This window comes from Eschrichtius robustus, chromosome X (genome assembly GCF_028021215.1).
Source record: "Eschrichtius robustus isolate mEscRob2 chromosome X, mEscRob2.pri, whole genome shotgun sequence".
NCBI classification, from domain to species: domain Eukaryota; kingdom Metazoa; phylum Chordata; class Mammalia; order Artiodactyla; family Eschrichtiidae; genus Eschrichtius; species Eschrichtius robustus.
Window position 1 is genome coordinate 60,419,786 of NC_090845.1, and position 71,051 is coordinate 60,490,836.

The window sequence follows — 71,051 nt, forward strand, 5'->3', positions numbered from 1 at the left end:
AGCTAGTGGGAAGCAGCCGCATAGCACAGGGAGAGCAGCTCGGTGCTTTGTGACCACCTAGAAGGGTGGGATGGGGAGGGTGGGAGGGAGGGAGATGCAAGAGGGAAGAGATATGGGAACATATGTATATGTATAACTGATTCACTTTGTTATAAAGCAGAAACTAACACACCATTGTAAAGCAATTATACTTCAATAAAGATGTTTAAAACAAAAAAGAAAGAAAGAATTGCCTTTGTCAGCAGGAAGTCCTCATCATCTAACCTTCTCTGCTGCTGCAGTCCAGGACGATGTCACCCTAGACTCCTTTACACCAGCCCCCCCTCAGCTTCCTGACATCACCTTGGTAGGATGTGGTAGGAGCTTCAGACCTCAAGCTGAACTTCGGCTAATGTCCTCTGCTCACCAGGACAAAGACTTTCCAGTTCCCTCTGGCTTTTCTGTCTGCACTGCTCTATCGCTTAGCTCTCAGAACACAACAGAAAATTATTTCTGTGAACCTGAGCTAGTGGCAGGGGCGGGGTGAGGTGTGGTTTACTGGAAGCTTATGTACTCCTACCCCTCCAAGGTCAGAGAATAGAAGGGGACACTGGACTGGGACTTCTTCCAGGAGTGGGGGTAGAAAGCACCCTGGGACCATAAGGGATTAGGTGGCAAGAGTCATGGGAGAGACACTGAGCAGTCAGGGAGAGGCCCTAATCTCCCACCCCTCCCACTTTCCCCAAGCCATGTCCATTGCTGGCTGTCTCACAGGAGGGGTTATTGGCCATTCCTCCCGGGGGTGCAGAGGAGAGCAGTGGAGCAGTGATAAAGAGGGAGGCTTGGGAACTGGGCAGCCTGGGGTTGAATCTTTGTCAGCTGTGGGATTGTGATGGGCATCATCAAGGGTTCACCAATGTCAAGTTCTCTGTACTTCCAGGTACACAGGGATTATATGTTCCCACTTGTTTGAAGTTAGATGTGGCCATGTGACTTGTTCTGGCCCAAGAAATGAGGGCAGAAGTGACAGGGGTCACATCAGAACCTAAGCATTTAATTGTAGGTCTTCAATTCTCCATCTTTCTCTTCCACAGTTTTGGTGATGGGGAAAGTCCACATGGAGATGTGGTGTCATAAGATGGTGGCTCTTCCCCCAGCCTGGGTCTTAGAACCCTCCTGCTGACCACGGTAGACATATAAGATGTGTGAGAGTAAACTTTCTTTTGAAGTCACTGAGATTTGGGTGATATTTATTACTGTAGCATAATCTGGCCTGTGCTACCTAAAACAGAAATCATGGGCAAGTTACTTAACCTTTCTGTGTCTCAGTTTCCTTGTCTGTAAAATTGGGGTCATAAAAGTCTCAACCTCCTGGATATAAGGAATAAATAGATCAATACATAAGGGACTTAGAACAGTTTGGGGCATATACTATTAATATATTGAATGAATGTTAGATTTTTACTATTATCTCCCACCTGGAAAATCTCTTCCAACTCGATTGGATTAAGCATAGAGGTACAGAAACATAGACACTGAAGGTTGAGAAAAACTTTAAAGTTTTCTGATTCCACCTTTATTTTGCGTTGGGGTCTTTTGTGCAGCACCCTTGACAAGTGCTATCCAGCTCTTCTGGAGGTCCTTGCACTGGCTGCAAACGCAGAGCTGCAACCTGTTCATAGATACCTTCCCTCTCCCTGTCCCTAATGCACCTATAGTAGGGGCGCCACTCACACCTGGTATTCCTGCCTCTCTGTCTGGTGTGTATCTGATGACACTGTTACCATGCATGGCACCAGTTTCTGCTGTAACTGATATAGTCATGGAGGGAAGGAACTGAGCGACATTCCCCTCAAGCTGCTTGCAAATCGTATCTTGCCCCACCCCCACACAGTCCGCTGCCCTGTGCTCCCATCGGTCTCCCCTCAAAGACACCTCCCTGAACATGCATCCTGGGCTCAGAGCCCCTCTGACCATCTCTCTCAGTTGCTCCATCTCCTTTACTCCTCTTTTGTCCTTTCTGAAAGGGGCTCCCTGCTGTCTTCCTCCATCAAGTCACTCTGTGTATTCTTCCCAGGCTCGTGAAAATTGACTCTTTGCCTCCCCGTGATCTGTGCTTCCCAGGGTGGTCACAGCTCCCTCAGGCTGAGCTGTAGCAGAGGCACCTATGGGCCCATGTGGTCACATGCATGAGGTACCACCTGAGAGAGGTGGAGAGGCTGGACTCCAAATGTCACTCCCACCTGTCACTCACAGTGTCTCACTGCCACCATTTGGGATAAATTACTGCCTTGTGTTAAGTTGCAAAGAACACAGGCGGGCCAATTACTGGCTCCAGCCATGTAGAGGAATTTGGGCAGCTGTCCTTAAAGCCCATTCTGAGGTACTCTTCATTGGAATCATCTGGGGTGCATGTTCAAAATGCAAATTCCTGAGGTGGTCTTGTGGGACTGGTTTTCTGCTATCAGAAAAGGATAACTGGGAGAAGAAGCAAATTTTGAGCATAGGTCCTTCCTCTCCCACCCTGGGGGCCACCCAGATCCCATCTACAGCCTCTGCTTGTGACAACACCTTCAAGATATAAAGTCAGAGACCATGTCCTCTTGAGTCTCGACTTTTAAGTAAAAGGAATATGGGGGCTTCACAAGATTCAGGAAGGCAGTTGTACCGTTTGGAGGACACCTCATCCCACTTTGAAGAAGAAGGACTAGCAAGAGGGTATGGGCTGAAACTACAACAAGGGGCGTCCATGATAGAGGTGGGTTGCTAGTCAGACAGTAGGAAGAATTCCTGGCAATAAAACTTCCTCTCATTTGTGCAGTGGTTTACAATTTATAGCGCTCTTTCATGTTCACACTCTTCTTTAAGCATCCCACAACACTGTAAGGTGGACACGAATTACTTCTATTTTACAGAGTTGGAAATTGGGTTCAGAGAGTTTAGGTAACTTGCCCAAGATCACTCAGCTACTAAGTCGTGGAGAAGAAATTTGACTCCAGGTCTTCTGCCCCTGGGTGATAATTACGGGCAGTTCTGTGTCAGTTGGATGAATCCTGGAACAGATTCCGGGTCTCAGAGAGGTCACCAAGTGGGTTAGAGGCCCCAGGGGTTCCCTACTCCCATTGTGATGCCTTCCCTCTCCCTAGGGAAGGTCTGGAAGAGATGGACCCTGTCCTTGTGGATAATTAACCTTCATTGCTCTCCATAGGGCTCCTGGTTCTCAGCAGCCACTGTTTGAACAAGGGTGTCATCCCCAGGTGATCTCTGGACTGGCCGATAAGGCACCCATGTCTCTACTTGAATGAGATACTGTCGGTGAAGAAGATGCCTGTCTCCGTTCTCCTCCAATGGGCTGGTCCCAGTAGCTTACCTAATACTTGCTAGGTGACATTTACCCCAGTGAGAACACATGGTGGGCAGAGGTTAGCCTAGTACAACCCTTATCTTGAAGCAGGAGAGCCAGAGTCAACTGAAGAGCGACTCTCTGTTGAAGGAATTTGGAAGAGATTTCCTAGCTCCTCTTTATGTCTTCATGGCAAGTGGACACCCTCTGTGTTTGCTCAGTATCTCAAGAACCCGTTTTATGCTAGGAAGAATCTGCTCTATGCACTCAAGGACCAGCCTGGGCTACAGAAGTACCAGGTTCTAGTCTGTCTCTGCCATGAACTCACTGTGTGACCTTGACAATTCAATTCCCCTCTCTGGGCTTCACATTCCAAGGACCTTTCTATCTAGTAGCTCAAAAGCCTCTGATCAGATGATGCTATGTCAAGAGTTAATGTGCATATCTGCAGTTAAAAATTCACTATGGGGAAGAAATTGACTGACAGGAAAGAGAGTAATGTATTCATTAGAAATATGCAGTTGTACCCAGACATACTTAGGGATATTTAGTTGGGGTGGAACAGAGAATAAGGTAACAGGAAGGAGGTGGGCAGACTAGTAGATGGCCTCACAAAGAAGAGGGAAGAGAGGTATGAACAAAGAGATCTGGTAGAAATGGCAGGGCGAAGGGGTGAAAATGAGAGAAGGGAGGATCCAAAGATGCACAGGACAGAGTTACTGGAGGGAAATGTTGGCACTCATGAATCTCCCTGCCTGCTGGATATCTCCCCTTGGATGTCCCACCAGCACCTCAACGCCACCATAGTTCTACCCCAACTCAGCATCTCTTCCCTCTTGAGCCAGATCCTCTGGTCAACCAGTCCCCAAGTCCAGGGGGTTTTCTCTCCTCCTTACCATTCACGTTTGAGTCTGTCCCCACCTCCATATCCACACTGCCACTACCAGGCCATCATCATCTTTCAGCACTCACCTGTCCGTATTCTTTTTATTGAGGTATAGTTAATTTACAATGTTGTGTTAGTTTCAGGTGTACAGCAAAGTGATTCATATATATATATATATATATATATATATATATATTCTTTTTCAGATTCTTTTCCATTATAGGTTGTTACACGATACTGAGTATAGTTCCCTGTACTATACAGTAGGACCTTGTTGTTTATCTATTTTATATATAGTAGTGTGTATATGTTAATCCCAAACTCCTAATTTATCCCTCCCTGCCCCCTCACCCGGAATAACATAGTGCCTCCTGTTTCCCTGAGTTCACCCTTGAGTTCTCCAACCCACACTCCGCACCCCTGAAAGACCCTTCAGTGGCTCAACAGTGCTCCCCAGTTAAAATCCAAACTCTTCTCCATGGTCTCCAAGGCCCTGTGTGGTCTGGTGCTTGCCTTCCTCTGCAGCCTCATCTCTTCCGCTCCCCGTGTAGATGGCAACACTCCTATCTTACAAAACAACTCTTGCCCATCTCCAGACTTTGGCACATGCTGTCTCCTCTGCCTAAAACATCTTCTTTCTTCCTACTTCATCACTTGGCAAACTCCTTCTCATCCTTTGAGCCTCATCTCATACAACCTCTCCTTCTGGGAGCCAGCCTGGGTTGGCGGTTCCTCTTCTGGGTTCCCACAACCCTTGGGCGTCTCTTTGTGACTGAACTGATCACACTGACTAGTATTTATCTGGTTACATTCCAGACTCCCGCACTAGACTGGGAGCTCCCTGAGGACAGGAATTATGTCTTTTTGTCATTGTATGGCATCTTATATATGGGTGCTTAATAAATGTGTGTCGAATGAATGTCGAAATGGCTTGGTACCTTGTGCATAGTAAGCCAATGTTTATCGGCTTGAATTGCTATCCAGGAAAGAAGCAGTAGATGGGGATGTCAATGAAACTGCATAGGACTAGAAAAGAGTTTGAGGTAGTGGAGCAGAGTTTTGGCTGGAAGCCAAAGTTCGTGCTTGGAAGGATTACGTGAGTTGAGAGAAGGGGAAGCCGGTCCAGGCCACGGGTGTGGGTGGGTGTTGTGCCATGGAGACCTGAAGGAAAGACACCAGATTTAGCTCTTCAAGCAAACCAGATGGTTCTCTGTAACCACACTGCTCATTCCCCACTCTGTGGGCTGGCTGTGTGCTTTTGCACACTGGGGTGTTTTGCAGCCTGGATGGCTGGCAGAGGGAGATTTGTGAGACCTCATTCATTGCATAAATATTAGTTGAGCACCTATGCTATGCCAGGCACTATTCTACACACTGAGGAACTCAGCAGTGGATATAAGAGGCAAATACATACAAAAATCCCTTCCCTCATGAGCCCTCCTACACTGTTGGTGGGTAAATTGGTGCAGCCACTATAGAAAGCAATATGGAGGTTTCTTAAAAAACTAAAAATAAAGTTACCATATGATCCAGGAGTCCCACTCTTGGGTTTATATCCAGAAAAGACAAAAACTCTAACTGGAAAAGATACATGTACCCCAATGTTAATTGCAGCACTATTTACAATAGCCAAGACATGAAAGCAACAAAAATGTCCATAGACAGATGAATGGACAAAGAAGTTGTGGTGTGTTTGTATATATATATATATATATATATATATATATATATATATATATATATATAATGGAATATTACTCAGCCATTAAAAAGAATGAAATGATGCCATTTGTAGCAACATAGATAGACCTAGAGATTATCATACTAAGTGAAGTAAGTGAGACAGAGAAAGACAAATATCATATGATATCACTTATATGTGGAATCTAAAAATTGATACAAATGGACATATTTACGAAACAGAAACAGACTCACAGACATAGAAAACAAATTTATGGTTACAAAGGGGAAAGAGGAGGGTAGGGATAAATTAGGAGCTTGGGGTTAACAGATACAAACTACTGTACATAAAATAAACAACAAGAATTTAGTGTATAGCACAGGGAACTATATTCAATGTCTTATAATAATCTATAATGGAAAGGGAATCTGAAAAAGTATATATATACCAGAATCTAACTCAACATTGTAAACCAACTATACTTCAATTAAAAAGAAAAATCCCTTCCTCCATGGAGCTCACATTCTAGTGAAGGGAGACAGACCAAAAGCAAAATAAATAAAATTTATAGAACGCTAGATGGTTATATATATATATGGAGAAAAATTAAGGAGGGAAGGGAGTTAAGAAGTTGCTAGAAGGGGCGTATGTTTCAATTACAAGTAGGGGAGTCATGGGCCTGCAGGAGGTTAGAAGCCTTTCCTGTGGTGAGGGGACATTGTAGAGGGGACTGGCGGTGCGAGCAATAGCAAGCTCCCCAACAGCCTCCAAGTAGAGGGAGGCTACAACGAGGAGCCAGCGACCAAACTGGCAACCCTGGAGTTTGGGCTGATCCTGGAATTGCATGGCACCTGCAGTCGCATCTCTTCCCATGTCCCACTCAGCCCCCGCCCTCACCACATACACACATAGAAATAGCACATCCACCGTCACAGTCCCAGAGCTACTTCTTGGTGGCTTATGTGTCATGCTTCACCTTACTTCCTTTCAGCTGAGACTGGTGCTCTCCAGTGGTGTGACCAACAAGTCTGATTAACCAATGCAGATTGTATCTGCTATTTCAGGTCCCTGCACTTATCAGGATGGCAGGAAAGCTTGTGAGTGAAACTGCTGCTAATGTATCCACAAGTGTGCTCCAGCACTGCGTGTGTGTGTCGGAGTTGGGATTGCATGGGCAGCCTCGCTGACTCGGGGCAGTTCACTCTCTGAGCCTTAGTTTCCCCATTTGAAATATGAAGCCCCTGCCCTACCTCCCTTACACCATTCTTAAAGATAAAAATGACGTGGAAAACTTACAGCAGGGTATCAAGGCCCTTGGTGGATGCCACCCTGGTGTAGTCTTTCCTGAGAGGTGGAAACAAAACTCCACTAGCCATCTGTGTGTGTCTGGCCCTTGGATAAAACTCTGAGTGGTTTCACTTAATTGTTGATAAGATGGGTCTATATCTGTCAGAGCTGCTGGTGACCCAACACAAGGAGGTAAAGGATACTTCCTCATCAGCTGGTAACAATGCTCAGGGTCACGGTAGGTTGGGGACACAGGGACAGGAGGGTGGTGGTGGGGCAGGCCTTTCCCCTACCATCCTCAGTGAAGAAATAGAAATCTGCCCTCTTAGGTAGACTCAGGAAACTTAAGAAGCATTCAGCATACCAGGCACGGCACTGAGCACATTGTATGTGTGTGTTTGTGTTTGTGTGTGTGTGTTTCTTTTTTTGGTGGTGGTGGGGAGAAATAAAAAGATAAACAAGGTCTGGTCTCTACCTCAAGGACTCACAATTTGGTAAGGAGAGATAGAAGTCTTAAAGGGGAAGTGTGCCAAGTAGGGTTTTATAATCTGCCTAGGTGTGGAGAAAGGGGTGGCTGGAGGCAATGTCACCTAGGAGATTTTCTGTGGTCTAGGGAAGGGATGGTGGTGTCTTAGACTAGGGCAGAGTCAGTGAGAATGGAGAGTAGGGCAAAGGTGGGAAAAATATCATGGAAGTGACCGCAACCTCACTTGGCAAACGGTTGAGGGGAAAAGGGAAAGTTCAAAGGGGCTTCCAAATTTGCTGCTGCTAAGCCCCATCTTCCTCTTCCTAGACTTGTGCAGTTGGATTGGGGCATTTGGTGCTAGAACATTTCAACTCATCATTTCAGCCTGTAGAGAACTCTCTGAATCTGCTAGTCCTCTGGGTTTTACGTAATTTGCAAATTCTCAAGAGCCAGCATGCTTGTGCTTCATTCCATGGTCTGCCACTTACTAGCTGTGTGATTTGGGGCAAACTACTTAACTTCTCTAACGCCACAGTTTCCTTATCAGTATTGTGGGGATAATAATAGTATTTACCATATAGGGCTGATGTGAGGATTGAATGAGTTAATTCATGAAAAGGGCTTAATGCCTGTCACATTGTAAACACTTGATAAGTGCTATTATCATTATTTTTGAATGCTTTTTTACTTAGTACTTATATTGTACCTGGCTGTACCAGATGCCCTGCAGGAAGTAGAGGAAAATTAGGCCAGGATTCTGGGAGAGAAATGTATAGTTACTGGCCAGAATCCAAGAGGCTGAAGTATATAATAGACAGAGGTTCAGAGTGCTGTGGGAGCAAGGGAGAGAAGAGGAAGTAATTGAATCCAGTGAGGTGGGGTAAGGGTGAGCATGGTTAGTTGGATCAAGTTGTCCATCTGACCAAAGGGCAGTCTGCTTGGTGGTGCCTTGAAAGTGGTCTGTCAGGAACTTCTATGCAAAAAGGATTCGAAACTGGGAACTAGAGAAAATCAGGAAGCTGACACTGGGAGTTGAATCTGAAAAAATGAAAAGAAAGGCTAAGAATGAATAAAGTTCTGCTGCAGAGGTCTCCAGAATAGCTTCGGCTTCAGTTCCAACCTCCATGAGGCCAGATCATCCTAAGGTTCTGTCTCTTCAAGTCCCATGTTTCTTTCCCAATTTTTCACTAATTGAGTTGGTCTGAGTCGATCACAGCTTCTTTTTTTTAATGTTCTAAGTGGAGCTTCCTTTAAAAAGAACAGCTTTATTGAGATATAATTCACATACCATACAATTCATCCATTTAAAGCATACAATTCAACCGTTTTTAGTATATGTGTAACCACTACCACAGTCAACTTTAGAACGCTTTGTCACCACAGAAAGATATCCTATACCTGTTAGCAGGCGTTCCCCTTCCCCCCTGTCTCCAACTCCTGGAAACCACTAATCAACTTTCTGTGTCTGTGGATTTGCCTATAATGGACATTTCATGTAATTGGGATTATACTATAAGTGGCTTTGTATGACTGGCTTCTTTCACTTAATGTGATGTTTCCAAGGTGCATCCATGTTGTAGCATGTATTAGTACTTCATTTCTTTTTATTGTGGAATAAATTTTCACTGTACAGATATAGCACATTTAATTTATCTATTCATCAGTTGATAGATACTTGGGTTGTTTTCACCTTTTGGCTGTCTTGATTAATGCTGCTGTAAACATTCATGAACAAGTTTTTGGGTGAATGTATGTTCTCATTTATTTTGGGTATATACCTAGGATTGGAATTGCTGGGTCATATGATAACTCTATGTTTAACCATGTAAGGAACTGCCAAACTGTTTTCAAAGTGGCTGCACCATTTTACTTCCCCTCCAGCAGTGTATGAGGGTTCTGATTTCTCCACATGCTTGTCAGCACTTGTTATTATCTGGCTTTTTGATTATAGCAATCCCAGTAGAAGTGAAGTGGTATCCCATTGTGGTTTTGATATGCATTCCCCTGAGAACATTTTCATGTGCTTATCTGTCATTTGTATATCTTCTTTAGAGAAATGTCTATTCAGATACTTTGCCCATTTTAAAAATTGGGTTGTCTCTTTATTAATCAGTTTTAAGAGTCGCTTATGGATACTAGATACAAGTTCCCTGTACGTTGAAAATATTTCTCCCATCATGGGGATTGTTTTTCCACTTTCTTGATAGTGTCCTTTAAAGCATAGATGTTTTTTATTTTGATGAAGTTCAATTTATATATTTTGATTGTGTTTCTTATGCTTTGGTGTCATATATGGGATTCTGCTTCTAAACCTAGGGTCATGCAGATTTACCTCCATGTTTTCTTTTAAGTGTTTTATAATTTTAGCTCTTATATTTAGGTCTTTGATACATTTGAGCTAATTTTTGTATATGGTGTGAGGTAAGTGTTCAATCTCATTCTTTTGCATATGTCTATCCAGTTGTCATGGTACCATTTGTTGAAAAGACTATTCTTTCCCATTGAATGACCTTGGAACCCTTGTTGAAAACCAGTTAACCATAGACACATAAGTTCATATCTGGACTCTTAATTCTATTCCATTGATCTATATGTCCATCCTTATGCCAGTACCACATGTTCTTAATTACTATAGCTTTGTAGTAAGTTTTGAAATCAGAAAGTGTGAGACCTCCAACTTTGTTCTTTTTTCAAGAATGTTTTGACTATTCTGGGTCCCTTGCATTTCCATATGAATGTTAGGATCAGCTTACCAATTTCTGCAAATAAGGCAGTGAGGATTTTGATAAGGGTTGCATTGAATTTGTAGATCAATTTGGGAGTATTGCCATCTTAAAAATATTAAGTCTTCTAATCCACGAACACAGGATGTTTTTATGTGTATTTAGATCTTTAATTTCTTCCAACAAAATTTTGTAGTTTTTAGAGCATGTATAAGTTTTACACTCCTTTTATTAAAGTTATTCTTAAATATTTTATTCTTTTTGATGCTATTGTAAATGCAATTGTTTTCTTAGTTTCATTTTCAAATTGTTCATTGCAAGTATGTAGAAATACCGTTTGGGCTTCCCTGGTGGCGCGGTGGTTGAGAATCCGCCTGCTGATGCAGGGGACACGGGTTCGAGCCCTGGTCTGGGAAGATCCCACATGCCGCGGAGCAACTGGGCCCGTGAGCCACAACTACTGAGCCTGCGTGTCTGGAGCCTGTGCTCCGCAACAAGAGAGGCCGCGATAGTGAGAGGCCCGCGCACCGCGATGAAGAGTGGCCCCCGCTTGCCACAACTAGAGAAAGCCCTCGCACAGAAATGAAGACCCAACACAGCCAAAAATAAATAAATTAATTATTTTTTTTAAAAAAAGTACAAGTAAAGAAATACCGTTTATTTTTGTATATGGATCTTGTATCCTGCAACCTTACTGAATTTGTTTATTAGTTCTAACAGGTATTTAGTGGGTTCCTTAGGATGTTCTATGTATAAGATCCTGTCATCTGTGAATAAAGATGGGTTTACTTCTTTCCATTTTGGATGCCTTTTATTGCTTTTTTATGCCCAAGTACCCAGGCTAGAACCTTTAGTACCATGTTGAATAGAAGTGGTAAGAACAGGTATCTTTGTCTCATAACTGATCTTATGGATGTTAGATGTGGGTATATCTTACACGTCTTCTATATAGTTAATAAAGTTCTTTTGTATTCCTAGTTTGTTGAGTGTTTTTATCATAAAAGGGTGTTATATTTTGTTGAATGCTTTTTTTCTGTATCTACTGAGATGACTATGATTTTCATTTTCTATTCTATTGATATGGTGTATTAATTGTTTTTCGGATATTAAACCATCCTTGCTTTTCTGTGATAAATCACACTTGGCCATGGTGTATAAATCATTTATGTTGCTGAATTTGGTTTGTCAGTGTTTTCTTTTATGGCTTAGCATATGGTTTATACTGGAGAATGTTCCATAGGTTCTTGGGAAGAATATATAGTCTGTTGTTGGGTGGAATGTTCTACAGATGTCTCTTTTCTAGTGTTTTGTTGAGGATGTTTGCATCTTTATTATTACGAGATGCTAGTCTTTAGGTTTCTTTTCCTGTGATATCTTTGTCTGGTTTTGGTATCAGGGTAATACTGGCTTCAAAGAATGAGTTGGGAAATTGGGAAATATTGCTTCTTCTTCTATTTTTTTGGAAGAGTTTCTGAAGAATTGGTATTAGTTCTTTTTTAAATGTTTGGTACGATTCACCAATGAATCCATCTGTGCTAATACTTTCTTTGTAGCTGTTTTTTAAAATTGCTAATTCAACTCATGTTATAGATCCATTCTTACTGTCTATTTCTTGTTTAATTAGTTTCGGTGGTCTGTGTCTTTCTAGGAATTTTTCGATTTCATCTGAATTGTCTTATTTATTGACACACAATTGTTCAGAGTATTCCTTTTTAATCATTTGTATTTCTGTAATATCTGTAGGAATGTCTTCTCTTTAGTTTCTGATTTAGTAATTTGAGTCATCTATGGTTTTTTCTTTGTGAATATAGCTATAAGTTTGTCAAGTTTGTTAATCATTTTAAAGAACCAGCTTTTGGTTTCTTTGATTTTCTCTATTTTCTACTCTCTATTTCATTAATTTGCACTTCATTATTTCTTTCCTTCTGCTTGTTTTACATTTGTTTATTCCTTTTTTTCCAGTGTCTTAAGGTGGAAATTAGATTACTGATTTGAAATATTTCCTCTTTTTTAACATAAGTATTTACAGCTATAAATTTCCCCCTAAACACTGCTTTAACCACATCTTAATTTTTGGAATGTTTCATCTTCATTTTCATTGATCTCAAAGTATTTTCTAATTTTTCTTTTGAGTTTTTTCTTTGACCAAGTGGTTATTTAGGAGTTTGTTGTTTAGTTTCCACATATTTGTGAGTTCCTGAAATATCTTTCTATTTTTGATTTCTAAATTCAATCCATTGTGGTCAGAGAACATAATTTCTATGATTTCTATCCTTTTAAATTTATTGAGGTTTTTTTTTATGGCCTACTAAATAGTCTATCCTGGAAATTGCTCCAGGTGCACTTGGGAAGAATGTATATTCTTATCAAAAATCATGGAAGCTAGTAAACAGTGGAATGACATATTTAAAATACGGACAGAAAAAAAGTTGTCACCCAAAACTTCTATACTCAACAAAAACATCCTTCAAAAATGAAGGAGAAATCAAGACATTCCCAGATAAACAAACACTGAGGGAGTTTGTCACTGGTAGACCTGTACTACAAGAAATGCTAATGATAGTAATTCAGGCTGAAATTAAAGAACATTAGATAGTAAATCAAAGCCATATAAAGAAATAAAGAACAAAGGTAAAGGTAGCTATGTAGGTAAACATTAAAGCCAGTATTATTGATTTCTACTTCATAAATCCTCTTTTTTCTATACAATTTAAAAGGTAAACACATAAAACAATAATTACGAATCTATGTTAATAGGTATACAATGTATAAAGATGTGATTTGTGAAAATAACAACATAAGGAAGATGGGATGGAACTGCATAAGAGCAATATTTTTGTACACTAAAGAAGCTAAGCTGGTACTACTTCAAACTAATTGGTACAAATTTAAGATGTTTATTTATTCTTTAATCAGTGTTGGTAGTTTGTCTGTATCTAGGAATTTGTCTGTTTCATCTAAGTTATCTAATTTGTAGGCAAACAATTTTTCATAGTATTTTCCTATAAGTTTTTTTTTTTTTTTTCTGTAAGGTGTAGTAGCAATGTCCCCACTTTCACCTATGATTTTAGAAATTTAGTTCTTTCTCTCTTCTTTGTCTCTCCCTCTCTCTCTTTGGTAAGTATAGGTAAATGTTAGTCAGTTTTAATAATCTCTAAAAAAACAGCTTTTAGTTTCATTGACTGTCTCTATTATCTTTTTATTCTCTATTTTGTTATTCTCAGCTCCATTCTTTATTATTTCTTTCTTTCTGATAATTTTTTGTTTAATTTGCTCTTCTTTTTTTTTACTTCCTTAAGGTATGAAGATAAGTTGCTTATTTGAGATTTCTTTTCATTTTTAATGTAGACATTTACAGCTATAAAATTCCGTCTGAGCATGGCTTTCATTTCATCTTATAAGTTTTGGTATATTGTGTTTTTAATTTTAACTTGTATCAGAGTATTTTCTGATTTCCCTTCTGATTTTTTTTCTTTCATTCATTGGCTATTTAATGTATGGTTTTATTTCCACATATTTGGAATTTTCCAGTTCTCCTAATGTTATTGATTTCTAGTTGCCTTTCTTTGTGTTCAGAGCATACCCTTTGTATGGCTTCAGTCTTTCTGAATTTATTAACACTTGATTTGTGGCCTAACATATGTTCTGTTGTGGAGAATGTCCTATCTGCAACTGGAAGAAAAATATGCATTCTGCTGTTGTTGGGTGGAGGATTTGTGTATGCCTGTTAGATCTAGTTGGTTTATAGTGTTTAAATTCTCTATCTCCATAATGATCTTCTATCTGATTGTTCTATCATTATGAAAAGTAGGGTATTGAGGGACTTCCCTGGTGGCACAGTGGTTAAGAATCCGCCTGCCAAGGCAGGGGACACAGATTTGATCCCTGGTCCAGGAAGATCCCACATGCCGCAGAGCCCATGTGCCACAACTACTGAGCCTGTGCTCTAGAGCCCATGAGCCACAACTACTGAGCCTGTGTGCCACAACTACTGAAGCCCACACACCTAGAGCCCATGATCTGCAACAAGAGAAGCCACTGCAATGAGAAACCTGCGCACCGCAACGAAGAGTAACCCCCGCTTGCCGCAACTAAAGAAAGCCTGCGCACAGCAACAAAGACCTAATGCAGCCATAAATAAATAAGTAGATAAATTTATTAAAAAAAAAGCAGGGTATTGAAATCTCCAACTATTATTATAGAACTGTTTATTCTTCCCTTCGATTCTGTCAATTTTTGCTTCATATATTTGGGGATCTGTTGTTGGGTGCATATATGTTCATAATTGTTATATCTTATTGAAAATCTGATTAGAGCAATAACGAGTAAAGAGATTGAATCAGTAATTAAAACCTTCCCAAGCAAGAAAAGCTCAGGACCAAATGGCTCCACTAGTTAATTCTGCCAAACATCTAAAAATAAGTTAACACCAATTCTCAAAATCTCCCTAAAGAAGATGAGAGAACACTTCCTAAGTCATTCTATGAGGCCACCATTACCCTGATACTAAGGATAGACAAATATATCACATTAAAAGAAAGCCACAGATCAATATCACTTGTGGATATAAATCTAAAAATTCTCAACAGAGCACCAGCAAACTGAATTCAGCAGTATATTAGAAGTATTATACACCAGGACCAAGAGTGATTTATGCCAGGAATGCAAGGGTCTTTCAACATTTAAAAATCAATCAATATAATACACCAGCGTGGGCACACGCACTCCTGGGCGCACAGAGAACAGGGCATGTGCCATGGAGCAGTGGTTAGCTGAGTTGGGGGTAGGGCCCAGAAACCAGCCAGGTTGGTGGCAGAACCCAGCACTTCAGAGCCACCGTGCACAAACCTCGGGAGAGAAGGCAGAAGCAGCTGTAACTCCAAAGGCAGCCCCAGGCTGGCTAAAACTGTTCCTGGTGTGGAAACCGAGGCCCTTGAGTACCCAGGCCCAGCCCAGCCTTGCTCAGGGAGCAGCTTGGCCTGGGGGCTGCATGTCACAGCCATCGCAGAATCCGGCCAAGCCACCACCTCTGCCCCCCCCGCCCCAGGGGGGCCAGTCTCCCCTGACCGACATCACCTTCTTGAAGGTGCTCCTCTGGTTGGTCCTGCTGGGACTGTTTGTGGAACTGGAATTTGGCCTGGCCTATTTTGTCCTGTCCCTCTTCTACTGGAGGCATGTGGGGGAAACGAGGCCCTGAGGAGAAGACAGAGGGGGGAAGAGCGGGTACTCCGTGTTCAACCCGGGCTGTGAGGCCATCCAGGGCACCCTGATTGCCCAGCAGCTGGAATGCGAGCTGCACCTGAGACCCCTGCAGGGGAGATAGGACCAGCCCTGCCGTTGGCTGGCCCCCAGGGCCCTCACACCCCTGGGGTGCCGATTTGTGGGTTTGGCCAAGGATAGCTTGCAGGTCAGTTCTGTGACCCCGCAGTTCCACACGCTTTCCCTGATTTCCTGCTGCAGTTTTATATCAGAACTTCTTTTTGGTTTTGGTGAAACTCCCAGAAAGACACTCACTGTGGGTCTGATGCAATTTATAAAAATTACGCACTCAAGAAAGGAGACCTATTTGTCTCTTTATTTAAGAGAGGTGATTTTTAGAACAGTAGGAGGGCATTGGGGAGATAACTGTTTAAAATATCCAGCTGTTTGAAGTAATGGTTTGGTACATCAGGACTATGTGCTAAAAGTAAATATTCTCTTTAAGTCTTGTTTTTAATTAATTAATTTTTTAAATTGACATATATTTGATTTACAATGTTGTGTTAGTTTCAGGTGTATGACAAAGTGATTCATTTATACATATATATATTCTCTTTCAGATTCTTTTCTTATATAGGTTACTACAAAATATTAAGTATTTTGTAGTTCCTGTGCTATACAGTAGGTCCTTGTTGTTTGTTTTATATATGGTGGTGTGTATCTGCTGATCCCAGGTTCCTAGTTTATCCCTCCCCCACACCTTTCCGCTTTGGTAGCCATAAATTTGTTTTCTATGTCAAAAAAAATTGCAATACACCATGTTAATGGAATGAGGGAAAAATCCACATGATCATCTCAATTGATGCTAAGAAAGAATTTGACAAAATCCAGCACCCTTTCATGATAAAAAAAAAACCTTAACATACATACTAGGAATATATATATCATATCATATATATATATATTATATATATATATATATATATAATATATATAGAACATTCCATCCAAAAGCAGCAGAATACACATCTTTTCAAGTTCACATGGAACATTCTCCAAGATTTTAAATCACATGCTAAGCCATAAAACAAGTCTCAGTAAATTTAAGAAGATTAAAATCATATTAAGCATCTATTCTTACCAGAAGGCTATAAGACTAGAGATCAACTACAAGAAAAGAACTGTATAAAACATAAAAACGTGGAGGCTAAAATATATGCTGCTAAACAATCAATGGATCACTGAAGAAATCAGAGGAAATAAGAAAAATACCTGGAGACAAAGGAAAACAAAAACACAACAATTAAAAATCTATGGGACATAAAAAAAAAAAAAAATCTATGGGACATAGCAAAAGCAGTTCTAAGGGGAAAGTTTTTAGTGATACAAGCCTACCTCAGGAAACAAGAGAAATCTCAAATCGACAGCCTAACCATACACCTAAAGAAAATAGAAAAAGAACAAACGAAACCCAAAGTTAGTAGAAGGAAAGAAATAATAAAGATCAGGGCAAAAAAAAAAAAAAAAAAAAAGATCAGGGCAGAAGTAAATAAAATAGAGAATAAAAAATATAAAAGGTCAATTAAACTAATAGTTCTTTAAAAAGATTTTAAAAATTGATAAACTTTTATCCAGAAACATCAAGAAAAAAAAAGAGAGGATCCAAAGAAATAAAAACAGAAATGAAAAAGGAAAAGTTACAACTGACACCACAGAAATACAAAAGATCATAAGATATGGCTATAAACAACTATGCACCAATAAAATGGACAACCTAGAAGAAATGGACAAATTTCTAGAAACATATAATCTCTCAAGGCTGAACCAGGAAGAAATATAAAATATGAACAGACTGATTACCAGGAATGAAATCGAATCATTAAAAACAAACAAAACAAACAAAAAAATCACCAACAAACAAAAGTCTATCACCAGATGGTTTCACAGGTGAATTCTACCAGACATTCAGAGAAGAGTTAACAACACCTGTCCTTCTCAAACTATTTCAAAAAACTGCAGAGGAAGGATCCCTTCCGAACTCATACTATGAGGCCAGCATCACCCTGATACCAAAACCTGATGAAGATATCACAAAAAAAGAAAATTACAGACCAATATCTCTGATGAACATAGATGCAAAAACCCTAAACAAAATATTGCAAACCAAATTCAACAATACATTAAAATGATCACACACCATGATCAAGTGGTATTTATCCCAGGTTTGACATCCACAAATCAATCAATATGATATATCACATTAAAAAACTGAAGAATAAAAAATCATATGATCATCTCAATAGATGCAGAAAAAGCATTTGACAAAACTCAAGATCCATTTATGATAAAATCTCTCAAGGTGGGTATAGAGGGAACATACCTCAACATAATAAAGGCCATTTATGACACGCCTATAGGCAACATCATACTCAATGGTGAAAAGCTCAAAGCATTTCTTCTAAGATCAGGAACAAGACAAGGATGCCCACTCTCACCAACTTTTTTTTGGTTTGCTTTTTTGTTTTTTTAAATTATCTTAATTCCACTCTCATCACTTTTATTGAACATAGAAGTCCTAGCCACAACATTAAGCCAAGAAAAGGAAATAAAAGGGATCCAAATTGGAAAGGAAGAAGTTAAACAGTCACTATTTGCAGATGACATGATACTTTACATAGAAAATCCTAAAGATGCCACCAAAAAACTACTAGAGCTCATCAATGAATTCATAAAGCTGCAGAATACAAAACGAATATACAGAAATCTGTAGCGTTTCTATACACTAACAATGAATTATCAGAAATAGAAATTAAGAAAACAATCCCATCCAAAAGAATAAATCTAACTAAGGAGATGAAAGACCTGTACTTGGAAAAATATTTATTAGACACTGATGAAAGAAATTGAAGCCAACATAGACAGATGGAGAGATATACTGTGCTCATGGATTGGGAGAATTAATATTGATAAAATGACCATACTCCCCAAGGAAATCTACAGATTCAGTGCAATCCCTATCAAAATACCAATGGCATTTTTCACAGAACTAGAACAAATAATTCTAAAATTTGTATGGAAACACAAAAGACCTTGAATAGCCAAAACAATCTTAAGAAAAAAGAATGGAGCTGGAAACATCACGCACCCTCACTTCAGACTATGCTACAAAGCTACAGTAATCCAAACCAGTATGATACAGGCACAGAAATAGTCACATAGATCAATGGAACAGAATAGAGAGTCCAGAAATGAACCCACCTTTATATGGTCAATTAATCTATGACAAAGGAAGCAAGAATATACAATGGGGAAAAGACAGTCTCTTCAATCAATGGTGTTGGGAAAACTGGATAGCTACATGCAAAGGAATCAAACTGGACTACTTTTTCACACCATATACAAAAATAAACTCATAATGGATTCGAGGGATAAATGTAACACCTGAAACCATAAAATTCCTAGAAGAAAACATAGGCAGTATCCTCTTTGACATTGGTCTTAGCAATATATTTTGGATATGTTTTCCCAAGCAAGGAAAATGAAAGCAAAAATAAACTAATGGGACTACATCAAACTAAAAAGCTTTTGCATGATGAAGGAAACTATCCAAAAACTGTGAAGGCCACCTACTGAATGGGAGAAGATATTTGCAAATGATATATCCAGCAAGGGGTTAATAGCCCAAATACACAAAGAACTCATATAACTTTGTATCAAAAAACAAACAACCCTGGGACTTCCCTGGTGGTGCAGTGGTTAAGAATCCACCTGCCAATGCAAGGGACATGGGTTCGATCCCTGGTCTGGGAAGATCCCACATGCCGCGGAGCAACCAAGCCTGTGCACCACAACTACTGAGCCTGTGCTCTAGAGCCCCCGAGCCACAACTACTGGAGCCTGTGCTTGGTGACGAGAGAAGCCACCGCAATGAGAAGCCCGCGCACAGCAACGAAGAGTAGCCCCTGCTCACCTCAACTAGAGAAAACCCGCAGCAACAAAGACCCAGTGCAGCCAAAAATAAATTAATTAATTAAAAAAACAAAACAAAACAAAAAAACAACCCAATTAAAAAATGGACAGAGGATCTGAATAGACATTTTTACAAAGAAGACATACAGGTGACCAACTGACACATGAAGAGATGCTCAATATCACTAACCATCAGAGAAATGCAAATCAAAACCATGATGGGATATCTCCCTACACCTGTCAGAATGGCTATCATCAAAAAGACAACAAATAACAAATTGTTGGAGAGGATGTGGAGAATAGAGAACCCTTGTGCACTGTTGGTAAGAATGTAAATGGGTTCAACCAGTATGGAAAACAGTATAGCAGTTCCTCAAAAAACTAAAAATAGAACTACCATATGATCCAGCAATTCCACTATTGGGTATTTATCGAAACAAAACGGAATCTCTAATTTGAAAAGATATATGCACCCCTATGTTCACTGCAGTATTACTTACAATAGTCAAGATGTGGAAGCAAACTAAATGCACATTGATAGATGAATGGATAAAGAAAATGTGGTGTACATACACAATGGAACATTACTCAGACATAAAAAATGAAATCTTGCTACTTATGACAAAATGGATGGACCTAGAGGGTTTTATGATGTCAGACAGGGAAAGACAAATACTCTGCGATTTCACTTATATGTATAATCTAAAAAACAAAACAAATGAACAAATACAACAAAACAGAAACAGTCATAGAAACAGAAAACAAACAAGTAGTTGCCAGAGGGAAGGGGTTAGGGAACGAAAAATAGGTGAGGGAGATTAAGAGGTACAAACTTCCAGTTACAAAATAAATGAGTCGTGGGTATGAAATGTACAGTGTAGGGAATACAGTCAATAATTATGTAATATATTTGTATGGTGACAATGGTAACTAGACTTATCGTGATGATCATTTTGAAATGTATAGAAATATAGAATCACTATATCATGCACCAGGAGCTAACATAGTGTTGTAGGTCAATTATGCTTCAAACACAAACAAACTCATAGAAAAGGAGATCAGATCTGTGGTGACCAGAGGTGGTTAATGGGGCAGCTTGGGGCGGGGGGAGAATTGGATGAAAGTGGTCAAATGGTACAAACTTCCAGTTATAAGATAAATTAAGTACTAGGGATGTAATGTATGACATGATTAATATAATTAACACTGCTGTATGTTATATATGAAACTTGTTAAGAGGGTAAATTCTAAAAGTTCTCATCACAAGGAAAAAAACATTCCTGTTTCTTTAATTTTGTGTCTGTATTAAATGATGGGTATTCACTAAACTTACTGTGGTAATCGTTTCATGATGCATGTAAGTCAAATCATTATACTCTACACCTTAAACTTATACAGTGCTGTATGTCCGTTATATCTCAATAAAACTGGAAGAAAAAAAAAGAAATAGCAGCTTATGTATATAAATTAGGAATAAATGAGGAAACTAATTACCAGGAGAAACCACTAAAAGAGGAGAAGGTCTGGCATGGGAAAGGATGGGGCAAGGGATGGTTGGTTGTTATATTGAACACTTCCGCTCTTTGATTTTTAACCATATACATGTGTAATATTTTGATTTCAAAAGTACTTTTTAAACTCTGTAATTCTAATCCTGTCCACTCCTGGCCTCAAATCCTTCTAAGCCTCCCCCCGCCCCCAACAAATGATACATGTTAAATTATAAATTATTTACATGTCACTCAAAGCCCTTCAACATCTGGCCCCAACCTACATTACCAGCATCATTACTGCTCTTTTCCTTAAAGTACCTGGGACGCTAGTCACAGCAATCTATTTGCAGCATCTTGGGTACCATTTTCTTTCATGCTTCCATGCTTCTGCACGTTTTGTTGCCTCTGCTTGACTTTCCCCTCTCCCTTCCCCTCTCCTCCTCCTCCTCTTCTTCCTCCTCATCTCCCTGATGAACCCACACTCATCTTCCCAGAGTCTGCAAATGTCACCTTCCCTAGGAGGCCTTCCCTACTACCCCACAGGAAGATTTTTGCCCTTTCCCCTGTGCTGTCCCAGCATTTAGTACATTGCCCTACTATAGCACAGATCACGTGGGATTTAACTTGATGAGTCTGCTTCCCCCACTGGATTGTGGGCTGCTTGATGGCAGTGACCAGCTTTTATTCATGTTTATATTCCCAGGGCTTATCCCGTGCCTTATTGAATTGAATGTGTTTTTAAAGGACATTTGAAAAAATATTTCACTAAGAAACTAGGGAAAATCAAATAGTCTCAGAAAGCTAGTATAGGTGATTGTATTACAGCATCACCATAACTGTGAAGAAAGAAATGTTGATAGTGTGATAGTTCCTCAAAATGTTAAACGTAGAGTTACCATATGACCCAGCATGCCCACTCCTAGGTATATATCCACTCTTAGGTATATATCCAAATATATATATCCATACAAAAAATGGTATATGAATGAATGTTCATAGCAGCATCATTCATAATAGCCAAAAATGAAAATAACCTAAGTGCCCATCAACTGAAGAATGGATAAAAAATGTGGTATACCCATATAATGAAATATTATTTGGCCATAAAAAGGAACGAAGTACTGATACATACTACAACTTGGATGAACATTGAAATCATGCTAAGTGAAGCCAGACACAAAACGCCACATATTGTATGACTTCATTTTTATGAAATTCTCAGAATAGGCAAATCTATAGAGACAGAAAGTATGTGAATGGTTACTTAGGGCTGGAGGTGAGGTGGAGGTGAATGGGAGTGACTGCTAATGGGTATAAAGTTTCTTTTTGGGGTGATTAAATGTTCTAAAATTAGTTAGTGATGACGGTCACACAACTTTGGCAATATGCTAAAATACATTATATTGTACACTTTAAAAGAGGGAACTTTATGATTTGAATGATATCTCAATAGAGTTGTTTAAAAAAAAAAAGAAACGTATAAAAAACCCTGGAAGGAAACACACCAAAAATTTAACAAGTGGTTGTTAACTTTGAGTTGTGGGGTTTTGTGAGGGAGATTGTTAATATTTTTCTTCCCTTCTACTTTACAGTGCTTTCCATACACTCTATGATGAACATGTAATTAACATCAGACACTTCATGCTTTAAAATATCAAGAAAGAGGAGAGAGAGAATTAACATGTTCTGAGTACATGCTATGTACTCGTAGGGTAATCCCCACAGCATTCCTGTCAGGTTGCTATTCCTTTTTTCAGTTTCACCAGGGTGACAGGGGAAAAAAATGAGACTTAAGGATTCACTGTCTTTCCCCATTCTCCTCCCCCTTCTAAAAAGCTTCTTGGGTTTTCTGGCTTGATTTGGGGTCTTTTGGTTTGTTGAACTGGTAGTAATGACTAAAGGAAAATTGAAAGAGGCCTTGAAAGTCGGGACTGATTTACAGTAAAAAGAGTAGACAGTGACCAGAGAAAGCAAAGAAAGCTCTGGGGAAAGATCAGAGGAGGGCAGAGAAAGAGAAGACGTAGCAGGGGCTGAATGTGGGGGGAATTAGTCCCGTGTGTAAAAGGATGGATTGGATTCTGGATGCCTGACCCTTTTAATCATTCTGATTTCAGCTCAGACATGGCCACTTCAAAGGCCCCGTGATGATGTGATACCCACTTCTGAAGGAACCCCTGCCACTTCTATCTCGACCTCTTTCCACCCCATTGCCCTGCATTATCCTCTCCATAGTATTGATTACTATCTGAACGTGTCCTATCTTCTCTTGCTGGGATGCGAGCACCATTCCAGAAGCAGAGCCTCCTCTGGCTTGTTCACTGCTCTATTGCAGGACTGGGAACCAGGTCTGGTAACTTGTGGTGTTCGGAAAATGAGAATTGCGTTTTCTGTTGTCATTCATCGACTCCTCTCCCCTCACTTATCTCCACTTTTTCCAATGCTATTCATCCTTCAAAGCCTCGCTCAAGACCCAGCAACTCCTGGAACTCATATCTCTTGGCTAGAAGTGAGCCCCTGTCCTTGACACATGAGCCCTCAACTACTCCCATACCGGTCTCATAAGCTCTTTGATGCTAGGGTCCATTTCTTATACATCACAGCAACACATTTTACTGAGCTTATTTGTGTGTGTGTGTGCACGCCAGAAAATCAACACATAAGAAAACTAGTCATTTTAGACTGGTAACTTATGAAGAAAATAAAACAAATTAACGGCCTAGATGAAGACAAGGGTTGGGGGAACGGCACTAATTTCATCTGGATGGTTGGAGAAATTTCCCTGAGGAAGTGGCAATTGAGCTAAGATCTGACTGATCAAATCTGGATCTTTCTGTATCTCCCACAATGCCCTACATATCGCATTTGCTGACTGACAGACCATGGCGTGTCATGAGTAGAGTGTTCCTAAAAGTTATCTAGTCCAGGTCCAATCTTACATAGGTTTCACCTCCTGACAGTAAGCTGCTGCCCCCAGGTAGGACAACCTGCCTCAAGGTCCCCAAAGTTTCCCACTTCAGTTGGTTCTCAAGACTCCCTTATGGATAGCTGCAGAACCAGCATTTTCTAGGCACCAGCTGTGTGCCAGACACTTCCATACCCAGTATCTTACTTACCTCTTACCTAGTAGTACTATTATTATTATTCCTATTTGAAAGATGAAGCAAACTCAGAGAGTTTATGTAACTTGCCCAAGGCCACACTGCCAGGAAGTGTGTAGTGAATGTGCCTGACGCCAAGGCTGGTGCATCTTGCTACCATCCCTTGCTCTCCCTTCCTTCTGAAGTTTAAACCATCCTGCTCAGGCTTTAGAAGTTCTCTGAGATTCCTAACCTTGGGACTGGCTTGATTTCATTGGACCTTTCTCAGTAGAGATATCAAGTTAACCTTTTCCACGAACTGACCCTTTAGAGACACGAAGTTTTGCTGGCTTTATTTTTCATAATCACTGCATGAAGACTGAGATCGTGTCTGACCCCAAATGCCCCTGGCTGGACAATCTCATGCCTCACTCAGGCTCCTTTCTCCAAATCTGGGACTGCCTCATAACACCTGTGTGTGTGTGTGTTTATGTGTGTGTGTGTGTGTGAAAGAGAGAGTAACAGAGAATAACAGACTGATGCTGTTTACTTGCCTGGTCCCCAGGCTAAGAGGTCATTCTGATCTCCTGTATTGTGACTTCTTTCCCCCCCTCAACCTTCAAATCTGCTGAGTCTGTTTTACTTCCCCTTTTATTCTCTTCAGGGGGTCAACACCCTGTATCTGCTTTTTCGTGCCCCAGAGAGGACCTTGTTAATCTCCTATGTCTCCTCCCTCCCTCAGCCTCCTTCTCAGTCTCAGGGCCAGGGCCAGCTGCCCTAGAGGTGAAAACAGGGAGCAGGAGCCCTGGCTTCTGGGAGTCTCTGAACCAGCCCATTTTGAGGGGCGCATGCCCTCGTGTGTTCGCCTTGTGTAAATTCAGCCTGAGATTACAGCCTAAGGCCCTGCTGGCAGAGCCTTCTTTTACTGACCTGGCCAAGGATCCTAGCCTTTCTCCACCTGCCTGTGCCATTGCCTCCCTGGCGTTTGAATCAGCCTAGGTCTTGGGGACTCCATCTGGTCTCACTCCAAATGGAACACCTCCTGGTCATTTCCCCCTTTGTCTCTCTCTCTCTAACAACTGCAACTACACAACAATAATAATAGCCACTATTTGGCAAGCATGTAGTATGGGTTAGGGGATTTATATATATCAACTAGTTCAAGCTGCACAGCACCCCCATAAGTGAGTGTTATTTTCTTGGCACGTGGTAGGCACTTATGAATGAAGGAATGGTTTCTCCCCAATTCATCATAGGGCAAACAGAAGCTCAGGGAGGTTGCAAAAGTAATAAGGGTCCGAAACAGAATTGAAACCCAAGCCTATCTGATCTCAAAGCCTGGGCTCCGAACGGTCACATCAGGATGCTTCTAAAACCACTGCAGCACCTTGAATCCCAATCCCCGGGACTGTTTGAGGGAGAAGCTGTTGGACGTGGTTAGGGATACTGGATTTGAAGTCATATAGCTAGTAAGCAGGCACCACTGCTTCCTGGTTCTGTGAGTGTGGGCAAGTTGCTTAACTTCTCTGTACCACAGCTTCCTTACTGGCAAATGGCGATAATAACAGTAACAGCTCAGAGGGTTGGGCCACTTTAATGAGCTAATATACATAAGGGGCTTAGCATGGAGCTTGGTATATGGTAATCACTCAAAAAATGTTTGTGATGGTGATGATGGTTCAGCTATGTGCTAGGTGGCAGCATGTGAGCTCATCTTCCCTAGTGAGCTCCTGTAGTACAGATATTCTGTATGGTGGGGTCCATGCACACCAATCAGCCTTAGCAATCAGCTAGCCTGGGAGGGAGGTTGTCAGCTACTGATGAAAGGTGGGCTGCCTGGCTAGGGCACGTCTGCTCCTAGAGGAAGACCACTGTGCTTCTGCCCAGGAGTGGGCCCTGGGAGGCCCTTCTGGCAGGGCTGAGATTTCCCACAGGAAGCAGTTCTATTCTGCACCAACGTGAGGAAAAATGGGTAATCAGAGTCACAGAAGGCTGCGCCTTGTTACCCGGCTCCGGTCATTTCAGTCTGGACCTTTTTAAAAACAGGTGTTACCAATCCACTTTAGCCATAAAATCCCTTCATTAAGTGCCCCTGGAAAGTCCAACCTGAAACCTGCAAGCTCTTCTCCTTGGAGAATGTGCCTGGGAAACGGAATAGGCTGCCTGCTTTCCAGAGCTGTCAACTCCAAGCCAGGGCCTTGTGAGAACCCTAGTGGTGGGCGCAGGTAAGGGAGTGTGGGTTGAATTACCTCAGATCCCCTCAACAGGTTCTTTTCCTTTTCAGTCCGGGCAGGTATTCTTCACACCAAGGACCAAGTGACTGAAAGAGAGTCTCAGGTGAGTGGCTTACCTGGGGAAGGGGAGAGGAAAGAGTGCCTCGATTTCCACCAAGGTCACCAGGCTGGAGAAAGGCAAAATGACTCAGGGAGGCCACGGACAAGAGTAAGGCTCAGGTCGATGGGCCCTCTACTCAATGATGCGTATTGACCTGGGGCAGTTTGCTCTCAGATTCCAGCACCTGGCAGGCTCCCAGGGGAGGCCCAGCAGTGTTTGTGAACTGAACTGACCCATGTTGGTTCCTGGGAGGGTCTGGGTATTTCATGGGTAGCAACCTCTGATGGACCCTCCTTCTGTGGTCCTGGATTCTTGACTTTTTCAGGTGTCCATTGTCTATAGGAGTCTCCTAGTTGGCCACAGCCTCCTTAGGTGACAGGACCTGAGAGACTGCCTATCCGGGGTGAGCTATCTGTCCTTCTGCCAAATGAGCAAACTAGAGAAGAAGTACCCTGAGATGAGAAAGAGGACAAGGAGGACGGATGCAAAGCTTGTCCCTCTGTGCTCCATGGAGCTACGGTCTTTGCTGTGGCCCACACCGTGCCATGTTGTCAGGACCTGTGTCATTGTCATCCCTGGGTCCCTTCCAGGGGTAAAGGCAGTGTCTAGCACGTAGGATGTGGAGGTACCTGTAGCTTGGAGCCAGAGAGACCTGCATCAAACTTTGCGGCCTGCCACTTACTAGACATGAGTTGTTATTTGGGTCACTTGACTTCTGAGGATGCCAGTTTTCTCATCTGTGCATAAAATGACTTTGAATGAGAGAATGGATACAAAGTACATGGAACGTAGTAGGTGCTCAGTAAATGGTACCTGTCACCACCATCACCACCATCATCAACTCCAACACCATTAGCATTTATTGCGCACCTCTTGTATGCCCATCCTGATGCTTGGCTTTGATGCAGAAGATAAAGGAGAAGCAGTCAGTGGTTTCTGCTCCAGGTTAGTATGTAGTGGGAGAGCTCAGATACACACAAATATTGAAAATCCAAGTGCCAGTCAGAGGTATACGGTCAGGATATGGAGATCAAAGGAGGGAACAGATCTGTGGGCTAGGGCCTTCTAGGAAGGCTGCCCAGAAGAGGTGGGTGCTACGGTAGGCCTGGATAGATTGAATTTCTAGTACTGGGAGGAGGAGGGGGAGGAGGATAAAGGGTGTTCCTGGCTTAGCTCAGCGCAGGCCAGCAAGGCCAGCACCCGAAGCTGAGAGTGTCCCTCATCTCCCTTTGCGCTGTTGGGGGTCAGGATCAGCGCTGGGTCAGCTTTTGGAATGCAAATACTGGGCTGGCCACTGGGGGTCGACAGAGATTGAGGAATATGGAGGCTACTGGGGTGAGATTTCCTTGGAGACTCTACCCCTTTGATTGAACAACCTGCCTAATGTCTCATTTCCCTACCTCTGAAATTCCCTCCTCCTTCCTCCCCCCCACCCCGTCTGTAGAGCCCTAATCCCCCCGAGACACTCTTAGCTCTCCAGAGCTTCCTGACTTCCCCACCCCTGCCCAGAACACCAATCTAAGGAGGAAAATTCCCTCCCTCTCCACATCCCCACCCCCAGCCCCACCTCTCATGGCTAAAGCCCGAGGCTGCCATAGTCTCTGGTTTGTGTCCAGGAGAGAGGCTGTGAAAGAAAAACAAGCCAGGCCAGGGAAATTTATGTTCTTCTGAGGGGGTTGGCTTCCTCATGAGGAAGATGATGGGTGGTTTGTCAATTGAGGTCTCACCCCAGTTCCAACTTGGGCAGCGCTGGGGAGGGGGGGGGTATGGCAGGGGCGGGGTGGGGGAGGTTGGTGGGGAGACTAAAGGCTTAGAAAGAAACTGGGCCTTCCCTGGGAGGTACATTGAGCCCAGGCACTGGGGCCTTGCTGATAAAAGGTGGGAAGGAAGGTCTCTAAACCAAGCTGGACAAAGTTGTGAGTGTGGGGAGCGGAGGTTTCAATGTCAGAGATCCTGGCTCCGTTGGCTCAGGGGCAGCTGGAGGGTGGCGGGCCTGGGTGCCATATATCTGCCATTGGTTATCTGGCCAGCTGGGTCCAGCCCCTTATCTATCCTCAGGATGCCCCCAGGGGTTCATGACCTTTCTAACAGTAGGCTTGGGTTTATCAGTCGAGAAAGCCCAGAACCTGACCCTTTAGCATTTATGGTAGGTTGGAAGGCAGGAAGTTATCTCATAGGCTAGCGAGGGGTCAGAGCTAGGAGGGCTGGAGAGAGGAAGAAGCACTGCCCCTTCCCTCGGCTCCTCGGGTTGTTCAAATATTTGCTCTGCTTGGGGTGTTCCTCCAGGGGAACTTTATTCCCTGTGTTTATGGGGCCTGACAAGTCCAGTGTGTTCTCTAAGGAGCCAAGAGCAGAACGGGGCAAAGATGTCATTTCTGCAGCCAGCATCATCCTACCCTGGGCTTACTGGCTCTCTGAGGTGGGGAGCTAGGCCGGGGTCAGTGACAGGTGGTGACAACGGCTGCCCCCCCAGCCCTGAATTCCTGAGCCCCTGACAGTGATGAATGGCCCAGTCCCTCTTTGCACATTCCCCAGGTAACCAGAGTTGAGGGAGTGACAGGTGGGCCGGGCTGGAGTGCTGCAGGATTTCCCCCATAGCTGCCCTGCACAGGGCTGGAGGGTGAGGACAGGAGGGACTGCTAGAGGAAGTTGAGCCCAGATCAGTGACACACAGGAGGGCACGGATATACAAAGATGAGGTCTCTAAGGAGCCGAGGGTCCCAGCTGCAGTCCAGCGCCTGTGCCACCTGCTATGCCACACTGAGCCATGCGCTGGCCCTCAGATGCCCTGTTCTAGACTCTTTTGAGGAGCAGGGGCAGGCCACTTGCCTATGTGGGGCCCAAGGGCTTGGGGCAGATTTCTAGGAGTCCAGGGAAGGGTAACAAGGTATAAGGAGGGGATAAAGAGAGAGGGAGGGAGGGGGCAGGCCCATCTCAGGAAGAGAAGGGCTCCTCCTATCTCTGGTGTCATCCTGCCAACAGCATGACCCAGAGCCAGGCTGACACCTGGAAGATCAAGGTGATCTCAGTGCAAACACCCATAAACCAGGCATGAAGCTGGGGCAAGGACCAGGGAGGGGTGCGGGGTTGAACGTTTGGTTGAACCCTTGGCCTTTGGGACCAGCCCCTCTTTCCCCAGCCACTGAGAATCTCCATGGCTGCAGTGAAATTAGACTAGCAGGGTGTACCCACCTGGGGCTTGATCTGGAGTGTGGTGCAGCCAGCAGGCAGGAGGAAGAAGAGTAGGAGGGCTCAGGTCCCACCCTGGGCTTGTCCTGAGCCTGACCCAGAGATAGAGTGACTTGGGAAAAGCAAGGTATTCGTGGGGGAGGGAGGACAGCCTGGGCTCAACACAGACCCCAACTGGTCCCAGCTAGAGGGCGGTGAAGGCAGAGGGAGGGAAGGAGAGAAGCGGGTGGAGGGACAAATCTGGCTGGGCAAGAGAGGGCTTTGCAGGCTGAGGTTGGCGGGGGCAGGGGATGCAGGCAGATTAAGCCTGGAGCCTCAGTTTCCTCTTCTGTAAAATAGGCCTATCAATATCAACCTCAGGGATGTTATGTGAATTAAACAAAGATAGCATAGGAGCAAGGGTGAGAGTACCTGGCTACAGTGCCTGGCATACAGAAGTTGTTCAAGAAACATGGCTCTCCCTCATGTATGAATATGTACATGTGTGAGAAAACGAGAGGCGCTAAAAAATGTGTGCATGGCACGCAAAGCATGTGTGAACGGGTGAGAACACGTGTGACCGGGAATGAGGAGGTCTCTGTGGGAGGCTCTGCGGACGTATAATAGTTTCCATTTAGTAAGCACCATGGTGGGCCGGCCATGAAGCTAAGCCCTTTCTGTGCATTATCTCACTCCGCACTCAGCTCAGCTCCGTGAAGAAGAGATGATCTCCAGGTTACAGAAGAGTTAACTGAAGCACACAGGGGAAGCGACTTGCCCAAAGAGACACAACTGATAAGCAGTGAACTCTGTGGCTCTGAAGTTCATACTCCCCCTGCCTCCCATGGGTGTGGGAAGCTGAGCTCTCCAGGGGGCTGTTATGGTACCTGAGGCCTCCTGCAGCTGCTAGATGTTATTCTGCATCCCTGGGTCCAGGAGGCCCCCACATACTGATTTCCATCTGCTTGGAGCTCCTTGAAGGCAGGGCTTGGTGGGGTTCCTCTTTGGATCCCAGCTCAGAGGCAAGCACAGGATCAGTGCTCAGGAAACACTGGTGGACTTGAACCCTGAGGGATGTGTGTGTTCGGTGACACTGATCTGGGAGGCTTGGGGAGGGGTGTGACTGCCACTGGAATGGGGAGAGCTTGGATAAGAGAGGGTCAACATCCCCCACAGATCCTGACTTCCTCTCCGGCTTCCCTGAGGAGTAATTTTTCCCTACCTCAGGGGCATGAATCACTACATCAGAAGCCCTGGTAGGGTGGGGCAGGAGGTGGGAGCCTGGAGTCATTGGCCCTGGCTGCGGCAGGGAGTAGGCCCAGCCCTGCTACTGAGGCTCCGGTAGGCAGGTTGAGGCAGAAAGGCTATGTCGTGACCAGGGGTGACCAGCTTATGGAGCAGGCCTAGACACAGAGTCCTCTCTTCTTTCCTCTGTGCCCTCCCCACCCAGGATGAGGCGTTGGCACACTCAGGAGCTGCTGCTGTCTTCCCAGGCTTCCCAAGTCTGGCAGCATAGCTCTTCATCTGCCCCATTTCCCACCTGGTCTTGGGCTCACCTCCCGAGGTGCCCTGGGCATGTTGGCAGTGGAATCTGAGGCTGATTCTGGGATTGGTGCTGGTGACTCTAGCTGGGAACTTGGGGGCATGGCCAGGGACACAGATGAACTTTCCTGGGCCTAGAAACCTCTCAGAGGACTGTGAGTGAAGAGTGGAGTCCTGGCCGTCCTGAAGGTTGCTGCTTTCCAGGCATGAACCAGCTTTTAACCAGGAATGAATTAAGTAAGCAAGTACGCACGAAGGTGCTGGAAATGTGGCGAGTCAGTATGGTATAGGGAACTGGCCACAGGCTTAGGAGACAGAGAAGTCTGGGGCCAAATCCTGCTTCTACCACCGATCAGCTCCATGACCTCAGATGAGTCACTTCCCCCTGAGCCTTAGTTTTCCCTCTTACATAAAATAGGGATTGTGGAACTCATCTCAAAGGATTGTGAAGGGAAATGCCTCTACCATGGTTCCTGGCACACAGTAGGCACTCAGTAAGTGGCAGGCTGTTTTCCATCCTCAGGTTTTGCTGTCCTGCCACGCACTTCGGGCAATCCTAGTCTCCAAGCTGGACTATTGGTGTGTCCCTGCACCTTGTTCTTGTCTCTCCTTGCTCACACGCCAATAAGGGGTCCAGCTGGGAGCTGAGAGACCCTAAACAGCTCCTCTTCCCTTTCTACACAGATCCTTCTCATCCTCCGGGCCCTGTCCCTGAAAGTGGGAGGAACACACTTCTCCCTCTTTATTTCCCCCCAAATAGAGGTCCGCTCTATGAACCAAAGAGATCATCAGAGGATCCAGTGAGGAACTCGGTAGATCAGCCTCCTACTTAAGTGAGAGAAGGACAGGAAACTGCATAAATGGCGAGCACTTTGGGAATGTCGCTCACCTAATTATCTCCATAAAGAAGCAGCAAGGAGACTTTATGTCCTCGGCAGTCGCCGAGCCAACCCCAAACCCAGATCTTACTCCTAGTGCTCCCTCCTCCTCTCCATACCGGGCCGCGGTTCTAGCCAAGGTCACCACCCCTGTCCCGGGTCTTGTGCTCGAGCGCGTGTGCCAGGCTCGTGTGTGCCACGCTCCCATTGGAGTGGGCGCTCTCAGTCGGTCCCAGGCACCCGCAGTGCTGTAGAAGACCAGTAGGGGGAGACATTAGCACGTGGGTACATCTGTTGAGGTCCAACTGGGGAGAGCGGGTCGGACCGGGAGGGTCTGAGCTACGGGATGGAGCCAAAGTTATAAGCAAGGAAGCAAGGAGGGGCGGGGAGAAGGGGCTGGGAGACAAAGACCCAGATAGCGAGGCCGGGAGGTGCTGGAGTCCGGCGTCTTGGGACCAGGGCGCCAACTTTTGCTTTTTCGAAAGGCGCCTCTGCCCTACGCCCTTTCCTCTTTGCCCTCGAGGTGTCTTTCTTTATCGAGGTGCCCTCTCATTCCCCACTGCTATCCCAGGGCCTTGCCCGCGCCTTCAGACAGGACAAGATTCGAAATCTGGGCCCCTGGTGTCCCACAAGTCTCTTCCCCAAAGTTGAGATTCCCAAGGCCTGGTCCCCAGGGGCGAAGAACTCATCTTCCCAACTTTCCCGTACTTGACCCCTCTGAGACTCCACCGCCCACCGCTATCCGTTTGTTCAGGACTCCGGGTCCGGGTCCATGTGCAAGCAGACACTGCACTGCGAGGGCGGAAGGAGGAAAGCCCACCAGAGCCCTACGTGAGATGGGACCAGGAGTAAACAAGCTATCCTTGTCACGGAGGTGGGCACGGAGCAAGGACTTCAGGGCTCGCGTGTGTAACAAAAAGAATGGTAGTACTTTCCCGGGAAAAGTACTGAGCCTGTTTGGCCCAGGTCAGTGGGCCGGAGTGTCGACCAGGCGCTCGGGGAGAAGAGCAGGCCGACAGCTCTAGAGGAGCGCCAACTTCCCACGGGCTGAGCGCTCTGGGAACAGGACTAGGCAGGACCCAGCCCTAACCGCAGGAGCCGCACACTCAGATTGGTGCCATGGAGAGCGCGGCGTCCTTAAGAGCTCCCTAAAACCCCGCCTCCTTCCTGTTCTGGGGGCGTGGTGCAGGGCAAGGACCCCGTGACGGAGCTTGCTATTGGCTAAGATGCGTAGGGTTGGCCTTGCGTACGCCTGAGCAGGGGAGTAGACAGCTCAGCGGCGGCGGAGGGAGTCTATGCGCGCTGGTCAGCAGTGGGAGGTGTGTGAGCCTCGCACTGACCGTAGAGCCTCGGGCGCAATCGCCGGGGAGCTAGGACTCGGCGACTGGGCTGCCGGGCCACCCGGCCTAGGCTTCAGAGGCGCAAACTGATGGGACTAGCTCGCTCGGCAGTGTCTCCGCGCTCTTCTAAGTACACTGAGCGGGCCCCGCGCTGAAGTCGAAGCTGTCGGGGGGCGCGCAGCCCGGAGTCCCAGTGTGGCCTGGAGGAACGGAGCCCGTGCCAGGGCGGCCCGGTCGGGAGCCCCCGGACCGAGCTCGTGTGGTGGGGAGACTCCCGCTTCTTCCCAGGGGTGCCGATCCCGGGACGGTCGAGGCGTCCGGGCGGCCACCGAGTCCCCAGCGGTGAGACCCCGTCGGGGAGAGGGCGCGCAGTCCCAAACAGTCTCGGGGAGCCGAGCGGAATCGGACGGGATCACCCGGGGGCGCAGAGCCCCCGTCGTGCTTCGTGCGGCGGAGAGGCCCGTGGAGCGAGCCCTCGGAGGCCACAGCTCATGCTCGGGTTGGGGGCGGCTGCCCAGTGAGTCCTCCTGGCCGGCGGGGCGGAGAAGAGCGACACCGAAGCCGGCGGGAGGGGAGCACTTCAAGGCCGGCGGCTGCGGAGGATGGGCGCCTGAGCGTCTCGGAGCGCAGCGCGGCACGGGAAGGCGAGGCCAGCTTTGCTGAGGAGGCGCCAGGGGATCCCGAAGTGCAGCCTGCCCCAGGGAAGATGGCCCGGCCTGGCCAGCGTTGGCTCGGCAAGTGGCTTGTGGCGATGGTCGTGTTGGCGCTGTGCCGGCTCGCCACCCCGCTGGCCAAGAATCTAGAGCCCGTGTCCTGGAGCTCCCTCAACCCCAAGTGAGTAACTTATCTGCTCTGGTCCCTGGGGGTGGGAGGCACTCCTTCGGGGTGAGGCCGCGCGCCCCCGAGCGCCTGTGGGAAGGTGTTCGGAGGAGGAGCGGCGCCCCATTTTGTCTATGGCTTTTTCGAGTGTGTTTCCCTGCGGGCGGGCGGGGAAGGGTGCGGTGGGGTTGGGTGGGGGCACTTGGCTGGGTTGTGACCCCTCAGCTTCCCGGCCCTCTCCTCCGCACGTCCCGGATCAAGTCGAGATTGTCGCGCCGGGCGGAGCTGGGAGTCTGAGCGCCCTTGAGCGCACTGGAGAGCTGGGTCGGGGAGAGAAAGCAGCCCCCTCTGGGGCCCCTGGGAACGTGGCGGTTTTCGCCAAGAGCCGCTGGGGGCGGGGGGGGGGGTGGGCGAGCTTGACCTGGGCGGGGGAAGAGGCCGGAACACAGGTTCCCCGTTTGTTTAGCTGTGAAGGAACCGTGGCGCGGGACTTCGCGCTTGGGGCGGGTGGCAGTGCCTGTATCTCCATTCGGGCTTCTCCCATTTTCATTTCTCTTTCTTCTCAGTTTGCTTCCCTAGCTTTTCGCTTTGCCGTCTCTTCTAGCCTCCCCCCCACCCGCCACTTTCTCCCTGCTGGGTCCGTGGAAGGGCGGGCGCCGCTCCCAGGCTCACAAAGGCGGCGGGTGGAGAGGGGCGGAGTGGGAGAGAGGTTTTGTTGGGGGGGGGGGTTCGATCCAGCGCTCGTCGGGGGTCCAATGGAGCCGGCGGCAGAGCTTCCAGGGCTGGCCGGGGTGGAGAGTGGCGGCCGAGCCGGCGAGGGAAGCGGGTGGCAAGCGAAGGATTCCTGCCCAGGCGGGTCCCACTGGCCCCCCCCCACCCTCTGTCCTCAGACTGGGGAGTTGTGCTTAGCTTTCCCAAAGGGGTTGGGTTGGTAGAGGAGATCCTTTCTTTTCTCCCTCCTCTTTCCCCTTCACAATCCTCCCCCACCTCCCAACAACACACACACCTTTCAGGGCGGTGGCTCAGTGGTTTCTGGGCTGTTAGTGGGGAGTCGCTGGATTGTGTAGTGACCTCTGGACCTTTTTCTCTTTTGGCATCCAGGACTCAGGTTGGAACCCAGGGTCAAAATTGCTCTTCCTTCCTGTTTTCTGGAGGTCCCAGCAGTGTGCGGACACCCCACTTAGTGGGAAACTGGGGGCCCTTGGCCTGCCCTCTGTGCTCTATGATTCCTGTATCTGGAATCTCTTCCTGTCCACTCTTATGGGCTCCCCGCTAACTTCCCGAGCTCCTGCCTGTCTTGACCTCTTAGGTTCCAGGGGCCATGCACCTCTCAGCCCTGGAGTGGGAGAGGGCGGCTTCTTTAGTTCCTTCTCCTTAGGTTAAGGTAGGGTCCTATTCATTGGTTAGTGGGATGTCTAAACCAGGGTCAGGGTACAAGGAAAGGGATTGACAAGGATTTTTCCTTAACCCAGAAGCCAAACTGGGCCCAGTGCTCTCCTAACAGCAGGAACTCAAAATGGTCTGGGGCCCTGGGGCTGCTCAGACCAAGGAGAAAGGCTGTGAAGTGCCCAGTTCCCTTCTGTAAAGGTGGAGGCTGGAAATGCTCTCTCTTGAGCCAGGAGAGCTGAAATCCGCCTGGGGTAGCCCATCATAAGGGCTCATGGGAGTGACCTAATTGCTCTCTCGGGTCTCTAACCAGAGATAGCAGGCAGCTCCGCAGCTGGAAAGGAGCCCTCCTGCAGAGTGAGGTGGGGGGTGGCTGGGAGAAACAAGATCTCCCTGAGCTTCACCCTTTTTGTGTCTTGAGGCCTGAGTGCTCTGGAACGGTTTGCAGGTTTTTGAGATCTGCCCCACTCCCCGATCCACTTCAGGCTGAGGGCAGGCATCCTGGGGGTGGTGGGGGTGGTGGCTGAGGCCGCAGTAGGACTTGCACGAATTCCATCCTGTAATTGAGCAGATCCTGGGAATGGTGGGGGACTGATCCTGGTGCCCCTGCGCGCACCACCCCCCAGAGTTCCATCTATGCTCAGGGGTCTGGAATGCAGCCTGTCTGTGTGTGTTGGCACGGGTTGGGGGAGGGGGGGCAGGAGGACAGGAGGAAGGCACTGCCCTCAGCTTCACTCTGAGCTCGGGGGGGGGGGCTGTCTCTGCCACCGCGCCCAAGCCTGGGACTGCCACAGCCTTTCAAATCAACGGTCTCTTTCTGTCCGTCTCTCCCTCTTTGCCTCCTGCCCGACTTCTCCCTCTCAGGCCCTTGTCGGTTCGCCCTCTCACATCCTGTGTGAGCCGCGTTCACCTCCCCTCTCCAGCTCTGCTTGCCCGCTCTCCCTCTTTCTCACACTCCCTCTCACTCTTAGTCACTCTCTGCCTCTTTTTCTCGAGTCCTTTTGTTTCTCGCACATGCCCGTGCTCTCCCTCACAGGCTCATTTTCTCTCTTCCCTCCCCTCTTCCTCCCAGCTTTTGGTCTCTCGCCTCAGTCCTGTCAGGAGCTGGCACCCCCCCCCCAAATCTCCCAGCGCCTATAAACCCTGCTTAATTGCTTCCTCCTTGGTAAAAAATCAAAATAAAGAAGTGGTGGGGCTGGGGGTATGTTTCCAGGTTCCAGGGTACGGGCAGCCCCAGCCCTGACCGGGAGAGGGGAGCCGGAAGGGCTGGCTCCAGACTCCCAGCCTCTTTCCCAAATTGGTGCTGTGGCCTTCCAGGGTGGTAGTCCCTGGGTGGCAAGAGCTTGGCCCCTTGTCAGATTTGCCCGATAAGTGTAGGGTGGGAAGGTGGGTCTGGGCCCGTTAGAGGTTGGGAGGAACCAGAGTACATGTGCATGCTTGTGTGGGGTGGGGGGGGCTGTGATGGAAGGTCCCAGGGCAGCCCCCTCCTCCAGCCTCCTCCCCTGAGAACTTGGGGCAGCCGGCAGGCCTCATACTTGAGTCCTCAGCCAAGTCCAGCTGCTGCAGTTCAGTCTCTCAGTCCCATTCTGACCCCTTCCTGCCCCCCACTCAGGTTCCTCCACCTCCAGAGAGTGGGAATGTGCCTGAGATCATATTACACCTTCCCTGCAAGGGGCGGGAGTGGGGGCTTCAGCTTGGCATCCAGGACCCTTGACTCCATCCAGCATGGGTGGGGGCAGCTGCAGACCCCAACCCAGGCTTGCCTGCTACAAGCCAAAGTGTTGGTCCCAGCCCCCCTCACAGCTGTTCCAGCTCACAGTCCTGGGGAGGCCAGCTCAGGGGGCCCCTTTCCGGGGTGGCTAGGGACCTGACCTCTTCTACTCTGTGGCTGATTGGCCACAGGTGGGGGCCTGAAAGTGATGGGAAGCCAGCAGCTCCTCTAAAGTTCCCTGTTCCCCTCCCTCCGTCCCTCAACCCCAGGCAGCCAGACCTGGGGCAAGAAGGGCCTGGCGAGGCTGGACTGGAGGCTGAATCCAGGGTTCCCTTTCTCCCTTCAGGCTCTCCACTGCCTCACCAACTATGATGGATGGGGATGAGTGGGCCCTGGACACTACTGTGCATCACCGTTTTCTGGTGTTGGGAGTATGGAGTGGGTGGGCCAGCCAGGAGGCCACTGGTTGCCATGGGAACAGTAGGTTTGGGGGGAGGGTCCACCCTGTGATTATCAGGGGAGCTGAGGTAAGGGGATGCTCACCAGCCATATTCTGGGTTCCTTGCCCTGGGCTCTGTAGCAGCCCCTCCTGGGTGGGTTTTCATTGTAGTTGTTTTGGGCGGCGGTGCTAGCAGCCAGGAGTGTAGTAAGCTCGTTCAGCTTCTTCTAAATGGTACTGTGTTTGGTGTGCTAACTAACAGTTGGGCAGTACCTTGCTACCTCCAAAGCATCCTCAGATATGAGCTCATTGGATGTTCCCAACAGCCCTGGGAAGTTGGAATTGCCCATTTTCCAGATGAGGAGGCATTTGCCCAGAAAAGGAAAATGACTCGTTTAAAGTCAGTTAGCTCGTAGTGGGGAGAGCTGTGCCTTGTGCCATTCTTTCCACACCATCCCACTGCCTTGGAATCTGGGAAAGACTGGGTTTCGGAGGAGGCGCTGGCTTTTGCCCCGGGCTTTCCCTCTCACCTCACAGGTGTGTGTGCATCTGTCCTTGTGACTCAGGCCCTGCCCACGTGGGATGAGCAGTGCTCCAGCTTCCTCATTTGATTTTGCTAGGCCTACCTCTGAGGGCAGCTTGCTCGGGGTGACCTGATCTAGAGGCAGCCAGCTCGATGCCTGGCACTCTCCCTCCCGGGCTCTGAATAGCAGCCTTGGTTCCTCTCTGGGCCAGGAATCTCACTGCCTCTCAGGGACCCCACAGAAAGCAGACAACAAGGAAGGGGCTGTTAAGCCCTCAGTGGGCCCTAGCATTGGCCAGGTGGGGCAGAGGGGAGGCATAGTTCAGTGTAGGTGGGGGGGGGGGTGACTTCCTCTGGGGCTCTCCTGGCTTCCCTGCCTCCGACAGTGCTGTGTGTGTGCCAGGACCCAGCTGCTGTTCCTGCCCACCCACGCCTGGGCGGGCACTGCTGGGACATGCCAGGCCTGCTCCTGCTGCCTCGGGGGCTGGGTGGAGCTGGGGGAGTGAAAGAGGAGCCTTTAATTTGGGGGCTCCCCACCCTTGCTGGGATGAGAGCACACTTGAGCTCCAGCTTGGGGTCTGTCCTCCACTGGTCCTGCCAACCCTGGGGTGCAGGCGCAGTGGTGCCGGAGTCACTGAATCAAAGCTGTGGCTAGAGTCCTTCTACCAAACCTGGGCTGGCATGGCCTAGGACCAGGCTCTCCCTTTGGCCACTCTCTGACCACAAGTCCCTAGGGCCTGAGGGAAGGATGAGAGGGAAGGAAGTGTGGTGGAACGTGGGCAGCTTTCTAGGCATGACCCCCACAGCTCCAAACTCTCTTTGCTATAGATTGTCTGTGTATGGGTGGATAGGGGCTTAGCTGGACAAAGAAGCAGGGGGGCAGTTGGCCTCTGACCAGCACTGGCCACTACCCCAGACCCTCAGGCTTCTTCTCTCCCAGGATTCTTTTCAGCAGTCATGGTGATACTTCTAAGCTCAGTAGGCAGGCTGGGGGAGAGACTTGGGCTAGGGTAGAGGGGAAGAGGCAGGCCACAGACAGGAGACTGAACGCCCAGGCTGCCTCCCCTAAGTCCTTTTACTCCCTGGGGTGGCTCCCTGGGGTCCCGGGGGCTATCAGAGGCTAAGGAGGGGAGGCCTCAGGGGTTACCATGGCGACCTGCTGCAGGCTTCCTGCTGGGCCATGTCAATCCCCTTATTTTCCAGAAAAGGGCTTTGTCTGGGGGGTGGCCCCAGGCAGGAAAGCTTGGTTTGATAATGGGGGGAGTAGTAGTTTTTGAAAACTGGGGGATAAAGAGTTTAACCAGGTACTCTCTTCCTCCTCCTCTCGGCCCCTACTTCTAACCTGGTGGGTACGAGGGGAGACCTGCAGGGTCCCCGCTGTACAGGATGACCAGCGTCGTACCTGACCTTGGGCTTCACTCTCACGGGCTGCATACCCACACCTCGTGGCCCCTCACCACTTTCTGGGGCTTCTCACAGGCCCAGAAGCACTTTTCTTAGTGGTGGGGAAGAAGCTGAGAAGGTACCATCATGGGGGACCAGGGTCAGGGAAGGCGGGTCTCATCAGGCTCCTCTCCCTTCTGCACTTTAGGGGAAGGTGAGTTTCCCTCTGCCAGCTGCTATGCAAATGAACTCATGAATATTTATGAATCCTGTTCACTGAGGTTGACAGAGTCTGAGGGGTGTTGGGGGCAATAGTCCTCTCTCCTCCCCATCCCCCACCCACTATGTAGACATCTGTTTCCTCGGTTGTCTCTGGGTTCCAGGGCTCCAGAACCTGAATGGTGATGGGAGACTGCTCAGGTAGACAAGACTCCCTGGTGAGTAAGGCGGGCCAAGTGGTTAGAAAAGTGAGCTGGCCTGTACCCCTTTGTGTGCCCTCTACCTGCTGTCATCTCCAGGTACGGTCTTATGGAGGTGCACAGCTGTATAAGGATTCAGCCAATGTTTAAGGTACTCTTAGACCCCTAGGAGTTAACATCCTGGGTGAGTTTAGGCTCCTCGGGTTGGCTTTGAGCACCCTCTTCAACAGGAACATTCATCTGGTTACTCATTCCCTCACGTGAGGAGCCTGGACTCAGTAGGTCTCGAAGGTTCCTTCTATCTCTAAGATGTTAGAAGTTGTCTAATCCTACTGCCTGGATGGAACCAGTATGAAGGGTGGAAAGTGAAAAATGCCTTAGGAATTATAGAGGCTTTGGTGAAACTTCTTGGCTTTTTGTGGAGCGTGGAGCTGGGGGCGTTTTCTCTCAAATGTTTGTGTGGGCCTCCATCCCATGCCTGCTTCCCTTCTGGCCTTCTGGAGTGTGGTAAAGCTAAGTACTAAGGCGGGTGAGACCTTCTTGTTGTTGCTTTTACCCTCCTGCACAGAAGGATGGCAGGTCCCAGCTTAGTGGAGCTTCCCTGGACATGGAGAGAGGGCTGCTGTTCTTCATCCACTTCATCTACTTGGTCTAGTTCCCTTAGTCACCTCCTTGGGTATCATTTCCCTCCATCCGGTGAGGATACTGAGCTCCCAGGAGGCCCTTGTGCCTTGTAGCCCCCACTGTGGAATGGGCCCTCAGGGAGTAGAACCATGTTCTTCCACCGTCAGCTTCATTGCCTTGAAGCACTGCCTTCGGCCCTTCATTGTCCTTTCTGCTAGAGAGTCTGTTCCCCACTGGATGAAACCCACGCTGCTTGTTGTGACCCTGGCCTTTCAGTCTGGCCCCAGCTGAGCTTTACCCCCTCTTCTTCTGCTCCTCTCTACCCATCACTGGGCCAGTCACTGGCCTGGGTTTTGTGTCCCAACCACTGCTGTCTGCTCTTGCTGGATGTCAACTTCTTATTCCTCCCCCAAGACCCGCTTTCATCCCACTCTTTCTGTGGGACCATTTCTGACTGTCCTGTCAGATGAGCTGTCTCCTTCCTCTCTCTGCCTCCAGCCCTTGCCTTTTGAGCCACCATCCTCTCACATAGCCTCCAGATAGCCTGGTGCTATCCGTTGCTGCAGCGTGGGCCGAGAGCGCTTACTGTGCTTAGGCAAGGACAGGATGATAGGAATCGGTGGCCCCAGGCAGCTGCCCTCCCCCTGCTATTTCCCAGTGCCTGGCCTTCTGGATTAGAAGACGAACCTGGCTCTGGAGGCATTTGTCCATCTCCTCTCAGGATCGGGAGCAGAGGCTGTGTGTGTGTGTGTGTGTGTGTGTGTGTGTGTGTGTGTGTGTGTGGTGGGAGGGGATCAGAAGGCAGATGAGCGAGGTTCCTGGGGCCCTGTCTTATATGATCTGTTGTTCCTGCTTAGGCCTCTTCTCCCCTTTCTCTGTTATCCTTTGCAGTGAGACTGGCCAGATTTGGGGATTCAGGCTCTTGCACTATGGGGGTGGGATGAGTCCTGGTAGGACGCCAGGCAGTGGGAGTGGGGAGTGGAGAGAGCTGGGTGGAGCTGTACCTGGCTGGAGACTGTGCCCATTATCCCTTGGCTCTAGGCAAGGCCTGTTCCTATCTCCCCATCATGCCCAAGATTAGCAAGGATGGGGGAGAAGGCATGGGGCCAAGATAGGTTGTGCACCCCCAGCCGTTGGCTGGGAGCTTTGGGGGTGGGTTCTGGGGCTTGTTGTGTGTGTGCTTCTGTGTGTGTGTCTGTGCGCATGAGCGCATATACACGCGTGTGTGCTGGGGGGGCCGGTAGCAGAGGCTGTGAAGGAATGTGAGTACGTTGGGGGTGCGAGGAGGACAGGGCTGCCGCATCCAGGCAACCCAAGCCTGACATCTAGGTGCCCAGCCCATCTGCCACGTCAGCCCCCCTGCGGAAATGCCACATTAGGACAAAGGGCTCCCCCAGCTAGGCAGTGCCCCACCCTGCCGAGCAGTCAAAGCCTGGCAGCCTTGCCCATGGGCCACCCCTTCCACACCCTGCTGGCAGTATGGTTCTCTTTCCCCACCCCCAGCATAAGGCTGGAAAAAGGACAGAATGCCTGTCCTCGCCATCTCCACCCAGTGTGCCCAGCCTGGCCCTCATTGTCTGCTCCCCTGGTTCTGGGGATGGCCTGAGACCCCCAACCCTGAGGCTAACCATCTCTTCCCTCTTGGGCAGGTTCCTGAGTGGGAAGGGCCTGGTGATCTACCCAAAGATTGGAGACAAGCTGGACATCATCTGCCCCCGGGCAGAAGCTGGGCGGCCCTATGAATACTACAAGCTGTACCTGGTGCGGCCTGAGCAGGCAGCTGCCTGCAGCACTGTGCTCGACCCCAACGTGCTGGTCACCTGCAATAGGCCAGAGCAGGAAATCCGTTTCACCATCAAGTTCCAGGAGTTCAGCCCCAACTACATGGGCCTGGAGTTCAAGAAGCACCACGATTACTATATTACCTGTGAGTCCCTGCCCACCACATGGTTCTTTCCTGTCCTGTAACACTGGGAACTTCTGAGTAGTGCAGTGAGACTGCACACAGTTCAGGCCCAGCCTGATCCAGTCCCCTTTGAAGACTGGCGTGCTCTCCTCCTGGCCTGGCCTTGGAATTCTGGCCCCAGCGTTTACCAAGGGGCCTGCTGCCAGCTCGCCCTGGCCCTAGGAGTTGGGTGGGAGAGGACTCTGATTCGTGGTGCTCTCTCTCTTATTTTCTTTGCCCACCTAAGATCTAATCTTGGGAATGGCAGAATTGGCAGAGCTTCAGCCTTTCTCTTCATGGCAAACTGAGGCCCCAAGAGGTGAAGGGGCTTCTTGCCCTAGATCACACAGAGAGTTAGGGAGCGGATTGGGTTGCCAACCCAGTTCTGCTGACACCGAATCTAGGACTCCTTCTAGTCTGTGGAGAAGCCTTCCTCACCATGCCAGTTCTGATTGCCTGGCCTCTGAGCAACATCACCCAATGAGGAGACACATGTAGCTTCCACTGAGAAAGAAGGGCCAAGGCCTGGTCATGATAGGGGAGCAGGCATCCTTGTGGGAGGGGCTAGCTCCTGGACTCTGTTCCTAGTGGGAGGAGAGAAGTAGAAAGGTTCATGGGTGGGTGGGAGCTGCCTGCAACTCCCTGGTTCCCAGTTCTGTTCTTAAGGGCTTAGACATCACTAGGGCTTCTGGGTAATGCTGGCAGACCCCTTCCTCCTCCTGACTGCCCTGGCCTCTTGCTGCAGCTACATCCAATGGGAGCCTGGAGGGACTGGAGAACCGGGAGGGAGGTGTGTGCCGCACACGCACCATGAAGATTGTCATGAAGGTTGGGCAAGGTGAGCACCCAGGCCGAGGGCTCCTCAGCTAGGCTTTTGCAACAGATGCTCCTCACTGCGTGGGGGGGGGGGGGGTGGGCATGGGGAGCAGTGGCAGAGGGGGCAGTAGGGATAGGGGACCTGAGGTCCAGTATCCGGGCCATTCTTGGCCGGTGGGTGCTATGTAACTGGGGCACCTAATGCTGCCGGAGATCCCCCTTCACTTGTTCTCTCCCCACCCCTAGACCCCAATGCTGTGCCGCCCGAGCAGCTGACTACCAGCCGGCCCAGCAAGGAGGCAGACAACACTATCAAGATGGCTACACAGGCCCCCGGTGGTCGGGGCTCCCTGGGTGACTCGGACGGCAAGCACGGTGAGTGTATGGGAGTCTCCCAGAGGGCAGAAGCCATTGCTCGGCTGCCCTTTCAGGCCCTAGCTCTGAAGGAAGGCAGGGCGTGGCCCGAGATCTGCCATGTGTCCCTGGGACCCCTGGCTGACCTTCTTCCCCTCCCTTCCCTCCCTCCCCCATCCACAGAGACTGTGAACCAGAATGAGAAAAGTGGCTCCGGTGGGAGTGGAGGCAGCAGCGGGGACCCCGACAGCTTCTTCAACTCCAAGGTGGCATTGTTTGCGGCCGTGGGCGCCGGCTGCGTCATCTTCCTGCTCATCATCATCTTCCTGACCGTCCTGCTGCTGAAGCTGCGCAAGCGGCACCGCAAGCACACGCAGCAGCGGGCGCCCGCCCTCTCGCTCAGCACCCTGGCCAGTCCTAAGGGGGGCAGTGGCACGGCGGGCACCGAGCCCAGCGACATCATCATCCCCTTACGGACTACAGAGAACAACTACTGCCCCCACTATGAGAAGGTGAGTGGGGACTACGGGCACCCCGTCTACATCGTCCAGGAGATGCCGCCCCAGAGCCCCGCGAACATCTACTACAAGGTCTGAGGGCCCGGGCAGCCTCGGCCCCGAGGGACAGTCGGCCGGGACTGCACCTCTCCATCCTCACCCACGTCCCTCCCCTTGCCAGCTGTGCCCATCTTTGTATTTAGTTTTGTAGTTTCTTGGCTTTTATAATCCCCCTTTTGCCCCGCCCCCTGGGCTTCAGAGGGGGGTGCTTGTGCCCCCAGCCCCCATGCTCTTGTGCCTTCCCCCTCTGGCCAGGCCTTTGGGCTCTGCGGGGGCACCCCTTCTTGGAGGGCAGGGTCGGACGCTGATGGACAGCAGGCAGGGAGACGCCCCCCCTGGCCCTGTGCCCCCTCGCCCCCTTTCTCCCTTCCCAGGACTTCTTGTCCGCTATCGTCACTGTTTTTAATGTTTTTGTGTTCATTTTTTTTAGCTGTCAACTCATTTTCATCTGTTTTCTTTTTTGTTTTTTTTGAAGAAAAATGGAAAAATGGAAAAGGCAGCCCCTCCCCAGGTTTTCTGAGCCCAGCCTTCCGCAGCATCAGGGGCCTGGGGCAGGATGTGGCCAGCCGGGAAGCATAGGATGGCATTTCTTTTATAAACTCGTTGGCATATTTTTTGGGGGTAGGGGACAGGCCAGGGCTGTTCTTGACCACGAGGGAAGGCAAGAGTGCCATTGGGCAAGGTGTCTCACCCTCCCCCACTGACCCTCCTTCTACAGTGCTGATCTTGGCAATGGGGTAGTGGCTGCCACCCTTCCACCAAAAAAAAAAAAAAAAAAATACCTTCCTGTGGGTTACTTGGGCATATCCTGCCTCCCTCACTCTCACGGTTATTAATGTCTTAATTGGCTGTTGCCTGGGGAACAGGAGAGCTGCTGCAGGCAGATGACCTCATGGGGGGTGGAGGGAGGTGAGGTGCCCAGGTGGCTATTTGCCCTGCAGAGCTGGGAGTTCCCCCCTCTCCGCTCTGCCCTGTTCTCCCCTCACCTTTGGCATCCTTCGGCCTGGTGGGGAAACAGAGGGCCCAGGGCGGAGAACTAAGCGGGTATAAGGCCAGGTAGCCTGCTTCTTTTCTGGGCTCTAGCTCAGGTGGGTGCCCCCCTAACCCAGCTCCCGCTAGCCCCCCAATCTTGGGCTGGGGCTTGGAAAGAGGAAGAGGCTTGCCTAGGGCTGGGCCAGCACGCCGTGCACTTTGACCCCGGCTCCTTGCCAGCACGGCTGCTAACAGACTGCCACTAGCAACCGCCTTGCAGGCACTCCCAGAGTGGCCATGGAAGGAGCTGGGCCTCCCACCATCCACCTCCACACTGCCTCCTGGCCAGCTGCCCACCCCACTGCCAGGTGGGAGAGGGAGCGGAACAGCCAGCCCCTTCCAGGTGGCAGTCGAAAGGGTTTTTTTGTTTTTGTTTCTGTTGCCATTTGTGTAAATACTAGTCTTTTTTGGAAAAAAAATAATGTAAAGATGTTTTGTATAAACTCTGAATTATTTTCTTGTTGCTTTTTTCTTAGAAAAAATGAGAACTAAAAAAAAAAAAAATTAACCACATGGAGAAATGGGTGTAAAATGGTGTCGTGATGTTGGGTAATGAAGTGTGAGTGTATGAGCGAGTATATGAGAGAGAGAGAGAGAGAGAGAGAGAGAGAGGGAGAGAGGGAGAGAGAGAGAGAGAGCGAGCGCGAGCGGGAGAGCACGTGTGTGTGATTTTCATGTGCCCAAAACACTGGTGATCTGGGCTGGTATGGGAAGATGATGGCTGTCCTAGCGGAGCAAGATGTTGCAAGAGCTCTGTGCCCTTCTTCGCCACAAGTTCTTCTACCCTCTTCTTCTGCTGGACCCTGTGACCATACTCCCCTGTCTCTCCTGTCACCGCTGTGGCATAGGCCACGGGCATCTGCCCCGTCTGGCACTAGGCTCAGCTAGAGAGAGTAGATGGGGGAGGAGGTGTTCCCATGGGGACCTGGGTGTGTCGGCAAGTACTGCCGCCACCACCTCGCTGGGGCTAGATCTGGGACCTGCTGGCAGGCCCAGCCCTGCCCTGCCTCGAGACACCTGGAGGTGGCTAGAAATAACTTCCCAAGAGCTGGGCCTCAGCTGTGGCCCGCTGGGTAACGAGGCTGCTTCAGGCCGTCCGGTTCGCTCCTTAGCCAGAAGAGCCTTCCTTCTCCTGCACACCAGAGCTCTCACCATGGCACACTCGGGGACTTCTGGCTGACAAAGCCCTCAAGCTAGAGCAGCCCTGAGCACCCAGTCTCCCTCCTGCGGGCTGCTGGTCTGAGAGTGGAGTGAGTGCCCTGAAGAGGGTTTGGCCTCATTCCCACAGCAGAGACACAGGCTGGCAAGGCCTGGAGCAGCCCGCAGGTCTTCTGGGCGGGGGACTCCCTCCTCATGGAGATGGCTGAGACAGATGTCAGGAGAGGAGGACAAGTGGGATCCCAGCAGCTAAAAATGGGTAAGAAGGCACTAGAGGAAAGGAGGAGGAGGAAGGAAGGGGAGGGTTAGTTAGCGATCCAGAGCAGGAAGCCCCAGCGCGCCAGCCAAGGAGCAGGCAGGGCTGTGAGGGAAGTGGGAAGCGCATGGAGGAGGCAAGGGAGGAAAGTCACGGGACCTGCAGGGTGAAAGGGAGGGAGGCTGGCTGGAGCAGGCAGGGCTGGGCCCGGCTGGGGTGCTCCCGAAGCCAGCTGGGGCAGAGGCTGTTTATTTGGTTTCTCATTAACCAAAGGAAGTGCCTGGATCAGATGGGGCCTCTGCTGCTTGACTGCCTGCCCAGAGCGGGGGCCCCTGCCTGGGCCAGGGGTCTCTACTCAGGGCTGGTTCAGGCCAGACTGATGTCTCTAACTGAGGGGGAGCCTGATCTGGGTTGGGTAGAGCCCTTCCCACACATCACCAATGAGTGTCCTTGGGTGGTCCCCCGCCCAGCCCAGGACACGGCTGCCCCCACCCTCTCAGTGGAGGATCGAGTTTCCGGGGGCCCCTTGGGAGTAGCTGTGAGGAGTGTGAAGTAAAATCTCTGGGAGACGGCAAAGCAAAGTATAGGGCAGCCTCTCCAACCGCCCAGAAGCTTTGTGACTGCTGTTGTCACTTGCCCTGGCCTGGGCACCGTGGCTGCTGCTGGCCTGAGCTCCGTGTCTGCTGTGCCGGCCACACAGCACTGCTCAGTAGCCCCTTGTGGCAGTGTCCTTCACCCGGCCAGTGCCTGCCACTTAAAAATAAAAACACTTTTACACATGCTATCTCATTGACTTTCATAAACTTCCCTGTGAGGGTAGACGGTGGGGAATTCTTTGCCCCATAATTGAGATGAGGAAACAGACCCACTGCAAGGGGCAGTGACTTGCCCAAGAACACACACCAAGTGAACGCAAGCACGAGGCTTTAAGTCCAGGTCTTTTTACTATACCATGAGCAAACAGAAGTTGCTAGAGGGTGATTCTCCTCCGCCCCACCCCCCTGCTCCTTGCCCCGTCTTGGGGGAGACCGAGCAAGCGTGCTTCCTTGGGGCTCTTGAAGAACGGGAGCCATCCCCCCCCCCATCCCCTTAGCCTCTGTGTGGGTCAGGAACGGACCAAGCTTAGCTAGCTGGAGGCAGGGGTTGTGAGCCTCCTGTGGTAGGGCCCCAGACTGGCCCCACCCTCAGCTCTCCTTCCTGTCCCAGCTGAGCCCAAACCCCTGGTGAGTCAGGGATAGAGGATGCTTCCCAGGTGAGGGTGGAGCTGCCTCGCTTCCTCCACAGGCTGAGCCCAGATCACCAACGAAGCCAGGTTGAGCAGGTGCTAACCAGGCCTCAGTTTCCCTGAAGGGACAGGCCTTGTGGAGCTGGAAGGCCAGGGCTCTTGGGACTTATTGCACGGATCCATTTTAAGCTCCCAGGAGTCCTCCCTGAGGCACCAGGGATGTGGATGGCCTGGCACCCTCTAGGCAGGGGCATGAGGGTGAGCTGAAGAACCCAAGAAAAGACTTGGCTCTACTGGGACCATCCTAAGTTGGGCCCTGCTGAGCCAGCGGCCCTTTGGCCACCTGGCATCAATCACTCTCGGAAATCCGGCCCGCCTGCCTGGCCTCCTGTCCTGCCCGGGCACGTCACAGTCCCACTGACACCCCAGCTGAGTCAGCCCCAGCCTGCCAGGGGACCCTCCTCGCCCATCTGCTGCCGGCCTCCTGTACAGCTGGCCGTTGGATCTGGGGGGCTGGGGCCTCAGCTGGTGCTTGTTAGGTTGACTCCCCCTTTGGGAGGCTGCTGAGGGGGAGACCAACCCCCACCCAGGACGGGGGTCATGGAGCCCAAACTGAAAGCAATTTAAGGGCATGGGGGGGACAGTAATTATAGGTTTTGTTTCCAGTGGTTAATTATCCAGCTGGCAAAGAGAAAGGAAAGAGGGAAAGCTGGGGGTGGGGGGAATAAGGAATTCGTGAAGGGATAGGGAAGGGCAGGAGGAGTTTGCCACGGGGGCCTTTTGATACAGGGGAAAAAGCCCTGTGCTGAGAGGCTGGAGCCCAGGGCCTGTCCCAGCTCTACCGTGACTTTTTGACCAGGTGCAAGCAGGTCCCTACCTCTTTGGGCCTCAACTTCCCTGTCTGGGTAATGAGGAGTGGGATTAGATTTCTTCAATTATTCAGAGAATATCTACTGAGCACCTACTATATGCCAGTCAGCAATCTGGGCACTAGGGTACAGTGATGGACAGGATAGTCAAGGTCCCTGCTCCCAGGGACCTCACATTCTAGACTGGCCTTTAAGCGCCTGATTAGTTCTTAAAGTTCTTGTGTGGTGATATGAGAGGCAGAATGGAGGATACACAGATTAAAAGCTTGGGTACTACACTTAGCCTTCCATTTGTTCATTCATCCATCTTTTTTAAACAAGTGTTGAATGCCTGGCACCAATAAGTGGTAGCTGTTGCTTCTCTCACGAGGTGTGGAGTGGGCAGTTGGACTCTGGGGCTGGGCTTCCCAGGGATCCTTCTTGCTTTGCGAGTGGCCCCCAAGCCCTGGCTGTTCCCATCATCACTGACCAAAGCTGGCCTTTTACAGAGTTCCTAAACATCCTCATCAGAAGTTATCTTGAGGCCTCAATCCCAGTCTGCCTCCCCCAGCCCCAGTCCCAGCTGGGCTGGGGGCTGGGCAAACTATACCCATGATAAACACCTCCCAAAGCCAAAGTGGAAGAGGTGTGTGTCCTCAGCCCTTATCTACCCCTGTGGCCCCATGGGCTGGTCTCTCTCAGCCTCCGCAGGAGCAGTGGGTAAAGACCTGGCTTCTGACCAGGGCCCTAGGGAGGAGCTCCAGGTGGCTCCTTTGCTTCCAGGGTACCAGGAGCAGCCAAGGAGACCGTGGAAGCCACCCTGCACCAGGGCCTTTCCACTGGCTAGATTCTGCGGGGAAGAGCCCTTGTTCTCAGGGGGACTGGCTGGTGGCCTCCCTTGCTGCCCTCATGCCTGTTCAGTAGAATCTGAGAGGTCAGAGGCCAGGAAATGGTAGAGCTAGGACTTCCCTGAGAGCTCCTTTCCAGATCAAACCCCTTATGGGGAAACTGAGACCCCGATACCGGAAGGGACTTAAAGGCACACAGGGAGTGCTGACAGAGCCACCTCTCTTTCCTCACAGGCCACAGCTGTGAGCCCTTTTTGCACACAGCTGCTTTGTTCTCCCAGAATCCCCAGGAGTTTGTGTGAGTGAACCTAACAAGCATATATATATATATATATATATATATATATATACACACAGTATTTATATTGACAAACTACGTAAGTTTATACAAAGCAGTTACCAAAAGGTCACATTATAAACCTGAGGAAAATATGGTCCTGGGAGGTTTAGGCCTGGTAAGAGCAGACCCGGAAAAGCAAATGCACTAATAGTTTGTCCCCCTCCCTGGGGGCCCCTGTCCTGTGGCACCTCACGCAGCTCTGAAGTCACTCCGCGACACGACAGCTTGGAGGTCTCTGTAGGGGCCAGACCCAGGATTGGGCATCTCGAGCTTGGGTCCCTAAAGATCTCGGGATTCTCCCTTCCCTGGGAACCCAAGGTGGTGGTCCAGCCTGCCTTGCACACCTCCAGGGCCTCCCTCCCTCCCCCACCCAGGCAGCGGGCCTTTCTGGACAGCCTGACAGTTAGCTGTCCTTGCCCTGTCTTCAGCCCCCCTGCACACACTAATAGCCATGGCAGTAACATGCTTTCACATGCAAATTGCTATGGAATTCTCAGCCCCTGCCGGTGCCCCAGCCCCCAACGCCTCCCCCTGGGCAGATTCAGAGAAGAGAATGGAATCTTTCAAGCTGTTAGGGCGTTTAGAGACCTTCTAGTCCAGCCCCCTAGTTGGATGGATGGGAAAACTGAGGCCCAGAGAAGGGAAGAAGGAACTGCCCAGAGTCACACAGAGAGTTTACCGGGACTGGCCCTCACCCAGGTCTTGTGACTTTCAGCCCATTGCCTCTTCACATTACCTCACAGCCTCCCAATCCCCCTTCTCCCACCCCACCCCCACACCCATCCAGGGCTGTTGATTGTGAGCTCTGGGACCCCCTCCCTCTAGCACAGACACTCATCCAAGACACCCCTCAGTGGAGCCTGGGAGCGTGGAATCCAGAAAAGAAAAGGCCAGAGGTGTCCATGACTTAGGGGCACTGCCCAGGGAAGGGAGCCTTTCTCCTTTCAAAGAGGCAACAGGCAGGATTTGCTCGCTTCTCTCTCTGTGCACAGCCCCCTCCAGTCTCCCGATCCTGGCCAAACTGCTCTCATCCCCCACAGCAGTCCTGCCAAGCCATGCCAAGCCTTCTCCTGGGCTCTAGCCCCACAGATCTTCCCAGCTTTGTGTAACATCACTCTGCTGGAGTTGCCACCAGCAAAGCCTGGGCCCTGGGAGGCCCTGGGAGGCCCCAGGAACCCAGATCCCATCTGGGGTATGGAAAAACCTTCCTTCTCTTCAGTTCAGCTGAAACAAGATCGGAATTTTCTGAATTGAACTTTACAAGGAAATGAAAATAAACACCAAAGGGGGAAAAGAGACCAGTTTACAGAGCACAGGTGTCTGCTCCCAGCTCAGCTGAGGTCTTGCCACAGATGGGCCTGAGCTAGAAACTTCTGGGTTATCCTTCAGTTCTGCCTCTGCAGCATCTCTTGACTCTGCCCACTTCTGACCACCCCCAATGCCACCACTCCGGTTCTCCTGCCGGGACTATGGCAATCGCCTCCCAACTGCTCCCCCTGCCTCCATCTGTCCCTCTCTCTTGCAAAACAGCAGCTGAAGTGATTTTTCCCAGACTCCATCCTGATCTTGTCATCTCAGTTTCCATTTCACATTGTCAATCATCCCTCAGCTCCTCATCGTGGCAGTCAGGGCCCTGGGTGATCTGGCCCCTGCCCACCTCTTAAGTTTCTCACCTCAACCCCTCCACACCACGTTCAACTTACACCCCAATCACACAAGCCTATTCACGGGTCCCTGACCAGCACAGGCACCCTTAAGCCTCTGAGTCTTTCGATTTGCACTTCCATCGGCCAGAGATGCCCATCCCGTGGCCCCTGGCCTGCAAACTCCTATGCATCCTTCACGGACACTTCTGACCCTCAAATCCAGGCAAAGTTGGTACTCTCTTCTCAGCTCTCGCAGTGCTTCTGCTTATACTATGTGCCTGTGTCTGTTGCCCCCAATAGGTTGGGAGTTTCTGGCGAGCAGGAACTGTGCCTCATGCACCTCTGTGTCTTACCTAGAGTGGGGCCCAGAACAGACCTGAGCACAGAGCAATATCAGTGAACCTTTGAAACATTTGTCCACTTGAATGGGCTTGGCTGGGTTGGAACATCATCCCAGGGCTCTGTCTCTGCCCTCTACCTGCTCACATTACTGTCCAGCCAATCGGCAGAGTCAACGCCTTATTATATTACCCTACAATAAAAGCAAACATTTATTGAGTACTTACTACGGGGCCAGGCACCGTGCTCAAAACTTAGTCACATACATTGTTCCATGGACACCGCAAGTCTCATGAGCCTCATAAGGGAGGCCCTTATCTGAGGTAGAACCACTATTAGCCCTGTTTTACAGATGAGGAAATGGAGGCTCGGAGAGGGAAAGTACCTTGCCCATGGGCACACGGCTAGGAAGTTGTAGAGCAAGGATTTGAAATCCAGAAGCCTGAATCCAGAGTCCAAACGCTTAGGTACTTTTTGCCACTTGAGGGGGGTGAGGTGGTGGTGCCAGCATGGGGAGAGAGTGAGGTGGGGTCCTGTAGCCTGCACCCTTGATGTCAGGCACATGGCTTCAGGGGCTGTCTAATACGGTAGTTCAGAGCCCAGACTCTGGGATCAGGCTGCCAGGGTTTACATCCCAGCTTTACCACTTTCTAGCTATGAATTCTTGAGCAAGTCATTTAAACCCCTCTGTGCTCCTGGTTTCTTCTTCCATAAGATGGGGCTGAGAGTAGCAGCCATCTCATGAGACTGCAGTGAGAATGAAGTGAATGCACACACAGGAAGCCCTGAGAACAGGGCCCCGGGGATTGCTCAGTACATGGCATTGGCTAGCTTCTGAGTCCGGAGGCAGCCTTTCTTCCTGTCACCCAGCCATAGGCAGCCAAGTCCACTCCAGGCTGGTCTCTGAGTGGCCACTTTAATCGGAGGCTCAGTGACCAGAGATTCTCTGGCCTCAGCCTCAGCCTCAGCCTCAGCCTGGGTCGGTATGGCCCCAGTGAAAGTCCAGCAGTGGTGGGGGGCAGCCTCCTTGATTCCTGGAGCTGAACTGCCTGGGCTCTTTCCATGCTTTTTGTCTGGGGTCCCTGTGGTCAGGTGATCTTCAGAGCCAGGGCAGTTGTGCTGCCCCTCCTCTCCATTCTTTCCCTCATTCCCTGCATCTCAAGCTCAAGGCCCCAGGGCTTGGCTGGCCTGGCCTTGACTCCTGTAAGCCAAGGGGAGGAACACCCAGTCTGCTGTGCCCCCACAGGAGCTTAGAGTCAGAGTCGGAAGCCCTGCATTTGAGGCCTGACTCTGCCACTCATACTTGAATAAGCCATCTCTTCTCTTGAGGCCTGGGTTTCTTCTTCATTTATTGGGAATGGAATGACATAAGCAAAACTGCTTTGTAAAAAGCAGCAGGTATACCTTGATGCAAAGAGCTACCACTTCCCATCAGAAATGTGTGTTGCTTTGGGGCAGTGAACCTGGCACTCAGTAAAGAGCTGATAAACGCGTGAATAAGTGAGTGTCTCTCCCACCCAGAATCCATGCTCAACCCCAGCCAGGCTCCAGCAGCCAGAGGCCCAGATCCGAAGCAGAGACACTGGAGCTTCCAGGTACTGTTGGAAAGAAAGATGCTACACTAAATGGCTTCTTTCTACACTCATTAGGCTGGTGATGTTTAAGCTGGCACAGCCTTTCTGGAAGGCCACTTAGGTAACAATATATATGTATATATATATAAAATATATATCACATATATTATATATGATATATATAATATATGATTTATTATATATAATATACAATATATATCATATATATGCAATTATATTTATGTGTGTGTACATATATATATATATATATATCTCAAGAATCTAAAATGGTACCCTTTTACTGGGTTCTTCACCTCTCAGTAACTCAGTTTCCTCATCTGTAAAATGGGGCTGCTGATACTACCAATGGTGTCGGGTCATTGAGAAGATGCCGTGAGATAGGACATGGAAACACTTAGCACAGGGCCCAGCACGTCATGACCGCTCAGTCAACACTATTATTACAATTACTATCTCCATGTGCGATAGTTACATGACTGCCTCTGTCATTACCATGATGTCTTGAAGGGTAAGGACTATGTTCTCTTTTTTTTTCTTTCTGAACCTCCAGGGCCCGGTACAGAGCTTGGCACATAGTAGGTGCTGAGTGAGTTTGGTGAAAAGAAATTTAGTCCAAAGTCCTCAACATCGGGAAGAGGCAGCCGAGGCCCAGGAGAGGGCAAGTCAAGATTTGGACCTAGAACTCAGGTCTTCTGTCTTCAAATTGTGGTCCCCTGGGGACTTGGGGGTACAGTTGAGGATCGGGGCAACCACCCGGATTCCTTGAGCTGAACTGCTTGGGCTGTTTCTGTACTTTGGGTCTGGGGTCCCTGTGGTCAGAGGATCTCCAGGGCTGGGGCAGTTGTGCTGCCCCTCCTCCCCATTCTTGCCCTCATTTCCTCCATCTCAAGCTCTAGCCTGGCCCAGCCAAACAGGAAGATTCATTAACCGTCTAAATATACAGAGCCCAGGGGCCATGCGCAGCCTGCAACAGAGCTGGGGTCCCAGCAGGGCCAGAGGCTGAGGCAGCGGTGCTGGCTGCTGCGGGCTGACTGGGAGGGGTCCTGGCGAGGGAGAAGCCCCAGGAACAGCTAATGTGATGATTGATGGGGAGGTGAGTGAAGCCAGGCCAGCGCCAGGCCCCAGATCCCTCAGTCTCTAGTGCCCTTCATAGCCACCTATCCCTGCACCCCCCTCTCCCCGCCCGCCAGGTCCAATCCTGGTCCCCACAACCAGTTTTGGTACCATCCCCCTTCCTGCACTCCCCAACTCTTCAGTCTGGGTCCCTGAGCCTCAGAAGTATGGAGCCTAAGAGGTGGGCGACCAGGAGTGGGGGTGGGTTTCCCCAAGCTCCTGCCTGCTTATTATTGTAAGGGCTATTTCTCTAATCAAAACTCCCCAATTACCCAAGGGCCCCTCTGATTAATATTCCACGATAACAGGAACAGGTCACATCTGGCTGCAGGAGCTGGAATTCGACACTCCAGGAGCCCCATGATTGGTCTGCAGGAAGAATAATAAACTTCCTTTCTCCTGCCCCCCTTTCCCTTCCTTCCCACTCAGAGGCTCCCCTTTTCTTCCATCTCCCCTTCCCCAGACCCTGTCTGCCCCTCTCCATCCCCATCCAAGCTCCCTGCTTTGCCCTCTGCCCACCTCCCCAGTCTTGGTCAGCCTCCCGGCCATTACCAGCCCCTGCTTTGCTAGGCTGGCTCTTCGGCCCAGGAACATTTTACGCTGAGATGCGGCAGGCTGAGCAGGGAGGGCGATTTCTGAGGCATTGTGGGTTCTCTGAACGTATCACCTCATCAAATCCTCATTGCCATCATCCTATGAGGAGGTGGTATTATCCCTGTTTTTGGATGGGCGTGGTATGTCTGAGAAGCCACAGGACTTGTCCAGCGTCACAGGCTTTAAGTGACAGCTCTGGGGTTTCAAACTCGGCTTTCTGCTTCCAAGGGTCCTCTTCTCTCCACCCCTCACCTTGATCTGCCGAGGACAGTGCCACTCCCTGGATGCTTGGACGGAGATGTGAGCCACTGATAGGGCACAGTGTGATGGACTTTTAGGCAGAAATGAGCTGAGACCTTTTAGTTGAATCTCACAGTCCAGAGAGGAGAAAAGGCTTGTCCACATCCACATGGGAAAGTGGCAGTGAATATGGGACTTGGCCGCAGGTCTTCTAACCCTCAGATGGAAACCCCTTCCATTTGCCATCTTGTGGACGGCTCCGAGTAAGAGCAGTTTCCCGCCACAGCTACATGCAAGGGACTGCTGGATGCCACCCCCCTCTGACCTGACCCGCAGACACCCACACATGGCACAGCTGCTTGTGTTTGTTCAGTCTTCACCCGGGAGCCTGGGCAGAAAGAGCTCTCTGCCAGGAGCTGGGGTGGGGACGGCAGGGATAGGGGTTGGGGTCAATGCTGGGGGCCAGAAAGGATTTGCCTTCAGCCAGCCCTACCCTAGGGAAAGGTGTGTGGACCTCTGGCAGCTGCTTCCTCCTTTGCCACTGTGATTCTCAGTAGCCAGGAGGAGGGGCAGGCCCTTGGGTGTCAGGGGCACAATCCTCCCCCGTTCTCTGTCCCTCCTCCCAGCGGCGGGACGCAGGCTTGATCAGTGCCTGACAGCAGTTTGGCTTTGCTGAGGAGGGGCAGGCCCGTGAAGTGTGTCCCCCTCCCCTCACTCTCCCACCTGGCCCTTTCCTCCCCCTCTCCCCTCTCTCCTAGATCCTCCGGCATGCACCTTCGCTCGACGCTGTCCAGAAACACCCTGGAGCCAACTTTCCAGTTCATCACTGGGTAAACCGAGGGCCCTGGATAAGGAGACTAAGGCTTTGATTCAGTCAGTGGCCTCTGGCTCCAACAGCTCTTCCCGTCCCCTCCATCTCCTGGCTGGACAGTACTGGCCAGAGGGCTAACATGTGGGGCTGCTCCACCTTCGCATCCCGCCCCATGGTGGGGTCTGAGACCCACTGTATTTTATAGGGAGTCATGAGGCTTCTGGGACACAACCACCTCAAGACTAATGGACGCCTAGACAGGACTTGTGAGATCTTGAGCCCTCTCTGTACAGCAGGGGCCCATGTCATCCCTCCGTCTCTGCTATCTCCCTGTCGCCGTTCTTAGTGCCCTAGCCCCCCAGCCTCTCACTCAGGCCCCTGCCTCTGCCTCCTCCCTAGTCCCACATTGCCTTCATCCTCTACACTGAAGCCAGCCTGACCTTCAGTTCCAGATCCAGTTACAGAGCTTCTCTATGCCTCAGCTTCCTCCCCTGCAAGATGGGGATAAAAATCAGACCTATCTCGTGGGGTTGTGAGGAAGAGCTGAGAGCATGCACATAAAGCACATGGGACCATGCCTGGAGCAGAGGAAGCCCTCCGTCATCATCCAATCTGCCAATAATGAAAAAAGCTAACACCAAGTGAGGGGTTGCTGTGTGCCAGGCACTGTTCTAAGCATTTCACGTGTGAGAGTTTATTTCTTCTCCAGTGCAGTTTTCCACGGTAAGTATTGCTCCTTTCATTCCCATTTCACAGATGGATGTGCTGAGGCACACCGATGTTATGCAACTTGCCAAAGCTCACATTTGCCAGTACCCTGTTGAGCAAGCATTTGAACCCATATAGTCTGACTCCAGAGTTTGACCTCACCCACTTGGCCATTTTGCCTCCCTAGAAACAGTCTGTGACTCCCCGGTACCTACAGGATAAAGTCAAAATTCCTTAAGCTGCCACTCGAGGCTCTCCCACCCCTCCTCCTCCTCACACTACAAATCACCTTGAGAATGGAACACCATGAGTATTCACCTGCTTCCAAGCCCTGGCTTAGGCAGTTTCCCCCACTTGGAATGACCTCTCCCCACAACAACCAAAACAAAACAAAACAAAACAAAACAAAACAAAACAAAACAAAACAAAAAAATCCCTGAATGTCCATACCCACAAATCCCGCCTCTCCAGGTGTTTAACTCATCTCCAAAGCCAATGGGTTCAAAGTAAGCACCTGGAGGGGTGGGGTTTGTGTGTGTATGTGCGGGGTGGAGTGGGAGGGGAGAAGGTTTAGAGGGACATTTCAGGTCTGACCACCCTCATGAGGCTAAATGGGGCCTTAGAGGTGCCCTGAGCCACTGGTCCTTAACCATTTCAGCATCTAGGACTGTCCTTTTGAATTATTCCTCCCCACTCCTGTCTTCCCCCTGTGCTCAATCTGAAGGCTTTGAAAGACCTTGTCTACCAAACACTCTGCATTTAAAAAATATACAACAGAACCAGCGGGGAAGGCTGGTCTCCTGGGAAATCAGATATCACATTTGAGAGGTGTATGGATTTTACCTTCTCTCCTGACCCTGCTTTTTCTGAACCTGAGTTTGAATGACTCGATGCGACTTCTGGGCAAACCAGATGCCGGGGCCCGGCACCCTGCAAATGTGAACAGAAAGATCAGTCTTTTTCTCTCTGCTGTTGGGATGGTTTTATTGTCATGGCCTAGGACTGACTGCAACAGACAATTGATCCTACTGTCCAATTATTGTCAGAAAGCAGGCCTAAAGATCAACTACCCGAAAACCCAGATCATCAGCATTGGCAGACAGCCCCTGGCATCCAATTGGTTTCTCTCCAACAATTTAATACAACAGGTCAAATCATTCAGTTACCTGGGGGTGCAATTTGCAACTAATTCATCTTGGAGGGTTCACCAGGAAGCTATATTGCCTAAATTAGATGTTCTCAGGGTGTTTTATTGAGAGTTTTTAAATGGCCGCAGAGGCAATTGGTAACGCCTGCTTTGAAAACGTTCCAGACAGAGATGGCTGCAGGCCTGGCTCCATGGCGGAGAACTTTGCACATTGGAGGGGATTCAGAACTGTTTTCAGGGGAACGCTGCCCTCACCCATAGGAACCTTCTGGGCCTTTCTGTGAGAATCGCTCTTAGGCCCTCTTGATCCATCTAAGCCTTCCCATCTGCCGGGCTCTCTGAACAAGCATGGGGCTCTGCCCAGCATCAGCGACTCACCACTGTGGCACTCTGGGATCCCTCCAGATAACTCAGCCTTGAAGCCCCTGATGCCCCAGCCTTATCAAGAGCTCATTCTGGAGAACTAATATTTATGGTGGGCTGTCTACAGAGCAGACTGTCCACCTATCTCCTGGAGTCTTTTATTATCCTTAGCTTAAGGCAGCTCATCAGAGGGCTGGGTATTGGGAGAGCAACACTGTGGTCTTTCCGGAGGGAGGAGAGTACAGTGATTATGAATTTGGTTCTGGTAACGGACAGACCTGGGTTTGCGTCCAGCCCTACCACTTCCCGCCTGTGTGTCCTCGGGCAAGTGATTTCACCGGACGCTCAGTTTCCTCATCTGTAAAGTGGGGATAATAACAATGCTCACCTCCTGAGTTGATTTGGGGGGGGGATTCTATGCCTGGCACATAGTAAATCGTGGCTATTATTGTTTATTTTTATTCTTGGAGAATTGCCCCGGGTCCTCATAACAGGTAGCTGGAGGGAGCATTGTGAGAAAGTCAGCCTGGTCCTCGTTGGCTTCAGGGATGTTGTTGAGGACACAGGGTGGTCGCTTCTCCCAGGGTCCTCTTTGTGAAGGGCCAAGGGAAAGATGTGATTTCTTTTCTGACCAGGAAAAGCCATTCTTCCCTGGAACGCTTGGTTCATTTTTATGTTACAGATGCTGTGAAGCTTATAGTTGATGATGTTTCCCTCTTTTATGTGGCTACCCGGGGAGCTGAGAGCCAAATGCAGACTCTAGTAACTATAGAACTTTAGAGAAGGCATTTTGTGTGTGTGTTAATCTTACTTCTGGCTTTATTATTTTCCTGCCTCATTTTTCTTTATCTTGATTTCTCTCAAGTACACATTTTATCATTTTCTGTTTTATGGCATTTGTTCAGCTGTCCCAAATTCTTTGATGAATAACTGAGTTTCAGAAGGGCTACGTTACTCACTCTAGGTCATACAGCTTCGTAGACCTGGGAAGGAACCTCTACCATCCGAGTCCAAATCTATACCCTCACTCCACTGTGCGCCTCTCTCTGATAGATAGGCAGGTATCTAGGGGATATATATATATATATATATATATATATACACCTCCCCTATATTTATCTAATCTGTCATATATATATATATATATATATATGACAGATTAGATAAATAGATATAGGCAGGTAAGATAGGCATAGATGGCAGACGGATAGTGAGATGAAAGAGATGATTGGTTTTTCCATAAGATAACCAGGGTTGCCTCATGGAGGTGATATAATTCTAGCCCAAGGCAAAAAGAACTTGATGTCTTAGCCTGAGCAATCCTACCATAAGGAAATGTTCATTTTCCCTTAGGGCTTTTGAAAATTGAGATACCCATGGCTGTTCATTAATGCCTTTGCAGACCCCTCTTCATTCATGCGTGCATCCTTTGTGCAGCTACTCTGTGGCTGGGCACTGGGGACACAGAGATAACTAAGGCACAGTGGGTCCCCACCCTCCAGGGGCTCCTGACTCACTGAGCGAGACATACATGAAGACTAGAAATCACGGGTACAGATCCTGGAGCCCAGGCCTCTCCAGGGTGTTTGGGAAGTACAGAGGCAGCCAGGGGTGGGAAGCAGGAGGTCAGTGAGAGTCAGGAAATGATTTAAGTCATCATCTCATTGAGAAATGCTTCCAAGATGAGGAGTTGAGCTAGGGGCAGAGGATGATTAAGAGTTTGCTAGGCTGTAGAGGTGCCAGAGGGCAGACAGAATCACACGGGCAAAGGCACAAAGGCAGGTGAGACCAGGGCACTTTGGAGAAGCTGCAAATAATCTATTCTGGTTGGAAGGCAGAGGTACGTCAGGTGGCCTAAGAGATGAAGCTGGAGGGGTCAGAAGGCCAAATCATGAAGGGTCAAGGTGTTTGGAGTTCACCTCAGGACTGACGAGGAGTCCTGGAAAGGTTGGAAGCAGGGGAGGGACCTGATCAGCTTGGTGTTCTGGAAAGTCATCCACATCCTCAGAGCAGTGTGGGGGGCCAAGGCCAGGAGACCAGCTAAGACTCAATTTCCACTGCCCCATTCTGAGCCACTACCCAGAATGTGCTGCTCTCTTCAGCCAGTATTTATTGAGCACCTATTAAGTTCCGAGCACTGTTGTAAGCCCTGGAGATATCTCAATAAACAACATAGACAACGCTCCCTGCCCTTGGAGACACACAATAAACACTAGACATAATAAATAAGTAATTTATATATTATGTTAGAAGGTGATTTGAGCTACAGAAGAAGAGAAAATAGAGCACAGTTAGGAGGGTCAGGATTGTCAGGGTGGGGCTGGCTCGAGACCTTACTGAGAATGTGACATTTCACTAAAAACGTGAAGACAGAAAGCAGAGGTTACATGGGGATTCTTCCCGTGTCTGATTCCCACAGGCTTTCATAGCCCAGGCCAGTGGACTTGGGCTTTAGCAGTCCTGGGTTCAAATCCTGGTACCTGGGGCAGGAAACCACCTCTCGGAGCCTCCATTTTCTCCTGTGCTCCTTGCCTCCTGCGGCCATGGTGAGATGACGGGCACAACAGTGTTGTTTGTAGTCTGACAGGCAGGGCCCAGAGTTAAAGGGGTTATCACGAATCTTCTCTCTGGCATCCCTTCCCAGGCCTCTGGCAGCCCTAAGGCTCTTTGCGCCTGAGAAGCCAGTGGAAGAGATGGCTGTGGGAGAGTTGCTGACAGTCTCCTGCTCCGGGGAGGGCGAGCAGCTTCTCTCAGCTCCAGAAAGGCTGAAACTGGGCCATGGGCTGGGCCTGTGGCATTGCGGCTGTTGCCTCTGCCATGCACCACTGGGCATGAACCCACCATGTGGCAGAGCTGGAAGAAAGCCCTGACAAATGATCCAGCTTAGCCCCTATGGGACAGATGGGGATGCTGAGGCCAGAGAGGGCAAAGGGATTGACTCACGGGCACACAGGGAGTGACCTAGAAACACCTGGGGTCTGGGTCTCCTGGCTTCCAAGTGGGTTGTGGTGGAGCCAGGAGGCTGCTTTGACCCGAGTGAGTTTGTTCATGGTTATGGACTGCCCTGGATTTTGTGTTTTGCTACTGAGGCTTCCTTCGGGGGCTTGGAGCCCACTGCTAAAAATAGCTAACATTTAACATTCTTCCAAGAGATTTCCATTTGTTATCTCATTGAGTCTCTCAACAACCCTATGAAGCATTCTTATTACCCCTCTTTTTATTGATGAGACTGAAGCACAGCCAGGTTAAATGATTTGTCCAAGGTCACACTTTAGGAAGCAGGGGAGCTGGCTGATTTTGGCAGTTTTGTTCAGTCTTTGTTATTTAGCCATTAGGTTATACGGGTGTGAGATGAGTGTGTGTACATTGTGGTTGTACGTGTGAATAGGTTTGACTGTGTGTTGGGAGGGGTTCCTGGCTAACTCTTGATTGCTCATTCATGCTCTGCACAGGGGCTGCCTGGGGAACAGGGCAAGCTAGCTAAGTGATTTCTCCCTGGCCGGCCCCTGTGGGAGCTGGCGGGGGGTGCCTGTGGTTCACAGGAACTGTGACCTAGAGCAACACACACAGCGAGGACGTGCACAGATAGCATTTGCACGTGACACCCTCTGCACATGGATCTCCAACTGTGGTCTCAGGACCAGCAGCCTCAGCGTCACCTGGGAACTCGTCAGAAATGCAAATTCCTGGGCCCCACCCCAGTTCTACTGAATCACTCAGGGTGGGGCCCAGCAATCTGTGTTTTAACAAGCCCTCCAGGTGATTCTGATGCACATTCAAGTGTGAGCATTAGGACAGACAGGAGGGGCCCAAAGCATGCTGGGATGCCTGTTTCCGTGTACATGTATGCATGTGCTCAGGGCACAGCAATTTACAGTCTGCAGAGGACTTTCTCACCCATAACCTCCTCTGATCCTCTCAACGATGGCGATCCCGCCCACCTCCCAGATGAGTAAACTGACATCCAGGGAGGTTAGTTCATACAGCAGCCAGTCCCTGACAGATGCCAAGCCTGGCGGTCTTATCCGCATGCCCAATGCCTACCTTAGATCCTCCCACCCCGACCGCCCTGTGTTGGTCTAGGGCTCCCCCTGCCCACAGCAGCCTCTCAGAGGAAAGAGGGAATAGAGAGATGGCCGTTCTTGGCTTCCTGCCCATCTCGCCCCACCCCCTCTCCCTCCAGTCTGCAGCACCTGTAGAACAAGTTCCTTCCTCCCCAGGTGAGTTCACCTGGCAAGGAAGGAGAGAGGTGTCCACGGAAGGAGAAGACGCCCCAGGGACCCAACGGCTGATTTCTTGGAGATACCTAGAGGTGGATCTGGGGCAGCAGAAGTCCCTGCCTTCCCCCAACTCCTGCACTGTGTGGGGAGACAGATGTAAAAGTGACAATGCCTCGCAAGTCTCCAAAGCAGACTTTTCCATCCACAGCGATAACATTTATTGAACATTTACTATATGCCAGGCACTTCACATGTAAGATGTCAAGATGTCATTGAGGAAGGTGTGGCCCCATTCTGCAGATGGGGAAAGTCAGGCCCAGGAAGTTTAAGTAAATTGCTTCTAGGTGGCAGAGCCAGGCAGACTGATTCCTGAGCACACTTTCTTAACACTCCCCTGTCTCGTGTGGTCCTTGTAATAGCCCTGGAAATGAGCCTGGATGGGTCATTTCTCCCCATTTCACAGAAAAGGAAGCTGTGGCTCAGAGAGGCGGAGTGGTTGGCTCACAGGGTATGAAGCTCGAAAGTGTACTGTCTGCTTCCTCATTGCAGACCTGAGACCAGGAGACCTTCGAGGATTTGCTAGCATGTCAGAGGCAAACTTGTCAAACAACTTTGCGGTGACAACGGCAAATTAGTTGAAATTATAAACTGGTTGAAAAGAAATATTTCCAGTCACTGGTTTTCCATGTAGTAGTAATTTCCAGGCACTATGGGGAAGTTTTTTGTAGTCTTTGAGCATGTTTGCCTGTTTTCTGGAATTTCCCACTTTTATCTTGGGGGAGAATAATTTGGGAATTCATTTTCAACTCGTCTTCCTGCTCTGTTTGTTCAGAAGTATTTCCCTGAACTTTGAAATCTTACTTCTGATTCTAAGTAAATTGCCCCCAAAAGCAAACAAGTTGAAACTGAAATGTTTCCATCTGCTGCTTCCAGCTTCCCTAAGTTTGTGCAACTGAGGATGAATATATATATAACCTTTAAATGCAATATAATCTGCTTTTCAAGTGATCTGCCTTTAAGTTTTTCAAATAAGTGTTTTTGCCAGTAATGCCAACTTTCTCTGCAGCCCATAGTCTCACCAATTTCAATGTCCACCCCTTTTCAGTGTAAGCAGCTTTCGCTTACTATATCTTCTCGACTGTTCTGTGGTAATCATTTGCTCCCATTGGGAATGCTGCTCGCTGTCAGAATTGAAGTGCTATGTGGTTTCTGGGACAGGGACAGGCTTAGGCTGAGCCTTGTTTGTGTAATGGTGCTTGAAAGTATTGGCAAGGAAAATTCCAGTGGACCTAATGTCTATACACATGGCACACCAGGTGGGGTGTGAGGTGAAGGAGGCATCCGAAGCCCTTGGAAGGAATCAGGGCATATGGTTCATTTCAGCCCACATACTGCAGCCTCAGTGTTGGTCTATGTTGTCCGAGCCACTTGGTGCTTCCGACACGGGCTCTCCCTCAAAAACTGGTTTGGGCCCCTCTCCTGGGTGGCAGCAGTATAGATTCCAGGCTCAGAGTAGTTGCTCCAGTGGCCCTGCACACACTGATCCTTGCAACAAAATGAGATAACGTCCCCAGTGCAGCTGGCCAGGAAGAATAGGAGTTTAAATGAGCCAGAGATAACACCCCACGAATAAAAACCAAACTCCTCCCCTCAGCATGGACAATACACTAAAAATGCTTAACGTTGTCAAAAAATTTGTTAAAACATCTCCCAGTAAGTCAAAATGATCAATACGTGGAAAACCAGTGACTAGGAGGATGAATTTTTCTCTAGTTTATCATTTAGAACCAGCCTTTTTTTCAATTTCATTTGGAGCCAGACCAGATGGGTTGGAAAAAAGGTCCTCATCTCCTTCTCCCTGGAGTTGCCCAGAGCTCCGCTGGGTCCATGGTTGAATTGAATTCAGCTGGGCCTCATGTCGCCTTTGTCCACACACATTCACCACAATATCCATACTGAATCAGAATTCAGAGAATTCTGAATTCTCACAGTTGCGTGTGGACCAACTGAGGTCAGATCAACCCTATAGCTGTTATGGATTCAAAGTAGATGTCTTCTTCTTTCAGAGGTTTGCCAAAGTTTGCCAAAGTTTCCAAATTTCCTACAATGACCATGCATTATTTTTGAAATCCCACAGTAAAAAGTATGAAAGTACATACTCTAAATGCAGAACCAAACTTACATACCTGACACTGTGATAGGCACTTTGTGGTTGGGATTGTGGGTCCCTGTCCTGGGCTGTCTGGTCCTACTCGGGGCTTACTCTCCCAGCTAGTAACTGGGCTCCTCCCGTCCCTCCCCTTTCCACACTGGCTGTATCTGCCAAGAGAGCCAAGGGCCTTGGGTCTCCATCACCGGAAGAGTAAAGTGATTAGTCTAAGGGGACACATAGTAAATTGAGGCTAGGTTGGGATAAGACAGCAAAATCGAAGATGGTGGGAGTAATTATTCAGCACAGGTTCTCTGACTGCCAACTATGTGCCAGCTGTGGGGAGTGCTCAAGAAGGCAGAATTCTACCCTTTGAGAGGCAGTATGATGTGTGGCTCAACTGTTTAGTGGCCATGCAACTTTGAATGTCAACCCTTAAGCTCCTAGAGACTCAGCCTCATCATCTGTGAGATGTGGACATTGATTATCACACCATTACCATAAGTACGTATCTAGGCTAGGGCTTACTGAGTGTTAGATATGTATGTGCACTTGACATGTGATCTCATTGCATCTCCGTAGCAACCCTGCAAGGCAGGTACTCCTTCCCCCATTTGACATGTGGGGAAACTGAGGCTCAGAGAGATTAAGTGATTGGCCAAGCATCACACAGCAAGCAAACAATGTCAGCATTTGAAGCCAGGCAGGCTGACTCTGGAGTCTTTGCTCTTTATCACTCTGTTTTACTGTCTCCCATAACTGAGCTGGTGTCATGAGTCAATGGGGCATCTGTACATCAAATGTGCCCATAGGCCCCAGGGCAGAACAAAGGGGTGGTTATGGCACCCCACTTCATTGCCCTGGCACGCAGTAGGTGTTCAACATGAGCTGGTCCACTTCCCTTGAAGATCTCCCAGCCCAAGGTGGGGAGGAGAGGGAAAAGGGCAGAGTTGTGTCCCACCCAGGAAAGTATTCCCACCCCAGAAACTAATCTCTTCTGCTTCCTGCTTCCCTGACCCTCAGGCAGGCCTAGAGCCCCCTTTCTCCCTCCCCCCACCCCGACTCCAGAGCAGACCTCTTCTGCCCCCTCCCCATGGTCTGTCTGGGCCAGTCTGTCTCCCCGACCCCAGCAAAGCATTAAAAATTGAAAGCTCCTTTGAAGAGAAAACAGTTTAATAAAAGCTCCATCCATTTTTCATGAGAAGATCAGGAGAAGGATGGTGAAGAGAGGAGAGTCAGGATGGGAGAGACACGGTGTGGGGGGCAGGGAGGGCAGTGAGGGGCTTAGGGAATCCCTGGTTGGGGCTCAGTAGAGCAGGGGCCAGGAAGTGCAGCCTACCCTTTACCTGCAGCTCTGCTGGCCGCAATGGCCTCTTTTCCACTTCCTCTTAGCGGGATCCACGCTAGGCCTGTTGATACTGGGAAGTATGGCTTCCTCCTTGAGGGAACCTCCTGCCTTCTCTTTGGGGAAGGCCTCTGGGCTGCATTCTCTCAGGAAGGGGAGCGCAAGATGACCTCTGGCCTGGAGGGGGTCTTCCTCCACAACTGAGCAGCCTCCCAGGTTTGGCACGAGGAGGCCGGTCTCTTGAACCCTGGCCACATGTTTGGACCCCAGAGGACCGGGTGGGGCAGGGCCAGGCCAGAACACCAGGCTGGGCACTGGGCAGGGAGCTGAGTTTCGGGAATAAGTCCAACACAGAGGTTGGGGTATGGGGGGCTCGGGGGAGTTAGGTCCAAACACTGGCTCATTTTCTTTGGACCCTAGAACCTTTTCCAACCACAAGAGACACACTTATACCCGCAGGTATACACAATTATACCTGCCCAGCCTCTACGTTTTCTTATCTCTTCCACCTCAACGAAGATGGGTCCACCCAGGAAAGAAACTTCACAGACTGGCCCTGGCAGGAGAGGTGTATACCTAGGTCTACTTGAATGTATGTCTATCTTTGGTACAAGCCTGTGTGTGTGCATGGTTATCTACACATGCCAGTATGTGTGTATAGTGACATAGGCGTGAGTGTGCGTAACCAGGGGAGTGTGTGTGCCTGTGAGTGTGTGTGCGCAAGGATGTGGGCTGGTGCCCATGTGTGAGGACTTGTTCCTACTGCTCTCTGCTTCTGAGCAGAAATGTGCCCTCCTGGAGCACATGCTGGAGGGCAGGTGAGACAGGTAAGGTGAGTGAGAGGGTGATGGGAAGAGTGGAAAAGAGAGTGGGCCCTAGAGAATTGAGCAGGCCTGGGGGTATGATCGACAGGAAGACCAGATGTGCCAGCCCCAGCCACAGAGCTGTGCCCTGGGAACTGAGAAGGGGGTTGTTTGATTAGCGCCCAAATCAGGAGGGCAGTGGGGGGTGTGTGTTTGTATAGGGGCAAGGGCTTCTGCTTCATCAGCAGGATCAAGGAGGGCTTCAGAAGAAGTTCCTTGAACGATGGTGGGAAAGGAGGCTGAGGGTTGCACTGATGGTGACTCTTCAGGTTTTTCAATCAAAAGCCCAGGCCAGGTTTTGGCAGAGCTTCCTCCCCACGCCTCTCCAGCTCAGGAGGAGTCGGATCCCTGGGTTCCGGCCTGCAGATAGCGGAGTGGGGAGTGAGGTCTTGGCTCCGGGAGACGATTCAGGACCAGCGTGGAGTATCCTGGCTGGGCCTTCCTCTGGGTTTGCTCCAGACATGTGTCCACCTAGCCGTTCTTCCGTCCGTCTATCCCACATACATTCACTAAGCCGTGACTCTCACGCCAAGCATTTTATCAGGACACCGAACAGGCAGATATGTCCCTGGCCTCCAAGACTACTGAACCGAGTGCATTCTTGGCTGTTCTTCAACAGGCCAGGTAGCTGGGAGGCACAGAGCCTGACGTCCATTCACCATGTGACCTTCGCAAATCGCTCTCCCTGCCAGGTCCTCCGTTTTCCCATTTGTCCTGGGACTTTCTGCCCTACGATGAGCTCAGAGGGCCTTTCCTGCTTCAGTGACTGTTGTCCCCAATTCCTGGGGACTTTTCCCCTTGGTTAATGGCTGTGGGTAACCTTAGGCAATTGATGGCATCTCTTTAAGCTCGGTTCCCTCAACTGTGAAACAAGCATAATAAAACTACCTTGCTCACAAGATCTTTGGGGGCATTAACTGTGGGTGCTCATGTATGCAAAAGTCCTGGCACAGAGCCTGTGGGCCTAGAATAGCATGAGACCATTGGGCTAGGGCTGGTGGTGGCATCCCCGAAAGTGTTCCTAGTCTCAGGACCAGTCTTAGCTCCCCCTGCACATTCAGGCAGGGGTGTGAGTTAAGGTGATAGGCATGGGGATTGGTGAAGGTACTGGTCTGGGACTTGGAAATCTGACAAGGGAGCCAGGGAGAAAGGCCACATCAGGTATGGGTTCCACTTGTCCTGGTCACCTGAGCCAACTCTGCCCATAGGCCCCGGGGCAGAACAAAGGGGTGGTTTTAGCACCCCACTTCATTGCCCAGCACCGCCCCCAACCGCCATCCCTTAAATGTAAATGCCAGAGCTGGAGAACTGCTGGCTGGCATTGCCCTTGGTGGTTAAAGCCTGGCAGGGCAAGGAAACGAAGGGATACACAGGAGGCTGTTGGCCACGAGCTTGAGCCCCCTTTCCCCACTTCCCCCTTCCCAACTGCCCTCTTCCCCTCCTCCTCCTGATTCTAACCAGCCCATTCCCCAGGGGACCACACTCCAGTAATTTTCTCTCTGTTGCTGGCTCCCTGCCCTCAGCCTGCAAATATGTTCCCGTTTTCCCCTGAAAACATCCTCTCCTCCATGCTCCTCAAGCTCCCGCCCTCCCGCTTGCCTCCTCTTTCACAACTGAGCATCCACGCTCACTGTCTTCTGGCCTGGCTTGCCTTACATTCCCTTCTCACTGCAAAAGCCGAGGAAGTCTGGGTGACTAAAGGTCATCTCCTCCCCGCCTGGGGTTGGACAGCACCCCCTTGCTGGTTTGGACACGGTTGTCTGGCCCCTCCTTACTGGGCTTCTTCAGAACTGCCCTCTGTGTCCTCCTTTCTCTCTGCTAGACCTTCTCAGGCTTCTCCCTCTTTCTACCCACCACCTCACATCTTCTGAGTGATTACTCTATTCTAAGAGCTTTGTCACGTTGGAGGGCTCAGCAAGAAGGAGGTCAGTGGGGTTGGAGGTGAACAGACAAGGGAGGCAGTAGTAAGGGTTGAGTGGGAGACACAGGCAGGGCCAGAACAGACAGGGCCCTGTAGGCTAGGGGTGGGGGACTTGGGGTTTTCTTCTAAGTCAGATTGAGAGGCCAGTGGTAAGCAAGAGAGTAACTTGATCTGATTTGCATTTTTAAAAGACACTCTGGTCTCTGCCTTGAGAACAGACGGTGGGGGTGAGGGGAGATCTCTTGGGGTGAGTGAGCATGGTGGTTTGAGACAGGTTGGTGGAGGGGGAGGTGCTGAGGAGTGGATGGGTTAGGATATATTTCAGGAGTAGAGTGGCTGGACTTGCTGATGGATTGGATGTAGGAGGTGAGAAAAAAAGATTCAAGGGTAACTCCCAGGTTTGGGGCTAAAGCAGCTGGACAAATAGTGATACCACTTACTGAGCTGGGGTGCACTGTGGGAAGGAAGGTTTGGGGGAACTCAGGATCTCTGTTTTGGCCATGTCAACTTTAAGATCCTATTAGACATCTAAGCAGAGGTGACTAGTAGGCACTTGTCTGGAGCTCAGTACAACAGTCAGGGCACGAGATATAAACGTGGAGGAGATCTGAGGTTTTACCTTGGGCCTTTGAACCTGCTCTTCCAACACTGCCCAACACTCCATCCTCATTCAGCTCAAACATCGCCTCAGTCGAAAGTCACCTCCTGCTTCCGTTCCAGGTGTGCTCTACCCCATAGCCCTGTTTTATTTCCTTTCCAACACTCATCACTACCAGAAGCTATCTTGTTCACTTACTTCTTCACATGCTTCTCTACTGTGTGAGACTGTAAGTAAGTTCCATGAGAGCAGGGCTTGTCTGTTTTTTGTTTACTGCTATATCTCTGGGGCCTAGAGCAGTGCCTGGCATATAGCAGATGCTCACTAAATCTTTGTGGACTGAATGAATAAGCACTTTACAATGTATCAGCTCCCTTCATCCTGACGACAACCCCATGAGAGTGGTAGCTGTAACCCCCGGTTTTCAGAGGAGGAAACTGAGGCTTTGGGAAAGTCCAAGTCCACACCCTTGGAGGTGGTGTAACTGGAACTCAATCCCGCATCTATATGGCTCCGAAGCCCAGGCTGTTAACCCTCCCTTGTGTGAGAAAGTGCCTTTGAGACAAGGCTTGGGTTGGAGGCCACCTCTGCCACATCTTTGCTCTGAGATCCTGGGTAAGTTCTTAAGCAGTTCTGACTCTCGATCTCCTCTTCTCTGAGTTGGGCATGTGAATCATCCCTTACTTACAGGATTGTTCCGAGGATGCCATGTGGGAACGCACGTGAAAGAGCTTTGTCCACCCTATCAGTGTGGACCTAAATAAGGGACTAATAACCTCTTTGGGCTTCAGTCTCCTTATCCGAATAATGGGTGGGAGCTGGGGAGAGTGTAGAGGGGATTAGATGATCTCTGATCGTCTTTCTAGCACTGACATTCCAAGAATCCTGGGTCTCCAAAGTTTGTAGAAATGAATGGAGTTTAAACGTTCCAACTGTGAGCATTGCGAACACAGGGTCCTCTACTTGGCCCATTGAAGCTTCAGCCCTGTGCATGTGGGAGGCCTCTTTGAAGTCTGAGGGAGGTAAATTGAGGACAAATCAAAGGAAGTCCTTCCTCACCCCAACTTAATGAGCTTATGGCTTTCATTACACCCGGGAGTGGTCCAGGCAGGAAACAGGAATGGCTTTGGATGGAATGATAAATGCCAGAGGCTCCGAGCAGAAGCTGGCAGTGCTGACCTCTAAGGTCAATGGGAGGGAAGTGGCCCCTTAGGGCCCAATCAGCGACTAGCCCTAGGCTTCCAGAGTGGCAGTTCTGGGTGGTGGGAATTCGGGGTGGGGAGGTCACCGAGACCATCTACCTGTATTCCCTCCTTTCAACTCCCTTCAATTAGCCCTTGGAGGGAGATTG

At 49.4% G+C, this 71,051-nt stretch overlaps 1 protein-coding gene and 1 pseudogene across 1 annotated transcript; both read left to right on the top strand.

The window, feature by feature from the left end:
- Positions 1 to 15,121: 15,121 nt before the first annotated feature.
- Positions 15,122 to 15,688, top strand: LOC137756323 (SAYSvFN domain-containing protein 1 pseudogene; annotated as a pseudogene).
- A 17,623-nt stretch (positions 15,689 to 33,311) lies between these two features.
- EFNB1 (ephrin B1) lies at positions 33,312 to 45,894 on the top strand. Its single transcript, XM_068533750.1, has 5 exons — positions 33,312 to 34,199; positions 42,319 to 42,596; positions 43,360 to 43,452; positions 43,677 to 43,805; positions 43,968 to 45,894. The coding sequence occupies exons 1-5, from the start codon at positions 34,072 to 34,074 to the stop codon at positions 44,378 to 44,380; spliced, it is 1,041 nt and encodes a 346-aa protein (XP_068389851.1). The 5' UTR covers positions 33,312 to 34,071; the 3' UTR covers positions 44,381 to 45,894.
- The last annotated feature ends 25,157 nt before the right edge of the window (positions 45,895 to 71,051 follow it).

Coding starts and splice junctions, on each gene's coding strand:
- EFNB1 (XM_068533750.1), top strand. CDS start 34,072: ATGGCCCGGCCTGGCCAGCGTTGGCTCGGCAAGTGGCTTGTGGCGATG. Junction 43,453..43,676: donor TGTCATGAAGGTTGGGCAAG/GTGAGCACCCAG, acceptor CCCCACCCCTAG/ACCCCAATGCTGTGCCGCCC. Junction 43,806..43,967: donor TGACTCGGACGGCAAGCACG/GTGAGTGTATGG, acceptor CCCCATCCACAG/AGACTGTGAACCAGAATGAG.